Below are 60948 nucleotides of genomic sequence, written 5' to 3'. Positions count from 1 at the left end.
CTTAGATCGTGTTTCCCATTCCTGGGCTAAGCTTGTTCAGTGAGAGGAGAAAGGGAAATCTAATTCCTAAGAAACAAACACTCCAAGCCCACTTTGGTGTAAAGCAGAACTGTGGGCGGCACAAGGGGCCACCCAGCCTGTCTAGAGCTCAGTCCCACCCAGGCTCCCACCAGCCCCCACACTCTCTTGGTTTCCAGGTGTACACAATCCAGGTGCGTGTCACATCCGTGCCGCGCGTGGCCTGGTGAACGTCACCGAACACTTCTCCCGGACCCCTGCAGCAGTAATAGCAGTGCGACGGGATGGGGTGGATGTCACCACGCGGTGGTCACCGTCTCCCCCGAGAAGTGCAGGCGTTGGGACCTCGAAGGGGAAGCCCTGGGTGTTCGTGGTCCCTTACCCCGGAAACCCCCAGGGAAGGAGGGGCTGGGAGGGGTTGATCGGTTTCTCCGGAGTTGCGCAACCCGCAGCTCCCAGAGGCGGGCATTCATTCCCGCCCGCGTCCCCGGAGCAGCCCGCCGCGCTGACCCCTGCAGAGCCCGAACCAAAAGCGAAAGGAGCCGCGTCCCCGCTTACCTGGCGTCGCGTCCACGGGGTGGTCGCCGCGCTCCTCCAAGTCGGCGGGGTACCGCTTTGTGACTTCACTCATTTCGCAACAAGCCCCGGCCGCCCGGACCCCACCCACCCCGGCCCGCCGCCTTGCCTTCCAAAGCCTCCTCGGGTCCCCGCGCTTCCTCTCGCTCTGCGGCTGGGCCTGCCCCCGCCGTCGCGGAGCCTCCTGTCCCGCAGCTCGTGGCTGTCAGTGCGGGGGACGCCGCCTGGCTGGCCAGCACGTGGCGGCGCCCGCCCCCCCCAGCAGCCAGGAACAGCCCGGCGTCCCGACCCGCTGAGCGCAGCGCATTCCCGGCGGCGCGATGCTGTGCTTCCTGAAGGGAATGGCTTTCGTCCCCTTCCTCCTGGTGACCTGGTCGTCCGCCGCCTTCATCATCTCCTACGTGGTCGCCGTGCTCTCCGGGCACGTCAACCCCTTCCTCCCCTACATCAGGTGAGGGGCAGGGTGAGCGGAGGACTGGGGACCAGGCAGAGGCACCACAGGGAAGCGCTGCTGATGGGGAGGACGGGGGACCAGACCCAGCTGGGGTGTCTTGTGGAAAGACCGAGGTCTGAACACGAGGAGAGGAGAGTATGCACCCTGGCAGATGTGTAGGGACGCAGGGGGTGCTGGAGCTAAGCAGTTCTGACTTGACGCAGAACACAGTGTCATCACGAGGGGTTCGGGAGAGACAGGAGAACTTTCAGACTGGGTGCGGGACAGCATCTCTAGAAGACGCGTCTTTGGCGATATTGAAACAGGACCTGATGGATGCTGTTTATTGAGAGTGCAAGTTGCAGATCCAGGTGTGCGCTAAAACAGCTCACATGTTTCACTTCTGCTTCCCAACATCCTCTTGAAGTGGATGTCTGGCTCATTTTTCACGAAAGGAAACTAAGTTTAAGCAGATGTTGAAATACCATCAGTGTGACACTGATGTCACAGCTAGGAAATGGTGAAAGCAGAATCCACGCCCAGATCCATTTCATGCCAAAAGCTACACTGTGGTACCTCCAGGTCATTGGGGGTCAGGGTTTCGCTCTCCTGGATGGAGCTGCCCAAGATCCCTCTGGGTTCTGTGCCCCCAAAGTCAGAGCCCTCAAATTGTCAGCTTGTGACATCCCTTGTGTTGTCTCATGTGTGTTTCTCATGAGTTTTGGCCTCCACCTTTTTAGGGTGACTTCATCAGTGCCCAGGACACACGTCCTGATCCTCTCCATGTGCCTCCCAACTCGGTGCCTTGCTCATGGCAGTGTTTTTTTTAGAACAATTCATCTTTATCCAAGAGGTGTGACTCCTCTGGATCTGTATTGGCTGGTGAGGGGATAATAAAGTTGGTGACACCCAGTGTTTGTAGAGATTATAGATTGTAGGGCTTCTCCTTTCTGCAGCCATTCTGCCTTGTGCACAATATTCTGTAATATGGGTCAGGAAGGGAGTGAAGATGAAGCAAGAAGAGACTCGAGTTTAGAGATGCAAGGAAGAGCATTCTGCAGAATGGGGCAAATATACAGTATTGATGCAGAAAGAGGGGCTTCTTGCATCAAGCAGACTTTCTCACTAGGCCTTGTGCCCCTGCAGAAACCTGGGCTTAGTTTCTCATGGCTCAGCTCAGTCCCAAGTGCCACTGTGTCACTCCTCCGGATTCTGAAGCAGCATAGATCCTCTTAGACTTGTGTAAAAACTTCTCTCCCTGCCATGCTTTTTATTGAGAAAAGAGTAGCTGTATTTGTCCCAGATCTGAAGGTCAGGGACAGATAATATTTGTCTCGCATTGGCGAGGCAGTCAGAGGCAGGGTTTGAGTGTTTGTAGAGGTGTCTGATATAGTTGTGATTAATATTACCCCAAGGTGAACCTGAAATGGAAGACATTCAGAAATGGGGAAATGAGCTGACAAGACAACCACTTGTGAGATGCGCAAATCACAGACATTCCAAGGGAGAGGGTTTAAATTTAACAAGGAGAGAAAGCCTTTAGAAAAAGAATTACAGGAAGAAAAGGCATGAGATTGTTCCCTTGTTGCCAGGAGCCATCAGTCTACAAACAACAAACGTGTATTTCTTGCTCACATGTGCCTGAGGCTTTGCAGTTGTCTGCTTCCCTGTAGACAAGAGCAGCTGGCGCATTGAATTGCTCCTGCCCCTCCTAGAAAACCAAGTCACTGAGGCAAGGACAAGATGTAGGTAGATAAGAGCTAGACAACAGGACCTGGTGGAAGTAGTGCCAAATTTGTCAGTTTTGCCCAGAAGTGTTGGCCCTTATATCCTATAAGTCCTCTCTGCTCTCACTACCTCCTATTCTTCTTTACCCTCACTCCCTCCATTTCCTCCAACCACACTGGTTTCCTTTCTGTGTCTCACACATGTCAGGCACACCTCCTTCTCAGGGCCTTGGCACTGATTATTCTTCTGCCGGAGTGTCCTACCTCCAGATTTTGCCCTTACCTCCTTTGTTCAAGTATTATTTCAGTGAGGCCTGCTCTGATAGGCCTATGTAAAATTGCACCCTAGTGCGCTTGATCCCCCATACCCAGTCTTACTAGTCACCAAAGCTCTGTCACCTTCTAACAAACTATATGATTTACTTATTGTGTTGATTACTTGTCTTCCTTCTCTGGAGTGTAAGATCTAGGAAGGCTCTCAACATTATTTGTTGAATTAATATTTCTCAGGCACTCACTGTGGTTATTGTATTCTTCCCCCTCAAGCAGGCCAGTTCCCTTCAGGGAAGGCCTGAGTCAATCACTGGTGGTTGGTCAATGATTTGGATGTACAGATGCTCCTCGACTTTGGGGTTACCTCCTGATAAACGCATCTTAAGCTGAAACTATCGTAAGTTGAAAATGCGTTTAGTAATCTAACTTAACTCTTTCACTGCATTAAATGGTTTCAAGTTTTTTCTCCAAAATGTATCAAAAATCGACAAAAGTCGAACTTCGCAGCTTAAATATTTAATAATAGCTTAGCCTAGCCTACCTTAAACGTGCTCAGAACACGTATGTTAGCCTAGTGTTGAGCAAGATCATCTAACACAAAGCCTATTTTATGATAAAGTGTTGAATATCTCATGTAATGTATTGAAGACTGTACTGAAAGTGAAAACTGGTTGTGTATTTCTCACCATTAACTCACCATTAACCACTAACCATTAGCACACGGAACCTGAAGAATGCTTGAAGCATTGAACTAAAACAAAGAATGCTGGCAACACAGTATACTGTAGAGTATCAGTTTCAAAAAAGCAACTTTTTTATTAAAATATAGTTGGCATACAATATTAGTTTCAGGTGTACAACATAGTGATTGGACGTTTCTAGAGTATGAGTTGTTGACCCTCGTGATCTTGTGGCTGCCTGGGAGCTGGGGCTCACCGCTGCCCGGCATCACGAGAGGATCATACCGCATATCGCTAGCCTGGGCAAAGATCAAAATTCAAAATTTGAAGAATGGTTTCTGTTGACTGTAGGGCTTTCACACCATCATAAGGTAAAAAAAAAAACCACAAGTAGAACCATCATAAGTCAGGACATCTGTATTTAGAATGAACCTCCTTTTAGATGATAATGTTGTTAACGTTGTTCAAGCAATCTGATGTTCTGATGTTTTGTTTTGTTTTGTATTTAACAATGTTGAACACTGAATAAAAGCCATTGCATGTTCATTAAGAGCCAGAACCCTGGGAGCACCTCTCTCTAGTATGGCAATCAAACTCAGCTTCTTTACCAGGTATTTCCCTACGACACTGTTATTCTTCAGTATATTGGCTAAATGGGCAAATATTAATCGCTCTTAGATATATGGAAAGATGCTCAACCTCATGAATTGAATAAAAATTCAAATCAAAACTTATTGATGCCATTTTTCATCTACTGAATTGGCAGAAGAAACCTAAATGTTTGGCACACTATTTGTGAGACTGTGGAAACAGGCTTCCATATGTTGCTGGTGGGAATGTAAATTGATTCAATCTCTGTGGAGGAACTTGGCTTTATCTATCAAAATGACAAAAGTGTATTTCTACAAGGTTACTGCTAATAGCATTGTTTTCAATAACAAAGGTTGGAAACCATACAAATATCCATCAGGAGAATACTAGCTAAATAAATATGGCTTATTCAAAGAAGACTTCAAACAAAGCTCTCTATACATAGAATAATCTCTTTGAATTAATACATTGATGTGAAAAATTTCCAGTACATTGTTACATGGAAAAAGCAAGATGCAGAACAAAATATGTTACCAGTTTGTGGAAGAGGTAGGGGGTTGGGGGGTGGAGGGGGAAATAGTATACATTTTGTATTTGCTTGCATAAAGAAACTAATAAAAGTGATTTATCTGTATGGTCGAAGGAGTAAGTCATAGTCAGGGAGACATTAGCAGATGGGTAAAACAGCAGAAATACTTTTTCATCATACTTTTTAAAAATTAATCTTTTTACTTCTGAGATAATGTAGATTTACATGCAGTTGCAAAAAATAATGCAGAAAGATCCCATGTATCTTTAACCCAGTTTCTCTCAAAAGTAACATCTTGCAAACTTGGCATACCTTTATGTATGTATTTATTTTTCAGACAAATGAATGGGTCTTCTCTCAGAAAATTAAATTAGAAACATGGGATTCAAACAGCCATTAAATTTAACAAGTTGGAGTAGAACAGTGCAATATTTCTGTATTATGAAACCATTAATGCAAGGATGTCAAAACCAAGGAAAAATAAAAGTCAACCTGAAAGGATTAGTTACACCCATATATATTGTTGAACATCATCATGGTTAATTTATTATAGTTTTTTTTTTCAATAAACTTTATTGAGGTATAATGTCCATGCAAGAAAATGCATCTATTTTAAAAATACAGTTTTGTGAGTTTTTTAAAAAAACTTATATGCCTATATAGCCATCATGATAGTCAAGATATAGAACATTTTCATCACTGCAGAAGACTTCCTCGTACCCCTTCCTGCTCCATCCTGGCCCTACGCCACTGCTGATTTGCTTTTTTTTACTTTGCTAGCAATTCATATTTATATAATCCTACAGTACTTACTCTTTTTATTAGTTTCAGTTGTGCAAAACAATGGAATAGTTAGACATTTATCATTTATACCCCTCACAAAGTGATAATGTTATAGTTTCTTATATTTCCTCTGTGACCAAATCCTCAGGCTATCTTGGATCAACATTACTTATCAACTCCTCCAACTGGTAAGCCATTATCTTTTACATATTCTTTGGCTTGTGTTTCATGCTTCCAGAATATTTGGTAGCCTTTTACTTTAAAGTTTGCCAATTCTGCATCCTGGTTGCATCCTTTATTAGCTTAGTCTCACTTTTTTTTTTTTTTTTTTGCAAGTCTTGTTTGCTGGATGAATTGTGGTCTTTGATCACTTTCATGGCTCCTCCTCAGGACCACAAATCCTGATCAGTGATTGGTGGCAGAAAACCTCAAATTAAGCCACCTTAAAAGAGAGATCAAAATGGCATAGTAAACAAGTAAAAGAAATTAGGTTTTTAACTCCAAAAATGAATCTGAAAATTATAGAAATTATTTGGTCTTTATTTCGTTAACAATCACAAAATTTAGGTTATAATCACAATGTGCTAATTCTTATAATGAACAAAATGCATTACAATGAACGCTTCTCATAATGAACAAAACAAAATGAAAAGACAAAAGTCTTTTAAGGAACCAAAAACTTAAAATGATTTAGGTGCTCTTTTTAAGGGAAGGGTACATACTTTTCCAAAACAGTTCTATGGTTGCATGATACAAAGTCCTTGATTTCACGTTTGTCTTTTGAAGGGGAATATGAAGAGGCTCATTTTTGCAGAAATGTTTTATGACTTCAATTTTCCCAATGACCATTCTTAATCTATGTGGGAGGCCATTGATCTTGTTTATTGTCTGTGTCTCATGAGGGAGAGATTTCGAGTCTATTCACTGCTCCATCCCCAGCATTTATGACAGTGCCAGAGACATAGGAGATGCTTAGTAAATATTAGTTGAAAGCTGATTAAGATCATTTACACCAGGTGGGCCTGTTTCATTTATGCCTGTTTTATGGATCGTGTCACTTTCTCTTCAATTGTTAACTGATTCTGCCAGCATTCATTGTTCATTTACTATGATTGCGATTCCAACTCTTGTCTCCAACACCATTTCTATTGACTTCATGAAATTCTCCATGTTTATAAGATTTGCAATCTGCCTTTGTAGTCAGTTTGACTATTTACTTCTCCGCTCTCCCAGATGATAAAAGCCACTCTTTATATCTTCTTCTTTGGCTGTGTCTCATGCTTCCAGAATATTCTGTGGCCCTTTACTTTTAAGGTTTTGCCAGTTCTGCATCCTGGTTGCTTTTTATTAGCCTAGTCTCACTTTTTGTGCAAGTGCTGTTTGCTGCATAGAATGTGGTCTTTGGTCATTCCCATTATTTCTCCTCATGACCACCGCCCAATGATTGTTGGCAGAACACTGGGTCACCTAGTAAATATTCACCATGTTGAATATTTACAACATTTGATAATCATACTGAGAGGGAACATAGTAGATTGGATAAGGGAACAGCTGGGGAGCAGACGACTTTGGTGAGAGTACACCATTTGCCCCGGCTATAGGACTTTGGACAAGTGACTTGACTTGTCTCTGCTTCCCTGTGGGTTAATAGCACCTCCCTTGTGAATTAACACATGAACCCACTGAGAACTCGTTAACACCCTGATCCAAGAACACAGTAAGTTCTCTGTAAGCATTTGCTGTTTTAGTATTATCAAGGGACCGGTCCACGTTACCGGTCCACGTTAATCTGGGTAGATGCTAGTGTTAAGTAGGAAAGGACATTTGGTTGAGGGCGACTTTTATGTGATCAGTTTATTTTGTGGGGGTAGCAGAAGCTTTCCTAACTACCCTCAACTTAATGAACTTGCTTGTTTAACTGACAACCTCATTCCCTGAAAAGTATCCTGACTAAAGCCCGTGGACCCTGAAAACCTCTCCCAGCTACTCTCTGAGCTGCGTGCTTTCTCCTTTCACCTGTTTTTGTACGCTTATCAATGCCAGCTGTGTTTGTTCCCAAATGTGTTTATGCCAGTTTGTATTTTTTTTACTGTAATGGTGTGATTTAACTCAATATACATAAACTGTTGGTCTGTAAATGCAAAAAGAGAAGCATAATTTCTAAGAATACTTGGTCGAATGCTTTGCCAAGATTCAACAGAGACAAGTAAAAAAATTGCAGTCTGTTTAATAGTGTTTATGACAAGTGTAAAGATTTATGAAAAATGATAAAAAACTGGAAGGATTTTGCACTTAAATTGCTTCAAAAGTGTCGTTAAGGTTTCCCTCTAAAGAAACCAAAACTGGAAATGAGATTCAGGGTAGACGTGGTTTATCTTCCAGGAAGACATCTAGTGGACTCGCACTTGTGTAATGGCCTTGACTTACATCAATAGGTAGGCAAGCGAATATACGTTTATGTTTGCGGTGTCCATGTATCTATATAATCTTTGATGACTTCCTGCTTAAACCAATGTTTTTGATTGATTACTAACTACTACATTGAATTTCAGGCAGTGGTGACGTTTGCTTTCCTATTTAACTGTAACAATGGTGTCTGGGATAATAAATAATCAGAGACTGAGGTCTGTGTGCCTAGAGTCACACATATTCTGACATGCTGTTGATGACATGGTAGTCTTTACAATGTAGTGATGATTACCTCATAGAATCTCTAAGTCATAGTGTCAGAAGAACGAAAAGGGAGGCATGCCATGTAAAACTTTCAGCTAAGAAAAGTATCATCCTTTTAAGTGATAATTTCTCATTTGATATTTTCTTCAGAAAAGCATTACCCAAATTAGTTAATTCGAACAAAAGCATAATGAGAAAATTGAGAATCCCAAACTTGCCCAGCTTGAAATTGAATTGAGATGGTGGAGGCAGTGTTCGGCTCCTGAGCCAACTGTAAATATTTAAGTTTTCCGTTCAATTTAAATTTTCTTGTGTCACTTGATGACATTAAAAATCCTCCCCCACTAAATTAAATAAAATTGTGAACATTTTTCTTCTGTGTTTCTTACTTGTTAAAAGGCATTAGAGTATTGCTCAAAAGTCCTGACTGATGCAGGGCTGAAAACTTTTAATAAGGACTCATTTTCCATTTAAAGAGTGCTCCACTTAATACTTCTAAATACCCAACAGTAATTGCATTTCAGCCCACCAAGAACATGCATTATAGAGTTATTATATTGCATGCCAAGGACAACTTGCTAATGGCTCCAGAAGGAACAGCTGATGCCAACATGGTTGTAAATAGACAATACTGTAAATTCATATGGAAATATGTTATCATAAAATGAAATGTAATAGAGCACAGCAGAAAGGTGTTCCTAACTTGTGTCCATTGAAATTATCCAGCTCTGGATGCATGGCCTGGCTTCCCCATTTACTATCTGTGTGATCTCAAGTGCATTACTTTCCTAAGACTCAGTTTCTTCCTCTTTAAGATGGCCATAATAACTACTTTCCATATAATGTTGTGAAGACCAAATAAGATGTGCCGAGCTGAGTGTAAGTGCTGAGGAAATGTTAATTGTTTTCTTTTGTAATGTTAGCAGCTATAGTTCAAGCAGGGATGGTTTCTAGAGACTCGCCTTAAAAAACTTCCCAAATTTGACCTCTTATCACCTCTACCCGGTCCCGGTCACTGTCATCTCTTGACAAACTTCTGAAATAGCTCCCTAATGTGGTCCCCCTGGTCTGCATTTGCCCCTCTCTAGTCTTTTCACAACATCCTTTATAAAAACATCAGCTTCATATCACTTCTCTGCTCTCAGCCCTCAACAGCACTGTATCATGTTTAGAATAACATTCAGAGTCCTTACCATGACCCATCGGTTCTGCGTGACCCCGGCTTCCCCCCCCCCCCACACACACACATCCTTGCTCACTCCCCACCCCACCAGCCACACCTACTTCCTTGCAGTTTTTCTAACATATTGCCACCTTAAGGCCTTTGATTTCCCTGTTCTCTCTGCTTGTGATTTTCCTGGCCCAAATATTCCACTTTGTTCAGATCTCTACTCAAGTACCCTTCCCAGATTACTCTGTCTCAAGTATGTGGTTCACCTATGTCCCTCTTCTTATGCAGGTTTCCTTTTCTTCACAGCATTTATCACTCTGAGACTATTTTTATTACACTTCACAAGAATATAAATTTCACAAAAGAGGGGCGTTTTCTATTTACTTTACAACTACAGTCACCATGCCTACAAAATTACCTGTTACATAGAAGGCTATCAGTAACTGTATTGAATCACTGAATCCTTGCATTTTTTGTTAGATATTAAGCTTCTTGAAGGTTGTGAGTTAGTTATCTTTTCATCTTTGTATCCCCACTAACTGGCACAGTTCCCGTCACTTTGGAAGTGCTTAACAATTTTTTTTAAAATGTTATATGAGTGAACAAAGAGGAAATTCAGATTGATAGAAAGAGGGCAAATTGCAGGTGGGTAGTGTGAGGAAAGAGCAAGTTGTTTGCATTTATGAATAAGAAATTCTTTTTACATTTAAAAATAGTTGATACAGCTTTAAGATGCCTCTCCCTCTAGAATAATCGTCACCAAGTGAAGCTGCCAAAAAGTTAGCCCTAATAATTATAAGCATCCAATAAAATGTAATGGCTTGTTATTATCATACTTATTCCTTCTAAATAACATTTAAATATTGTGAAGATAAAGGAATTAATGTCTCCTTTCACTGGTGCATTAAATATTTTTAGGTTCTAAGTCCTGATTAATCTTCCAAGCAATGGACTAGAGTATTACGGCAACCCAGAAACCTCAGTCTGGGCATGCAGATAATTTTGCATTTTTTCATCTCAGTTCCCCCAGTAAATCATGACTCCAGGCTTTGGAGTAATAGAATCACATGTATTCAGTGATTTAAAGCATTTGACCAAGTTTATATTGTCATGTATGTCTTTTTTGTATTGTTTCCATTCCTTTGAGCGTTAAGTGATTATGCAGTGGCTTAATCTTATAAATGAGTTTGCAAAAGGATGTTAGACAAGTAACCTGGAAATTTCCATGATGGAATTAACTTGTAGAAATGTGAATAAAGGAAATATAGACATAAACTGACTTCCTAGGCACAACCTACCCTAGAACCTACTGCGTACACATAACAACATCAACAGTTTTGAAGCCACATGCAAATGAACAGTTCCTATCCCTGTTGCAGTTTTCAGGAAGTGCCTCCTTGACAAGGTGAGGAGGCTATAAATGGGACTGGGGCAGGGCTGGAACCATATTGCTTAAGCCACGTGGTCCAGAATCATATGGTCGGAGTTGGGCGGGGAGACTACTTCTGCTGGGTTGGGAGGCAACTGATTTTGCCTCTCCTTCTCCAGTTTCCTGAATCAGGTACCCAAGTAAAACTATGCCAACTAAAGACTACTACTACCTCTGCCTTTGTGCAGTGAGATCATTTAGTTTGACCTTAACAAAAATAATAAAACACAGAGAGGCTGCCCACAGGGCCTCTTTGTACTTCCTTAGTGTTACACTCCTCTGGATTCCAACATCAGGCAGAAGACGTGACACAATATATGATGTAACACATTAGCACATTTTCATTTGCTGCTTGGAAAGTCTTTTTGAAATATTCTTGAGCAAAATTTCAGCAAATGTTAGGTACCATTTTTGTCACTTTAATGGAAATAAATCACAAACTGACCATTCTTACCAGACAGATTGGGGTATTTGTGCCTCAGACTGTGTCTAATACCTAGTAGATGCTCCATAAATATTTTGTTGGTGAGTGGATAAATTTTATATTATAGTTATATGTGGAGCCAAATAAAAAATTTTTTAGTTAAGTGTGTTTTTCCAGGACCCATCAGCTCCAAGTCAAGCAGTTGTTTCTAGTTGTGGAGGGCGTAGCTCACAGTGGCCCAACGGAGGATCGAACCAGCGACCTTGTTGTTAAGAGCACCATGCTCTAGCCAACTGAGCTAAAAATGTTTTGGTTGCATTTAACCAAACAACTGTTTATGAATACATTAATGTTTTCCCCATTTTTTGTAGTTTAATACTGCCTGTGTTTTAGTGCCAAGTATAGGAAAATAGGCCCATTGGTACTCATCCATTGAAGGTAGGTGTTGTAGACCTATCCACCTAAATATCCTCCTCGTTCTTCCCTTTCCTTCTCTTTCTCCACGAACAAGTAAATAATTTTCCTGGCATGTGGCAGATTACTCTAGACCTATGGTAGCAAGTCATCTTCCATGGGTTACCTGGTAACTGCTTTCTTTTCCACCCCCCTTCTTCTGCCCTGCCCGCCACTCTGGTTCAAGACGTTTCTCAGTCTCGTTATGTAGGACACAGCTCCCTGGCCCACGCTGGTGTTATGAACCTTGCACTCCCCCCGGCTGAGGCAGTCGGTCGCCATTCGTAAGTCGGCCACTCACTGCAGCTGACAGTGGCTCACACCAACTGCCGGCCACTCACGTTGGTCGACGGCTGCTCATGGCAGGTAGCTGCTTTTTTATACCCTGAGGACAAGAATAGAAGGCTTGATTTCCCTGTGAGAATGAATCTTCTGGCAAAAGTGTCGCCCAAGGGTATGAACTGTCTGTACGTTTTTCTCAGTACTGGTTCCGGTTCCCTCCTGTTGCCCACTCAGCACCAGGTTGTCCTCTGAAGGGCATCCCCCACCTTAGGCAGCCTTCGCTACAACATTCCTTCAGTGAGAAAAAAATGGTAATATCAAATTCTAAATACTTCAGATTCTTATAGGTACAAGTGACGCGGAGAATGAAATAGTTGAGAATAGAAGCATTTGTTGTAAGGGGGAGTATTAACCTCTTTATATTCTTCAGATATTAAGTGTTCACAAAATTGAATGGCTCCTGCTTTCCGCAAACACAGGCTTCTTGTGGGATTCTTCAAACACTTTGAAGTAGGCCTTTTTCAACGTGATCCGTTTTTCAATACTTAAATTGCAGAGCTGTTTTAAAACATGGGAACACTCAAGATGGGTACAAGTTGTTTCATGTTGGGAGCCCTTTTGCCATCAGTTTTAAACTGTTGCTTTATGTGAGCAGCTTGAAAATGTAAACATTCAAGCCTTGGCACAGATGAATAGAAAACAGAACTTTCCAGTGCTACTTTCCAGCTCATTCAATTAGTGATAGACTACACCTGAAAAATGTTTTATAGAAATTATTTTTTGCTGAAATAATTTACCACACCCTTAATTTACCACGCTTCCATAAAGTATTGGCAGGCTTCAATAATATTGCTCAGCTTTTCATCATTATTTTCAACAGTGTAAATTTGTGCATAAGTCAAATTGTTAAAAAATTTAAATGTGTTTATGTGTATTGAGCATCCCAATAGCAGATTTTTCAAATGTGATTTTAGACCTATTTTTTTCCCCTGGAAATAGTCACACTCAAGTCTTCACCAAGAATGGACACATATCAATCAAGTTTATTGAGCTCAATCATTTTGGAAACACTACCACCATTCACTTTGAGCATTTACTAGCTTTTTATAATGAAAAAAGATGTAATCTTTCATGATAGAAAAATGAATTTTAGATTTTTCAGAGCCAAATGAGAACACTTTAAAACAAAATCAGGCCAAATCTTTGGAATTCAAAGTGACTAAACACCAAGAAGAAACGCAGTATAAAACCTGCCAATTACCTGCCTGTCCAGAGGTCTGAACTGAATTCCTTTTTCATAATTTGGATATTTCTTCTCTTTTTCAGTGATACAGGAACAACACCTCCGGAGAGTGGTATTTTTGGATTTATGATAAATTTCTCTGCATTTCTTGGTAAGTACATAATGATTATTATAAATAAATTTTAAAAATTCACAATCTCCAGTGAAGTGAAATGTGTCATTTGCAGTTTGTGTATAATTTTTAAATATATACATTTTTAAAGATTTTATTATTGGGGAAGGGGAACAGGACTTTATTGGGGAACAGTGTGTACTTCCAGGACTGTTTTTTCCAAGTAAAGTTGTTGTCATTTCAATCCCAGCTGTGGAGGGCGCCGTTTAGCTTATGTTGTTGTCCTTTCAGTCTTAGTTGCAGGGGGCGCAGCCCACTATCCCCTGCGGGAGTTAAACCAGCAACCTTGTGGTTGAGAGGACGCGCTCCAACCAACTGAGCCACCCGGGAGCTCAGCGGCAGCTCAGCTCAAGGTGCCATGTTCAATCTTAGTTGCAGGGGGCACTGCCCACCATCCCCTGCGGGACTCGAGAAATCGAACTGGCAACCTTGTAGTTGAGAGCCCACTGGCCCATGTGGGAATCGAACCGGCAGCCTTCAGAGTTAGGAGCATGGAGCTCTAACCGCCTGAGCCACCGGGCCAGCCCCTAATTAATTTTTAATAATAATTTTTAACAGACTTGATATTTTAGAGCAGTTTTAGGTTCACTGAAAAATTGAGCCCCTGGTGGAGAATTCCCAGATAGCCCATGCGCCCCCCACCACGGCATTATCGACACCCCCCACCTGAGGGACGTTAGTTAGAGGCGATGAATGCTCATTGACACATTATAATCACGCGAAGTCCATAGTTTACCTCAGGGTTCACTCTTGGTGTTTGTCATTTTTTAAAAGTACAACCTTTCAAACTAGAATTTTGCTCTACTTTGAGAAACTAAATGACCAGAAATCCAGAGTTCCTTAAACCTCATTATAGGACTATTCTTTACTTCATCTGGTAATTTGCCACAAGATTTCGCAATGGATTTTATATGTAATTTGATTTTTAAATTGTGTTTTATAGCCAATACATGTGTGTAAACCAAAGACACCTAATGTATAAACTGATGTTTCTTCTATGTGTTCTGAAGGCAACTTACATGACAATCATCTGGGGTGCTGGTTAAAAGGCCTGTTCTGGGGCCACAGTGCAGAGCTACTCCATCAGCATCTCTGAGAATGGGTCCTGAGAACATGTGATGTGAAAAGCACTGTAGGGGACTTGGATGTTCACTAAAGTTTGCTAGGCACTAACACAGGTGTTGTTTCACCTGTTAGAGGGGAAAGGTGAAGCAGGGAAGTTTGTCTCCAACTCAGGTATGACTTTTCAATTCCTCAAATACACCTGAGATGCAGTTGGAAGGGTACAAGCCTCTCGTGAGCCAATTAATGTGATGACTGAAAAGCTCAGTCTACTAAAGAGTGATCAGTTGTGTAGATGTAAGATGCGGGGTCTCTTTCTCTTTATCCTTCCATAAACCCCTACCCTATGGAACAATCAGGTGTTTGCCAGAGGCCTATCCTGTAACTAGCACTTTTGTCCCACTCTACTGGTCTAGAGTGGGAAGGGACAGAGGTGCTGGAAACCCTACTTAGTGACTTGGCACCTTTTGAATTTGTTCATCCTACTTGGTAGACAGAACGTTTCAGCCTGTCCACCATTTGTGGTCTTCCCCCAAGGTTTCAGAGGTGAGCAAGAGGAAGTAGAAATAGTCTCTCAATCTGATTGCCCTCTTACACCATCCTTACCCAGAGTCCAGATTTAGAAGACAGATTCTTTGATCATCAGCAAGTGATAAATACGGCTTTTTGCTTTTGCAGGGCAGAATCTGACACGAATAGCTTTGTTTAAAATAATCTACGATCAATGATTAGCGTTTAGCCTGCTTTTTAAAATTCAGCAAAAATATTATGGCCATCACACTATTTCAATACATAGAAATCTACTTTATCCTTTTTACACATGCATGATACCCATCTCATGGATGTATTATAATTTATTTAATCAGTCCCGTATTGTTAAACATTTAGGCTATTTCTGAGTTTGCAATTTACAATACTAAAGTGAATATACTTTTAAACATACCTTTGCATATACATGTTTTTCTATAAAGTTGCTGAGTTAAAGGAAATATGGATGTAAAATTTTTGATACCTATCCATTTATTCAACATTCATTTACTAAGTGCCTACTACCGTGTTTCCCCAAAAATAAGAGCCGGATAATCAGCTCTAACGCATCTTTTGGAGCAAAAATTAACATAAGACCTGGTCTTATGTTGTATTTCATAAGACCTGACCTTATAGTAAAATAACACCGGGTCTTATATTAATTTTTGCTCCAAAAGACGCATTAGAGCTGACTGTCCGGCTAGGTCTTATTTTTGGGGAAACACGATATATAACACTCTCTGTGCTTAGTGCACAACAGCAACAGACAAGGACCCTCCTGTCATGGAGTTACATTTTATTCTTAAATTGCTCTCCAAAACAGTAAATGGTATTTGGTTAATTGACTAGCTCTTTGGAAAAACATACCTTTAGTACGCTCCTCATACCTTTCACAAAAACCAAAGGCAACTAAAGAACTGAACAGGAAAAGCAAAACTATAAGAGGATTAAATTATAAGAAAATATTTTTTAAAACTTAAGATGGAGAACCTTATCTAAGAGTACACAAAAATCAGAAGCTAAATAGGAAAGAATTGACAGATTTGGGTAGATAGAACATTAAAACTTCTAAGTGATGAAAGATACAAGAAATAAAGACAGACAACAGAAGAGGAGAAAATTTGTAATATTTACAACAGACAATAGACTAATGCACATAATGTGTAAAAAGCAACCACAAATTAAAAATGAATAGACAAACTCGAGAAAAAAATTATAGACATGAAATTTTCAAAAGGAGAAATGCAAATGACTAGTAGATATACCAAAAGTTTCTCAGTCTCACCGATGATCAGAGAAAGGCAAATTAAACCAACAGATTGCCAGTTTTCATTCATTAGATTGGCAGTAATTAAAAAATTAAGGGCATATAGAATTACTTTCAAACTCTGTATAGTTTATAGAAGTATAAATTGCTACAGTCTTGGAATAATTTGGAGATACTTATCAGCATTTTCATTGGGCATAGTTTTTTAACCCAGTAATACTTCTTCTAGGAATTCATCTTTCACAAGCACCGAAAGTGTGCCAAAGACTTGCACATACAAGGATATTCATTGGGCATTGCTTGCAATAGGAAATACATAAAAACTATGTTGAAATCTATTATTAGGAGAGTGATGAGAGTGAAATATGGCATTTCACTATATACCATGATGAGACCCCTAAAAATGATGACATAGACCTATTTGTACTGACATGGCAAGATCTCCGTGGTACATTTTTAAGTGAAAAAAAGCAAGTCACTGAACAATACATGCGTGATAGCATCTATGTGGATAGGATATATGCGTGATAGCATCTATGTGGAAAGGGTAACAGCCAAGTGTGTGTGTGTGTGTGTGTGTGTGTGTGTGTGTGTCCATTACACTAGGGAGAGAGTAAGCTAGGGTGAGGAAGGACAGGGGTGGGTGAGTGGGGAGACTCTTGCCATCAGAAAATTGAAAATACAAACTTAAAAAAGCAATGCAAAACTTTCTGTGTTTTTCATTCTAAAAAGTCAAATAATAAAAATTCATCACAGTCCATTTCTTTTTCAGGTGCAGCCACTATGTACACAAGATATAAAATAGTGGAGAAGCAGAATCAAACCAGCTATTTCAGCACTCCTGTTTTTAACCTGGTGTCGTTAGTTCTGGGATTAGTGGGATGTATCGGAATGGGCATTGTAGCCAATTTTCAGGTATGACCAAGAGTTTTTTTCAGTTTTGGGGGGTGATGGAGTATGTGTGTCTGGAGGAAAGGAGCAAGAACACAAGAGCTATGCTTGTGCCTGTATAACTGTCAAATAGTATCCCAATTATAACAATTGGGATAGTTTGCTTTTGAGAAACAGATATCATTTGAAAGTCAGTCCTGCATGGTACTTAGGAGAGATGGGGTGCAAGTGGCATGATTATGAGAGAGCGTGCTTTGAACGATGCTATGGGTGTTGCATTGCTTTATATTCTTATTGATGTGGTTGGATGTGTTAGGAGAGCTATTTCAGTCATTGTAATGATTTCACTAAAGAGTGTGAAAATATTTGTGTGTGTGTGTGTGTGTGTGTATACTGATTCTACTGTTTGAACCTCTGGTGTTCAAGGTCTTTCACAGATGAAGATATATATAGGTATATGAAAGTGAAATCGTTTGTTCAGGATTCCTCAGCTAATTAGTTGCCACACCAAAACGTGGCCCCCCTGGCGCCAGTTGTCTTACGTGACGACTACTGTGGAGTCTGCTTGATATATTCTACTGTGTCAAGTGTTTGAAAAAACTCTACTTGTTTTATTCTAATTTGTGGGTCCCTGTTCATCCTGAGGTCTCTTACTGGAAGGCATGGGACCTATTTGTCTATGGAGAACATGTTTAATATTTTAAAAACATTTGTTGTATTTCAAATTAATACTGATTATAACAGCACTCACCTTATAGGGTTATGGCAAGGATTCGATGAAGTAATAGATAACGTGTTGTAGTAACCAGCGGTCTGCGCTTGGCAACCATCATGGTCATCACCAGGTCATCACTTTAGGCTAACACCATGGTGGTCCTGCTCTGTCCATCACTGTTGTCCCTTGGTGACAGCAGAAATCAGTTCATTCCAGGACAATTTTTTTTTCAGGGTACTCCTTTAACTTTTTTCCTGCCAGAAGTGGGTTGATCTTGTACGATGTTTATTTTCACAAAACGGTGTCAGGCTTCACTGCCAGCAGGCTGCTAAAGTACATGTCCACGCACTGAAGCAGCAGCCTAGGGCTGATGCTCCCTACCATTGATATGGGAGGATAATAAATAACCTCAGGCCTCCATCCACCCATCCATATTCTGCTCCTGCGTGAAGTCGGACCATTGTCCGAGAGTCCCCTGTCTGACCTACACCACGTGGGCCTCATGGAGTCACTCTTTCTGCACTGTCCGTGGGGGATGCCATCTGTCAATAGGGATGGGGCATTATAATAGAGTGCTCTGGGACACTCAGTGCTGGATTGTGAGGGGTGAGGGCAAAGGCACCCTTCCCTGTATTTCACAGTATCTTCAGGATAATTTACAGAGTCCTGGGATATTCTTTAAAGTCTCAGGGACAATGAGTTTTCAGTTTTGAAAGTTACAAATCTATAATTATTAGTACTTCATTGTTCACACTGGAGCTAGAAAGGTGAGAGCCAAACTTGTAGCCTCCCTGAAGCAAGTGTATAGGGCTTCATGGAGGGCATTTTGTGAACTAAATTTGCTTCTGGCTTCCTTTCACTTTGCTACCCTTCTTGCCATATATGGCAAAGTCAGACAAACAATGCTGCAATGTATGGTTACATGTGACATTTGTCACGTGGTAGAGACTCTCCGTGACATTTCTTTGTTTTATGATTGTTTGCATTTTGTTTTTCATACCCTCATTTATTGAAAATTTTCTATGTGACATATTTATAAGCACATTGAATGCTTCAACTCATATAATTCTAACAGTAACCTTAGAAAATAGGTAGTATAATTTTCCCCATTCTCAGTGGAGAAATGGAGGCCCAGAGAGGTTAACATTTACTCAAAATCATATGAGTAATAAAGGCAGAAGTGAGCCTTGCATTGAAGCCATCTGTCCAGAACCTGTGGGAAAGAGTTAACCTCAATGCCAGAATGAGGAAATCTCTGTGAGAAAAATACATGTTCATAAGTTCTAGTATCAGAAAACATAATGAAAAAAAAAAAGAAAAAGGGGAAGTGGGGAGACCTGGAATGATATAATTTGTCTAGTAGAGTATTTATATGAATTGTTCAGTGGGGGTTAGTATGCACTCTATGATATCCTATCACTTAATTTGCCAAATCAGTGAATGTCCTATGTGATACCGCTGTCAATTTCTAAACCACGAAGGGAAGACTTCAGGAAGGAAATTTAGATGGTTAGATGATTGAACTCTTAGTTCTCCTGAAGGCTTCTATGATGTGATTACATTTTTACAAAAACCGGAAATAGAATCTGTAACTTTCCTGAGAGTAAAGTGTTTGTCTTGTCATTGTTCCCGTAAATGTATCTTTACAACTTCCTTGTTGAATATCCTGTAATTCCTTTCCAGAATGCCATGAGCAAACCAACTTGAGATGTAACCTCAAGAATTAGAGACGTGAGGGGAAAAGGGAGCATTGACCCTCTGGTGGTTTTTCCTGAGTAGGAAGTAAATTGCATTTATCGAAAGTTCACAGATAGCTCCCTTCCCTGAACCAGGTGGGTGGGATGGCTACTTTTTGGGGTGTCCTCACCAATCTGTCAATGTTTTACTTTTCCTCCAGAAGTTTCCTTTTTGGAAAAGGCAAGTTTTCCAAGGTTTTTAACCCTCTCAATGTTCTAGTTTTCTCTATCTTTACTATCTTTTAAATTAACAAGAGAGTTTTGAAAAAGAGTTCCCAAAAGGGCTCCAGGTTTTCATTTTATCCTCTATCCAAAATTCATGTCTGATCTAAGACTCATTGCCCCTCTAAAAGGCATCTTTCTGAGAGAGCATGTAGTCTACCGTGGAAAAGGCGCATTGTGAGTACAGATCTCGGTCAATCATGGGCCTTTTGATCTGATAATATCAGGGGTACTGCGGGGGTGGGGGCAATTAATTTTGCAGATTAAGATCCTAACGGATATGTTGACTTGGCCAGGGGTGAGGAAGCAAATTCCTTGACAATATTGGTGGGAGGGAACTAAATATGAAATTCAGGATATTGACCTACTTAGATTCTCAAAAGAGTATTCCTGAAAACAACTTATTAGCAATAGATGCCTTGCTTTTGCCTAACATTCAGAGGTGACAACAATTCTTCTGTTATTATTTTTTTGGTTTAATATTGTTTTCCCCCCAGTTTTATTGAGATGTCATTGACATATAACATTGTATTAGTCCAAGGTGTATAACATAGTGATTTGATATATGTACATATTGCAAAATGATTACCACGATAAGTTTAGCTAACATCCGTCACCTCACAGTTACATTTTTTTCTTGTGATGAGCACTTTTAAGATGAGCACTCTCTTAGCAACTTTTGAAAATACACTATTGTTAAATGTAGTCACCATGCTGTACTATATATAACTGAAAAGTTTTTACCTTTTAACTGAAATTTTTTATCTTTTGCTCACACTCACCCATTTCTTCTACCCATCTATTCCCCACCTCTGGCAACCACCAATGTGTTTCCTGTATGTATCTATGAGTTCAGGGTTTTGTGTGTGTGTATGTGTATGTGTGTTTTAAAAAAGATTTCACATCTAAGTGAGATCATACAGTATTGTCCTCTGTCTGACTTATTTCACTTAGCATAATGCCCTCAGATCCATTCATGTTGCAAGTGGTGAGATTTTTCTTTTTTATGGCTGAATAATATTCCTCAGTGTGTGTGTGTGTGTGTGTGTGTGTGTATGTGTATACCATATTTTCTTTATCCATTCATCCATCAATGGACACTTAGGTTGTCTCCATGTCTTGGCTATTGTAAATACTGCTGCAATGAACATGGTAGTGCATATATCTTTTTGAGATAGTGATTTCATTTGCTTTGGGTTATTACTATTTTTAATTGTGGTAAAATACATATAACATAAAATTTACCATCTTAACCATTTTTACATGTACAGTTCAATGGTTATTTTCCTTAATTCTTTAAATATTTGACGGTATGCACACATTTTAAAAAGCATAGAATGTATTTTATTTTTCATATATAACTTTTTAAAATCTATACACTCATGCTTGGTATCCTAAGTATACAGAATCTACATGTAATAAATGAATAAATGAATAAATGAGATGCCACGTTGCAGAATATTAATACATTTATATTTGAATATAACAGAAATCAAATAGTGGATTTTCCCTTTACATTCCTAAGTTTGGTACTAGGAAATAAATTTCCTTAGAAAATAAATTTAAAAGTTTTTTTTGTTTTAATTTTCTTTTCCCATGTGGAGGATAAAGCCTTTCCTAAAGAGTTTTAGTGGAAATTGATTCAAATCAGGCAGTGCCAAACCGGAAGTGGTTAGGAGTTAAATCTTAATCAAGATTTAATGATTTTTTTCGTGGACAGTCTGGAATAGAACTCTGTGGTTCTGGGGAAACCTGGGTGGCCCAGGTCAAAAAAATTGTTCAGGGAATGGGTGTGAATTGGGGCCAAGAGGAGTCTGGCGCCAAAACCAGGCTGTCTTGGACAATAATTTGCTCTTTGCAAAGCTCTATTTAAGTTAAAGGGGAAACTCAGTCATTCAATCTAAATGTCATTGTTATACCAGAAAGTAGGTGCCTACTGCACATTTGAAAGGAGCCTCGAGTGCACTCCTTAATGGGTCAGTTAAGAGCACGTTTGGGGTTGACACCAGACTTTCTGCCTGGACTGGGTGTAGGGGTTGCCTTCTTGTTAAAATGGCTGGTTAGAGGATGGTGGGGGCTGGGGACTTGATTGAAATGGTCTTTGCATTGCAAGAGCAGTGTTTTTACTTAGATTTGTGTGTTCATTTGGGGTGGCTTGAGCAGGACAAATAGAGAGTTTTGGGGAGTAGGAAGCCTAAACACCTTAGCATCATGGAACAAGTTGTGTACTTGATTTATAACTTTTTATAATCATTTATAAATCATGTAATTACATGATTTATAATCATGTAATCTTCATTGCAAATCTGCAAGGCAGAAATTATTATGCCCATTTTACAGATAAAGACATTCAGGTTTTAAACTAAGAGCCCAGTCAGTGGTGGAGTTGAGAAAGTTTTATCCAGATCAGCTAGACTCCAAAGTCCACTATGCCCAACTCTGCCACCTCTAAGGTAGCTGTCATTCCGTCCTTGTCCCATGTGCCCAAGTTTGCTGTGGAAAAACATTTACTTCGTCGTGGGGGAAGGGTTTTTCCCTTGGTTATCTGCAAGCGGCTGCATTTTCCAAAGGAGGGTGGGTGCATCTGTGAGGACAGATGGCTTTGAGTAGCTGAGGGTGAGTGAATGCTCGGGTCTTGATGTGGACAGACTCATTCCGAGTAACGTACACTTGTGACTTTCTGTCTAGGAGTTAGCTGTCCCAGTGGTCCACGACGGCGGTGCCCTTTTGGCTTTTGTCTGTGGTGTCGTGTACACGCTCCTGCAATCCATCATCTCTTACAAATCGTGTCCCCAGTGGAACAGCCTCTCCACCTGCCACGTACGGATGGCCATCTCTGCCGTTTCCTGTGCAGCTGTGGTCCCCAGTATCCTTTTTACATTTGTCAGTGTCCATGCAAGCAGGACACCTTCCCCTACCCACCTTTCATCAAAAAAAAGCATGAAAGAAGCAAAGGTTAACAGCCACATTTCCACATGCTTCAGAAGAACCATTGGGGGGAAAACGTAAATCGTTAAGAAAATGTCTCAACATTGTCAGGTTAGATCAAAAGAATCTTTGAGGAAAAGAATGGTCTGAAAGGAGGATGGAAAAATGTCAGAAAACTTCAGTCTCTGTTTACTTTCATCCAACAGGGTTGGTTTCACCAGCCATGTGAAAATATTTATTTTCCTTTGTAGTGCTTGGCTAAAGACACCAAATATTGATATTGTACTTATAGTAACAGCCCTGTGAAATCCCAAGAGGCCAGACTCTCCCCTTTCCCTGCACGTAGGTCATTAGATGGTTTGATTTACTCAGATGAAGAGGTTTTTAAAAGCCTCTGTCATTAACTTCGAGGTCAATTAAAATACACTTAGCCTTTTCTTTTTTATTACTGATTTCATTTTAAAAAGTTTATTTCATTTTCTAATTCAATGTGAAAAGAAAATTGGGCTTGTATGTTCTAATTTAAAGGAAATGACAGCTCTCTCTCTCTCGCTGTCTTTCTTTCTAGAGGTATTTAACAAAGAAAATAAAAAGCCTGTGGTCTTCAAGAGGTGGGAAATTCTCCATCTTTTGAAATACCATCTGCACTCATCAGAGAAAGCTCAGAGTTATTAAAAATGGTGATTACTATTTTAAAAAATGGTGATTACTGTCACATTATGGGAAACTGGGAGCTATTTTATTACTGACAGTTTTGTTAGTCTGGGTTGGATTGGGGTATAAAGTGGGTAAGCCAGTACCATGTACTTGTAAATATTAAGTTTGGTGTTGCTCTTTTAAAATAGAAATTATACAAAATATTAAGTCTACATATGGTTTTGGGTTGGGTTTTTTTCCCCCCAGTTTAGGGAAGGACATTTTTAATTACAAAATCTGTAAGCACAGAGGAAACAAATCCTAGTATAGAGAAATTTAACAACAAACTATATATACCCCTAGTTCCTAAGATAGTTCCTTCTCAGTTTCCTTGTCCTATTTATGGATTGAAGACATTCATGCTTCTTCTTCAAATATATCCCCTTAAGACCTTTAGCTTGTGTTATCTGTAAAATTCCTAGCAGAAGTGTCTGTAGTGTTAAATGAACGTTTCTCGGTGTAGAGAACCTTTCCTTGCTTCCAGCTTTGGAGACAGATCTCTAGGTATTAAACTCAGAAAAAGTTGTAGCAGAATACGCATTTCAGGTCTCTGAGTTTCACATACTAATAGTTCCCATTTCGAGAGGGTTTTTATGAGCCATGCCAAGCGGTGGCAGCGTCACACAGAAACAGGGTATGTCCCTGTATCGAGTTAATTCAGTCATCCATAGGAAAAAGTCTTTTGCATTAAACGTTAGCTGGTATTTATATTTTCTTACAAAGATGTCAAAGCGTCTTTAAAATGCCCTTGGTTCTCCTTATTGTAGTATTTCTGCAAAACAGCCTCACTTGACTACTGAAGACACTGAGGCACGTTAGAATCAGGCCTCTCTCCCTTCCTGGTAAACTGTCTGTCTTGCACCAGCTTCTATGGCGTTCAGAAGCCCTCACAAAATCACTAACAATAGAAAGTCCAGGTTCCTTTACCTGAGACACTCGCTCTGAGATTGCCTGTTTTGACCTCATTTTTACACTTTCTCCTCCAGACTTGGCTGTTTTGTGCTTTGTGCCCCTGCCCTTCTGGTTGGAATTTCTCCCTTCACCTTGTCTTTTGACAGGGGAACTGTCAGGTCCAACGTGGTCGCCACCAGCCACATGTGGCTTCTGTGCACTTGAAACGGGGCTAGTTCCCCATGGAAATGAGCCGTTGTGCAAAACACATGCCAGATTTCAAAGACTTAATAAGAAAACAAAGAATGTAAAATATCTCATTAATAATTCTTTACATGATTCCATAATTGAAACGATAACATTTCTGATCTACTGGGGTAAAGGAGCGACATTATGAAACTTGATTTCATTTGGTTCTTTTTAGTTTTCTTGAAATGCGGCTACTATAGTAGAAAAATTTAAATGACACCTGTAGCTGGCACTGTATTTCTGTGGGACGGTGCTGCTCTAGAGAACTCTTCAAACCTCACACCTTAAAATCAGCTCCACTCAGGGAAGCCTTCCCTGACACCCAAACCCCATTCCACTCTAAATTAAAACTTTTCCCAGTGACGCAGCACTGTGCCCTGTTCTTTTCTCTCGCGTGGCTCAGTCCTGGGCTTCCTTCGACAAGGCTGGGATGTTTCTGGGAGCTGAGACTGAGTCTGTTTGGCCAGCGTTTTTCCTGCCTCTTCTCCCCCTGCAGCATGGTACCTGGTGCCCAGAACATGGAACAGAATGAACACATACATGAAACAATGAAGGGGCTTTAAAACTATGAGAAACGGAAGTATGATCATGAAAGGATCAGAGAACCTGCTATGCTTTCTACTTTTTTTGTTTTGAAAAACTGAGAAGTGTTAAGCATTGCAACATATGGGGATGGCGGGCAGGGAGCAGAGGTGCTGACTCCCTATTCAGAGGGGGCTCTAAACTTGGCATTGATGCAACACTTGGAATTTCTAACTTCATTAAAATCGTTTTTTTTTTGGGGGGGGGGGTTTTTTAAGAACGTCTTATGTCTGTCTTTCTCTTTTACCTTCTAATTTCAATCAAAGTGGTGTCACTGCCTTTGTATAGACGATATTCTCCATGGAGGGCAATAGCCCCAGTCCCTGGCATTAGCAGGCTGAGCCCAAGGTCATATGTAGGATATATCTCTTTGATTTGTAAAACCCTTTGGGCTTGGGAGAAAGGGCTCAGCTTATACCCAATTACTCAACAAAATTTGTTTTGTAAAGGTAAGAGTTTGAATTTCTCTAGCTTGTTTTTGTATATGAGCCTTGATACTTTGTAATGCTTTGGTACATTGAAATGTTAATTTTCCTAAAAATATTAATAAATGTTCATAAAGCTGTTGCCTTGAAAATAGTATTTTAGGGGGAAAGTATTTTTATTCAATATTTTTATTTAGGGAAAATGGACTCAAAAAGTACTCATCTTGGAGTGCCATGTCAGTCGTTTTGACCAAATTTAAAGAACTATTGTAACTGGCAACAGCACCAAGAAACAGGGTCGAGGGAAGTGTAGCTGCAGATTAAAATTTCGCTATACACAACTGAAAAATATTGGTAAGAAGTAACTATTTCCATGTTGTAATTTAACTGCTGCCATAATCAAATTTAAGGTTTGAGATTTTGAGAAGCTAATATAACTTGGTTGGACTGCAGAAATGTTGGTATTAAGTATTTTTTGCAGTGTTAAAATACACATAACATAAAATTTACCATCTTACCAATTTGTAAGTGTATATATTTCAGTGGTATTAAATACATGCATATTGTTGTCCAGCCATCACCACCATCTATTCCATAATTCTTTTCATCTTGTTAAACTGAAAATCTATGCATATTAAACAATAACTCCTTATTATCCCCTCGCCCTAGACACTAGCAACCACTATTCTACTATCTTTATGATTTTGACTACTCTGAGTACTTCATATAAGTGGAATCACATACTACTTGCTTGTCTTTTTGTAACTGGCTTATTTCACGTAACATGTCTTTAAGCTTCATCTATGTTGTAGCATATTGCAGAATTTCCTTCCCTTTTAAGCTTGAAAAATATTCCAGTGTGTGCTATACCACGTTTTGCTTATCCATTCATCTGTCCGTGGACACTTGGGTTGCTTCCATGATTTAGCTATTGTGAATAATGCTGCTGTGACATGGATGTTCAAATTTCTCTTTGAGGGTCTGCTTTCAGTTCTTTTGGCTATATACCCAGAAGTGGAATTGCTGGGTCATACAGTAATTCCACTTTTAATTTTTTAAGGAACCTCCATACTGTTTTCCACAGTGCCAGCACTATTTTACATTCCCACCAACAGTGCACAAGGGTTTTAAATTCTCCACATCCTCGCCAACACTTGTTTTCTTTTTTTATTTTTATAGTAGCCATCCTAATGTGTATGAAGTGAAGCATTTTAACACTGTATAATTATTATTGGAAGAATAATCTAGTCTTAACGTTAAAAGGCCTATTTTCTTCTGTACTTTCCTTAACAATTTCCTTTTTTTTAGTGATTGCCTGTGCTTCACTAATTTCTATAACCAAGCTGGAGTGGAATCCAAAAGAAAAGGTAAAATTTAAGTCATTTTCAATACAATTGTCGAACTAGGTTATGTGGACTGTGGCTGGGTAAAGCCTTCTTTGAAAGGGTCGCTGCCATTTCTCAGAACAAGTTGCAAAATATGGAGTAAATATGGCATATAATTCACTTACTGTCCAATTATGTGGTAATGTGTTGTTTTAATTAGCTCTCAGAGTAATCTCAAATGGTTCCTGGGATTAGTTTCAAAGTTTTGAATTCCTAATTCTCTCTTAAACACTTCAACCTTCCATGATTAGTAAGAGAGCTGAGACATTTGAGGATAGGGGAACAATGTGAAGGAAAGTGTATGCAGGCCAGAGGAAACATGGGCTGTTAGGCAACCAGCTCCACTGTAGTGGTTATTTCATTTCAGGATAAAGTGAGACATAAATAGGGGCAGGGATAAATTTTCAGGAAGGAGTTTGTGCAAGATTTTAAGAGGTGGGCAGAAAGGTTCCCTTAGGTGCCCAGAGTAATTGAAAGAATATTATTGGATGAATATTAGTTAGAAGCAATGCCTGGAACAGATTGACGAGGAGGGAGCCCGGAGTTAGGATGGCAGAAGGCAATTCTGTTAGTTGAGATTTCAAATCAAGATTAGCCTAGATAGCAGATAAGAAGGAAAAATATTTGACGGGCACTGGCAAGTGACTAACATGAGAATAAAAGGACATGATGAATCAAAAATGACTTCCGAGTTTTTATCTTGGGTGAACCAAAGAATTTCTTCTCATGAACAGAGAGCGAGAGATAAAGTTCCTGACAGAATACATTATTTTGTGGGGGGAGGTTGATGGGTTTGGTTTTACAATCGTTGAATCAAAGGCTGTAGTGAAACATCAAGGAGAAATGTCCAGTTAGACACGTAGGACTAGATCTCTGGTGGGATTGAGAGCCATCAAGCAGAGCATAGAGTAGAGTGACCGGTCATTTCCAGACCAAACATCAGAACATATGGAACTGAGCATTTGGAATTGAGATGGACTCATGTGATTACAGTGGTGATTCTTTTAGGTGCCATATGGAGAATGAGTGATGCCCCAGGAGAAAAGGGAGTTAGTGCAAGCATGGCAGGAGTATTTTTTCAAGGGGCAGGTGGAGTTGCTGATGTTTTTCAAAAAGCAGTTTCAGTTAGAAATGTTGGAGTTAAAAGCCAATTGCAGGGGATTAAAGAAATGATGAGAGGAACGGTTCATTCGTTCAGCTATTAATGAATGTTTGGAGGTGAGAGGAAGAGAAGTAAGATGGTGGCCAGAGAGGACAGCGTGATCAGAGGAAGGATTTTACACCACAGAGGATTCTGGCACGTGATGGAAGCCTGCAGGAGACAAGGGAGAGACTGAAGATGCTGAGGAAGAGAATGATGCAGACAAATTTTTAAAAAGTGCTTCCTGCAAGTGAGACCTCACGGCACAGCAACCTCAGCTGTACTTTACTTTTTAACCACTAGGGGGAGGCCTTCCCCCACAAATCAGCTGCTGGGAAGGGAAGTATTCATCGAATCATATCCCCAAGCAGTTAAAAATCTTTTTCCATTTCATTTTCAATCTTAAAAATGTGAAAAGTACCTGATTTTTTGGTCTCATTTGACATAGCATGTCTGAACTTCTGGTTCAGTGCACTTTCATTAATGTGCTAAAGAAATATCTGCCAAAATTTCCTAACCCACCTTCATTGTCCAGGGATGATATGCGATGGGGCGGATCCTCCCCTTAAGGGAGGCTGGTCAGGTGCTCCCCAGCGTGACCTAGATGAGAACAGTAGATGGGAACATTATGAGGAGGGCAAAGACAGGTGTCCATGAGAGTTTGATGTGCCTGGATTAAATCTTTGTGGATGAAAATTGGAGTAAAGAAAACAACTGTCACCATAGAACCGACCTGCAATTCAGCACATGTGATTATTCACACTTGTAACCTATAGCCAAACAGAAAGTGAACTGGGGGGGGGAGGGGGGCGAAGGTCATTATTTGAAATCAAACGGGTCCCCCTGATGGTCCACAGGTCTAATTTTAGAAATGGGCTAACGTCAGAATGATGACGTTATTTTTTTTACTTAAACGGTGTTTTAAAATGCCTTTTTTAAAAAATTAAAGTTTATTTGGGTTGACAATTGTTAGTAAAGTTACATAGATTTCAGGTGTACAATTCTGTAATCCATCATCTACATATATTACATTGTGTGTTCACCACCCAGAGTCAGTTCTCTTTCCATCACCATATATTTGAATCTCTTTACCCTCATCTACCACCACCCCCCCCTTTTTAAAAGTAATTTCCAGCATTTAAAAATCAGGATCTCTCTCTCTCTCTTTCTCTCTCTCTCTCTCTCTCTCTCTCTCTCTCTCTCTCTCTCTCTCTCTCTCTCGCTCACTCGCTCTGTAACACACACACATTTTTTTTTACCACCTCTTTGAAAGCAAACGTGTCCTAGTTTCTCATCTAGTGAGAATCGATGAGGCGTGGGCTCCCCACCTTCCCTGTCATTTTGCAACCATCAGTTTCATTTCTTTTTGTTAATCTCCTGGCCGCCGTAGGCAGCTGACTTCGGAACCCCCGATGAAAGCCATTCTCATTCTTGCCTCCCGTTTTCTCATTTCTGCCCCCAAGAAGATAGTCAGTGAACACGTAAATGTCTCATTGGCATTTGCTTTTTAGCTGTGGTTACCTTAAGCAGAACTGTTTTCTGAACCGACATTTTCTATGGCAATAGAGACACACAACACCCAGCGGTGACAGCCCGTTTCCTCTAGATGCATACACTCATTCCTTCAAACAATTGCACGAACATGAATGCGTTTCAATTTGGGGATTCCCAGCCTTGGGAAAGCAAGTCCCACCTTGTATGGAACGCTCTGTCTTCCATTGAGTCTGCATTGGCTTCCTAGTCTCAGCCATTTGGTGGTCCTTATTCTGCTTTTTGAAGCTATTGTAATATATATAGGCAAGTGTTAAAGCCAGAGTATGTGAGAACCAGAGAGCACTTTGGGAATGATTGCATTCCTGATCTCACGGGGCAGGGCCCTGCTGTTCACCTGCACGGCCTTATGTTACTGGGTGGCCTTACGTACTGTTTCCTCACGGGGTGACTGATGTCACTGTATAGCTTTTCCCTCTGGTCTGACCTTCTCATTGTTATTTGGTACCTCTACTAAAGTGAATCGCTTTCGGCTAAATTCTGTTTCTTTCTTGTTGCTATTAGGATTATGTATATCACGTAGTGAGTGCGATCTGTGAATGGACAGTGGCCTTTGGTTTTATTTTCTACTTCCTAACATTCATCCATGATTTCCAGGTAGGTGTTTATCAATTCAAATGTTACAAATGGCTAACACGTAGGATTGTTAAAATCCATAGAAAATTCCTTGCCTTAAAAAGAGCACTATTTTTCTCTGATTTTATCCTTACGCGTTTGAAAAAATATGTATCATACAACTTAGTGTATTCCCAAAGGCAAACAGCTTTAACCGTTCTGCCAACCAATGAAACCTGTGTATGTCCTCTGCCATTTGATGCTTATAGTCATACATCCTGGTTATTTCCTTTTTGAGGCGGTTTCCCTTAGTGGTTCCATATAATAGGAAATATGTCTTTTAAAAAAATAGGTGAGTGGTTGAAAATTGTTCCCAAGACAGAGAGAAAGTGGGAAGTTATCAGATTTGACCCCAGGTACAATCTTATATTTTGAAACAAGTGAATTCATTGTTAGTGAAAAGGATATAGAAAGCCCAGAAAATACTGTAGGACCCAACTCAAGCGCAGCACAAACCGTTAGTGAAGTCCTCTCATAAAGGCTGGTTTTGCTTACCTTCTTTTGTACCTTTTTTCTTTTCTTTCTTTTTTTTTTTTTTCAAGAGTGTCACCCTCAGGATATCCACAGAAATCAATGATGACTTTTGAAGAAAGAAGAGTTATATCTCACTCAATGAAAGTCATAGACAATTTCCAGAAGTGTTACAGGGGAAAGACAGGGTTTTCATGCTGCCCTGAGGGGCATGTGTCTGTGTCACTTCAGGACTTGAACTTCATTAAGAATTCCCACTAGTTCTATTATTTCCAAAGGTATGTTTTCCTAGAGAATGTAGAGCATTTATGACACTGTAGCAATGTTTTTATACTTTTCCAAATAGACACATTTTTTTATATTCGCAAATTCATTACAGAAAAGGTGTTACAGAAAATGGAGAGCTCTTATTTTTGTACAGGTTCTATTGTATCCGGGGGTGTGTGTGTGTATGTGTGTGTGTGATTGACTTCTGGAAATACACTAAAAGGAATTTATTTAAAAAAAAGTAAAATTGGGGGATATTCCTTTTTAAATTTCATTTTTAGACAATGAACTGTATACTTTTCTATCATGAGAACATTTGTAAAATTAATGTATGGTGATCATAAAGATTTAGTACATAAATGAACACTAAGTAAGATACCCTGATTTTTAGATGAACTAAACAAAATGCTTCCATTGAAAAGCCTTAATTCCACTATGCACATCAATTCTAAATAAACACGGAAGACCTCAGTTTTGAAATTCCGCCCCGCTCAGCCCCTCTGCTCACAAGAGCTGGAGTTATTACCTTTGCTGCTAATTGGCAGTCTGTAGTGTGCATAATTTCAGGTGGGATGGATTCAGCAAGGCTGGTTCAAAATCAAAAACCTTATAACAACTGGGTAAAATGGAGGAGAGTCCGGATTGCTGTCTTTGCTAGATGAGCAAAGAACGTTGGTGGAAGGGAGGATTATGGGAAGGAGACTTTTGCTTCATACTAAACCTCTGCAGAACCAACCTGTGAAAATCATTAAAAATACCATTTGTAAAACCCCCCTTTATTGTTACTGGCGTAAGTTGATGTACAGTCTGACTCAGAAGCTGAAACTTACATCTCTAATTCATTTTATGCCATTAAACGTGTCGAAGAGAGCACAGGCCCCAGAGAGAGGGGAAAAGAGAGGGGGTGGGGTGCAGTTTGTTCATTCCTGCTCGTAATGCTGTGGCTGGATTTTGGACACATATGAAATGTGAGTCAGGACCTCTGCGACGACAAACTGTTTCCCCCAAGTGCCCAGCAGTGGGAATCTGATAACCATTCCTTGTAACTTGTCATAATAATGTGGATCCCCATTGTCACACTGGCACTGAAAGACTGATGAAAGCCATGTCAAGCATTTGTTATTCCGAAGAGGAGGTGGAACACCACATACCTTTACCGTGGAAACTGTAGTAGAATGAATTCCTGGTTGTCCTCCCTTTGAACAGACTTTTGTTATCAGTACTTCTCATACTGAGTTTCATTCTTCATTTCCACATCTCTCTGTGACATTAGATTGGGAGCTCCTTGAGGGCAGAGTATGTGCCTTAATCTTTCTCTCTATAACTCCAGCATTGAACTGGGTACCTCCTGGTACACAGCAGGTGCTTAATAAATACTCACTGAATGCATAAATGAATGAGTGAACAAATAAGGGAATGCCTAGAGATATTTGTAGTGTTTGAAATTTACTCTGGTTGAGTAAATTTACTAATGAAATTTACTAATGAAATTTACTCTGGTTGACTACTAAGTGACAAACCAATCGTCTATATCACCCAATAATGTTGACTGTTTTGCTTTGTGTACTGTAAACATTTCAGTTGTTTGGGCCTTCACTGTGCAGTGACAACTGTTCTCAACCTGGATATTTACCACAGAAATTGTTACACGGTCTAAACAAAATGGTACAGCTGGCTTGGCAAACTGAGAAGGCCAAAATTCACTCCAGACAATCCCATTCTGCTGCATGCATGCAATCTCTAAAGCTGGTCTTATCCACAGTTTGGTATTATTTCTAATTTCCATGAACTTGCATTGCCTTGAACCTCATGACTGAAAGAGTAAAATAAAATGAAGTATTTCTTTATTTTGGTAATTTGTGTCTCTGTTACCGTAGGTAGCCTGGGTAGTACGATGAAGTGGATTCATCCAGGACACAATTCTAATTCCATTGGATTTTATAAAGGTTTTGTGTAAATCTTATGTTTTCTTAGTTCATAGAGCTTTGCATGTGGGCATGATGGTTCATCTTTGTAGAGATCCTTGAACATTAGTATCAGAAGTTTGCATCAGGCAAAATTCTCAGAGTTGAGGCACCAGAAATACAACTCAAATTTGTTCAAGGAAAAGGGGGCATCTGTCCACTCAGGAAACTGAGAGGTACAGGGCTGGAGCTGGCTCCAAGGATGGTAGATTCAAAAATGCCACCAGGACTCCATTTATTCTCTCCTCTCAGCTCTTCTTTTCTCTCTGTCAGCATCATTCTCAGGCATGCTTTCCCCCAGTGGGCGGGAGATGGTTTCTGGAAACCCTAGGCCCACAAACTATCCAGTGGAAAGAGAGGACTTCTCATTAGTTTCAACAAAAACCCGAGTTGAAACTCATCCCTGATTGGCTGGCTTGAGTCACATGCCCATCCTGTAGCCCAGGGAGGCAGGATATGCTGATTGGTCAGAACTGAGCCACATGTCCACTTCTGGAGCAGGGAGGGGTGGGCACCATCCATACTACTGAGCTGATGGTGGGTGAAAGTTGTTTCTCAGAAGAAAGGAATGGGAAATGGATCTTGGACAAACATAAAAAGCAAGATTCCACTATGGGATTAAAGTACTCCCCCACCACTGCCCTCTACACCAGAGAAGCTAACCTAACTTGTTTCAGAGGAAACCAAATTTACTTGCTGACAACCTTTTCAGGTTAAAAGAAAAGACAACACAAGCCATTTAATAAACGTGCCTTCAGTTAACTTCCATTAACTTCCAAGTGATGTTTACTCTTTTTCAAGCTTCTTGTGTTCTTATTTAACCTCTGAGGTTGAGACATATTATCATATGTTTCAGATGAGGAAACTAAGGCAAAGAGAAGTTCAATGATGTACAAGAGATTCTGTACTGCCAGATGGCAACAGATTGCAGTCTGGGACTCTTGTTTTTCCTGATTTCTAATCAAGTGGATCTTTTTTGTTGTTGTTGTTCAATGAATACTAACACAGGATTCTACAGAACTCGCATTTCATAAACCAAATTAAGTACATCAGTGTGGTGCTGTGTTTGGGATTCCTAACATCCCTTACATGTGGCAGTGTCCCATGTTCCCATTTTTTACTCAGTTGGATACATACTGGTCTGGTGTTTGGGCCTGGAATGAGGAAGGAGGAGTGGGAGGGAGATAAGTGATATCCCATTCTCTCCTACTCCCTGATTCTGGCAATCAGTAAGCCCAGCCGTCTCCCCACACACATACTCTTGGTCTGGCTCTGAGTACCCACATTCTCAAGGCCAAAAGGTCATGCATCTGCGTCCTGTCTATTGCACAAGAGAGCAACCACAGCCTCAAGCCCTGGAGGAGAAGTTTCTGACTCTCCTTGGTCACCCCCAGCAGATTCATCTTCTAAAATGAAGGGGGCAACCGGGTGTCAAACTCATGTTGGGGACAGGGTGGCAGTGTCCTCCAAAATCAAGGCTTGGGAAAAGCTGAAGGAGATACCCACAATATGCAAATACAGTCAACTCCTGTTATCTGGACTCACCACGCTGGGGTGAAAGATAATTTCTAAATAAGTGAGGATTTAACTGCTCCCATTCACAGGCCTTACTCTCTGAACCATTTGTTCTTATTTAAAAATTTTTGAATCGGTAATATCCATATGATTCAAAAATCGAAACAATATAAAAAGGGATTCTATGAACAGCCTTTGTGTTTTCCTCTACCCACATTTACTGAATTCACCCCTTTCCTTATTGAGAGCTACTTTTTAATGAAACTAAAAGCAGAAGCACATATTTTAAAATATTTCCCTTTTAAGTTCAACCCCCAGAATAGCATACTGTACAGCTCTGAGTCTTCCTCTTTTGACTAAGCAATATATCTTAGAAATGTTTCGTTGTCAATATGTAGAGAACTTCCTCAAATTTTAAGGTTGTTCTGTTTTACACCTACCTGTACAGTATTCCATTACATGGCTATGCCCATTTATTGAACAAGTCCTTTGATGAACAATCTCGTGGTTTCCAAACTTTTGCAATTACAAGTGAATGACCTTATACGTATATCATTTCACACATGTGCAAGGAAATCTGTGGGAGAAATTCCCATAAGTGGGAATGCTGGGACAAACGGGAACTACATCTGTAATTTGACCAATACTGACCATCATCTTGCCTTTAGAACATGCTACTTGAGCGGTTTTTTTTTTTTTTTTGGTTGGAAAATCTTTCCAACTATTTCACACTTTCCTTTAAACTGAGGATGCCAAGTATAAATTTACTTTTTCTTGGTGACTCATTGCATCTACAGGCACAGATGTGGATTCTGCTGTAAATGGTGTAGGACAGAGGCCAGCTGACTTTGTCACTTTTCTATAAACATTCTCCCTCTTTATGCTCCCTTTTATTTAAACACCTGGGGTGGGAGGTAGGCTGTTTGCTTCCCTCTGTTGGAACAGCACAACCCTACTCTCTTCTACCACCTTTCTCTGGCTCTTCCTTCTTTTCATGGTCAAGAGTGTCTCCAGCTCACGTTGGTTTTTTTGTGATCTCAAACTTTTGTCCTTGCCTCTTCTAGTCTTGTCCCTTTTCTACCCACTTGCCCCTTTTGGTATCTCTTTGAAGGGCTACCACATCACTTACAGCTCCTTATCTTTTGAGAACATTGTGCTTTATAGACATCAGTCATTAGACACCATGATATTCTCTTTTCCTTTTCTGGCAAACTGACCCACTGCAGAACACTTGGAGGAATCCAAAGACCATTTGGCCCTTTCTGACCTTGTAGATTGATGGTCAGTGTGGAATGACCCAATGAGTGGGGGATACCAGCAATTGCAAGAACCACAAAAAGAGAGAGGAAAATCCCAGCTTTGAAAAACTTGAACCATTTATTTAAAAAGCATAAGCTTTAATTTTGCTTAAATGTGCTTTTACGTTATTAAAGAAATTAATAAACTATGTTTTAGAGCATTTTTAGGTTTACAGCAAAACTGAGTGAAAAGTACAGAGTTCCCACACACCCTCGGCCTCCAACAGCACAGCCCTCCCAAATACTCACATCCCCCCCAGGTGTAATTTGTTACAACTGATGAACGTACATTGACACATCATCGTCACTCACAGTCCTTAGTTTACATTAGGGATCACTCTTAGTGTTGAACGTTCTCTGGGTTTGGACAAATGTATAATGACATGTATCCACCATTGTAGTATCATACAGGGTAGTTTCACTGTCCTAAAGATCACTTTGCCATTTAGAAAAGAAAATATTATTTGGAATTACCTATGGAAAGGCATCCTAATTTTTTCAGTATGAGGTATTCAGGGACTTTTGCTTAAGCACCGGGGACATTTCTCTACCTGCTTGGGTTATTGCTCTGGTTCTGTTAACACTGAGATCTACCATATTGAAGATATTATTATAGTTGGTCGCATTTTACTAAAAATTAAGGAAATTAAGGTGCAGTGAGGTTGTCACCAAGTACCAAGGGATGGGGCTAGGACTAAACGCAGGGCTGTGAGGGTTATGGTCAGCTTTTTCCAAGAGACCAATGGGATTATCGGCCATTATCCTGTCAGTATGAATGAGCTTTTCTAGGCTTATAAAATATAAGGCACTGAGGAGTGAAATCCCTAAACTGCCAAGTTTAGAAAAATGAGTAAAAAGTTTGGGTTGTTGTTTCAAAAGGGTGGGTCCTAGTTAAACAGTGCAGCTAAGACTTGGGGGCAGAGGTCTCCCGCACCCGTGTAGACCTCTGAGGAGGAAATAGTGTGGAATAGCCAAGGATTGCATAGGGCAGTGAGGCCGGGGAGGGTGGGAGTGTGGGAGGTGGGGGTTTCAGTCTGGTTTAGGCTCTGAAGGCTGTGAGGTATGGTTTCTTAGGACTCACCTCTTAGTACCTTATCATTTGTTGCTGGTTGGTGCAGTGAGATGGACTCAGGGTTGTCTTCTGTTTGGAAAGAAACATCTGGTGTCTACTCCCCAAGGGGTAAGTCATAGTGGGGTTCAGAGGAAAGACCATTTTGGCTATTAAATGAAGTGCTCAGCGTTCACACTGGTCCGACGTCTGGGTCTGGCGTCAGACCTCCAGCACGAGACGCGGAGCTCGTTATCTGAGCCTGCGTCCGGAAGCAGTGAGGGCCTCGGGATACCGGGTCTTGGGTTTCTGCTCTCCTGCTTTCTTGCTCATCAGGCTAATATTAGCACGAGTAATAGGAATGCCCGGAAGACAAATTTCACCTTCTTGAACAATCCTTTTGCTCAGGGGCAGTCCAGAGTAGCAAGTTCCGGGGACCACCCAAGCCATCTGATTTAAGGCGAAGAGTGATGTATTTAGAGTTGGCCAGCAATTTGACAGCTGCTAATGTAACCTCTAACACGTGTATTAAAATGAATACTGAGCTCAGTTCAGTCTGTCATTTCTTCTTAATACTTGAAAAGCCACAGTTTTGTTTGCAAGTTCCCTTAAAAGGCTCTAGCGGGTGAATTTATTCTTCCGCTTGACCGCACTTGGAACCCTTAAGTAAGAGCCACCTTGAAACCGAAACCTGGAAAATCCCAGATCTCTGGCCAAAAGAAGAAGCAAAGGTATGTTCTGAGGTTTATTAAATAATTACCTAGTTGTTGACATGTGGTGGGGGGTAGGAAAAAAGCCGAGGTGTTGGCAGGTCTGAAGAGAGATTAGTAAGGATTTGGGGTCATGTGGCTTATAAATGAAGCAGAACATTGTGGTGTTCCCTGACCTTTGGCTCAGGTCAAACTAGGGGATGTTCTTCAGACTCAGTTAACCCCGCCTTGGCATGATACACCACTCTTTTGACTGTAAATGACGGCGGTCATTTAACTGTGATCCAGTTAATCCTGAAGATACTCAAAAGTCGTTAGTTGTTGGGAGCAGACAGCAGGGAATTGAAGGGAAGAAAATGGGGAGTGAGAAAAAGCTGGGATTAATTGGCCATTTTGACTTCCCATCTACAGTTGGTCTGACAGCCAGAACAGGGCAGGTTTCCTAATATAACAAATTGCTCTGAGACTAACTCCATTCAGAGCTTCAGAAGAGGATGTTCTCAATTTGGTGATACTTCCATGGGTATTCCCCAAACATCAGCCATTTGTGTGTGTCTTTTGCAATTCTTGTCATGCTACATAGTGCAATTTACTTAATAGTTTTTAATGACTCACTTAACTTAAATATTTTTAAAGAGAAACTTTTTATCCCACGGCTCCTCCTCCTGGACTGCCTGGCGTGGGGAATGGTGTTCCCATCCACTGGGCCACCCAGGACAGAAACTTGAGAGTCCTATTTTAGACTCCCCATTCTGCTCTCCACCACAAGTACATGTGTTATAAAGCTTATCTTCTATGTACAGTTTATAGGGGGAACAGATAATTACCATCCAGCCCAAGACATTTGGGGGAATGAAAGGAGCACTATTAATAAATATAGCCAGAGTAAATGGGGTCTGTCTGAAGCAAATGGGGAAGTGTAGTCAGCCCATCTGTATGGTCTTGAATCCTCTTTCCTCCTCTCCATTCCCAGCACCACTACCTCAGGCCTTCATAATTACTTGCTTGGACTGGTGCAGTAGCTCACTATTGTTTTCTTGATTTCATTCCGGTCCTTTCAAATACATCTTACACATTGAATACATCACCCTATTATTTAAAATCCTTCCGTGGCTCTCATAACTTCAGGATAAAATTTAAATTCCTGGAGCTGGCTGGGTGGCTCAGGTGGTTGGAGCGCCGTGCTCCTAACGCCGAGGTTGCTGGTTTGATTCCCACATGGGCCAGTGAGCTGCACCCTCTACTGCTAAGATTGTGAACAGCAGCTCTCCGTGGAGCTGGGCTGCCGTGAGCAACTGGAGGTTGGTGTGAGCTGCCATGGGCTGCTATGTGCTGCCGTGGGCTACCGTGTGCCGCCATGAGCAGCCAGCGGCCAGTGTGAGTGGCCAGCAACCATCATGAACGGCCATGGGCTGCCGTGGGCTGCTGTGAGTGTCCACCCAATGACTGGCGACCGACTACCTTAGCCCGGGGGAGCGCAAGGCTCATAATACCAGCATGGGCCAGGGAGCTGTGTCCTACACAACTAGACTGAGAAACAATGGCTTGAACCGGAGTGGGGGCGGGGGGCAGAAAAAGTGGGGGGAAAATTTTTAATTCCTTAGTGTGGCTTATGAGAGGCTCTTCACAGATCTGGTTTCTTTTTATCTTTTCAGCTGTGAGCTCATTCATTGATTGAGTCATTCAACATTTATTGAAAGTTACTTTGGGTTGGCACAATGTTGGCCTCTGGAATATAATGATAAATAAGATGGGTATTTACAGTGGCGTGGAGAAACAGCCAAGGAAACACTGCAATAAACATGCTACGGTGAAGCACTGCACTCTTTGATCTCGCTCCTCAAAGTGTGGTCCAGGGACCAGCAGCATGAGCAGCACCTGGGAGCTTGATAGAAATGCAGATTCTCAGGGCCCCACCCCAGACTCATTAAATCTGAATCTTCCTTTTTATAAGATGTCTAGATGATTGGAGTGTGGATTAGTTTGCAAAGCTGTGACCTCTGAGACCATGCTAGTTGAAGCACTCAGTTCAGATCCTTAGGGATGGTCAAGCCTGGAGGGAGACTTGGAGCAGATGGAGTTGACTCCATGAAGGTGAGGTGGGAAAAGGCACGGATAATGAAGAGATTTTCATGTGCTGTGGCACAGACAAGAGAACATGCTGTTGGGTGGGAATGACAAGTTGTGCAGTATTTGGGGAGCGCAGGATGCAGGTGGGGGCCTCACCTAACTTAGAGATACCCTTACTCACAGAAAACATTTGGTCAATTTGAGCATCTCCATTTTCACTTTGAGCCCATCTAGAAACATAATGATTTAGAATGAATATATGAAGACAGACAGCAGAATACAGGTCCCCAGGGCTAAAGGCAGAGGAGAATAGGGAGTTACTGTTTAATGGGTACAGAGTTTCTGTTAGGAGTGACAAAAAACGTTCTGGAAATGGGTAGTGGTGATGGTCGTACAACGTTGGGAATGCACTTAATGTCACTGAATTATACACTTAAAAATGGTGAAAGTGGTTAATGTTTTTTTTTAATTTTTCAATTACTGTTGACATTCAATATTATTTTATATTAGTTTCAGGTGTATAGCATAGTGGTTAGATATTTATATAATTTACAAAATGATCCCCTCAATTAGTCTAGTACCCACCTGGCACTATACATAGTTGTTACAATATTATTGACTATATTTCCTACTGTGACTATTTTCTAACTTCCAATGTGTACTTCTTCCTTTTTTTTTACAGTTTGTTTTTTGTTGTTGTTTGTTTGTTTGTTTGTTTTATTGGGAAAGGGGAACAGGATTTTATTGGGGAACAGTGTGTACTTCCAGGAATTTTTTCCAAGTCAAGTTGTTGTCCTTTCAGTCTTAGTTGTGGAGGGTGCAGCTCAGCTCCAGGTCCAGTTGCTGTTTCTAGTTGCAGGGGGCACAGCCCACCATCCCTTGCAGGAGTCGAACCGGCAACCTTGTGGTTGAGAGGCTCCAAACAACTGAGCCATCCGGGAGCTCAGCGGCAGCTCAGCTCAAGGTGCCGTGTTCAATCTTAGTTGCAGGGGGCGGAGCCCACCATCCCTTGCGGGACTCAAGGAATTGAACTGGCAACCTTGTGGTTGAGACCCCACTGGCCCATGAGGGAATCGAACCGGCAGCCTTCGGAGTTAGGAGCACGGAGCTCCAACCACCTGAGCCACCAGGCCGGCCTCAATGTGTACTTCTTTGGGGCTAAAGATCCCTTTACATTTTCCACCCAGCACCCCAACCACCCTCCCATCTGGAAATCAGTTTGTTCTCTGTATCTATGAGTCTGTTTCTATTTGTTGTTGTTGTTCTTTATATTCCACATATAACTGAAATCATATGATATTTGTCTTTCTCATTCTGACTTATTTCACTTGACATAATACCGTCTAGGTCCATCCATGTTGTTGCAAATGGTAAGATTCCATTCTTTTTTATTGCCAAGTAATATTCCATTTTATATATGTACCACATCTTCTTTATCCAATTGTCTATTGATGGGCATTTAGGTTCCTTCTGTATCTTGGCTATTGTAAATAACACTGCAATGGTTATAGGGGTGCATATATCTTTTTGAATTAATGTTTTGGATTTCTCGGATAAATACCCAGAAGTAGAAATGCTGGATCATATGGTAATTCCATTTTTTTTTTTTGAGGAACCTCCACATTGTTTTCCATAGTGGCTATACCAATTTGCAATCCCACCAACAGCGCATTAGGGTTCCCTTTTCTCCACATCCTCTCCAACATTTGTTGTTTGTTAATTTATTGATGATAGTCATTCTGACAGGTGTGAGGTGATAGCTCATTGGGGTTAATTTGCATTTCTCAGATGATTAATGACATTGAGCATCTTTTCATTTGTCTATTGGCCATCTGTATGTCCTCTTTGGAGAAATGTCTATTCAGGTTCTCTGCCCATTTTTCTTTCTTTTTTTTTTTTTAAACTTTTATTTATTTAAGTGTGTTTTTCCAGGACCCATAAGCTCCAAGTCAAGTAGTTGTCTCAATCTAGTTGTGGAGGGCGCAGCTCACAGTGGCCCATGTGGGGATTACACCAGCAACCTTGTTAAGAGCACTGAGCTTTAACCGACTGAGCTAACCGGCCTCTCCGACTGCCCATTTTTCAATTGGATTTTTCTTCTTTTTTGGTGTTGAGTTGTATGAGCTCTTTATAAATTTTGGATATTAACTCCTTATTGGATGTGTCATTGGCAAATATCTTCTCTCATTCAGTAGATTGTCTTTTCATTTTGTTGATGGCTTCTTTTGCTGTATAAAAACTTTTTAGCTTGATGTAGTCCCATTTGTTTATTTTTTCTTTTGTTTTCCTTGCCCAAGGAGCTAGATCAGAAAAAATATTACTAAGAGCACTGTCAAAGAGTTTACTGCCTTTATTTTCTTTTAAAAGTTTTATGGTTTCAGGTCTTACATTTAAGTCTAATCCATTTTGAGTTTGTTTTTGTATATGCTGTAAGAAGGTGGTCTAGTTTCCTTTTTTTGCATGTATCTGTTCAGTTTTCCCAACACCATTTATTGAATAGACTGTCATTATCCCATTGTATATTCTTGCCTCTTTTGTCATAGATTAATTGGCCACATAGGCGAGGGTTTATTTCTGGGCTCTATATTATTTCTGGGTTCCATTGATCTGTGTGTCTGTTTTCATGCCAGTACCATGCTCTTTTGATTACTATGGCCTTGTAGTATAGTTTGATATCAGGTAGCATAATACCTCTACCTTTGTTTTTCTTTCACAAGATTGCTGAGGCTATTTGGTGTCTTTTGTGGTTCCATACAAATTTTAGGATTATTTGTTTTAGTTCCATGAAAAATACCATTGGTATTTTAATAAGAATTGCATTGAATCTATAGATGGCTTTGGGTAATATGGACATTTTAACAATGTTAATTTTTTCTATTCATTAGCATGGTATACGCTTCCATTTATTTGTGTCTTCTTCAATTTCTTTCTTCAAGGTCTTATAATTTCCCAAGTACAGGTCTTTTACCTCCTTGGTTATATTTATTCCTATGTATATTTTTATGCAACTGTAAGTGGGATTGTTTTCTTAATTTTTCTTTCTGATAGTTCATTATTGGTGCATAAAATGCAACCAATTTCTGAATATTAATTTTACATCCTGTTAATTTACTGAATTAATTTATCAGTTCTAATAGTGTTTTGGTTTTTTTTGGAGGAATCTTTAGGGTTCTTTCTATATAGTACCATGTCATCTGCAAATAGTGACAGTTTTAATTCTTCCTTTCCAATTTGGATGCTTTTTATTTCTTTTTCTTGTCTGATTGCTGTGGCTAGGACTTCCTGGAAGTGGTAATTTTGTGTGTGTGTATATTTTACCACAATAAAAAAAAAATTAATAATATAAGAATGAGTACTTTGGAGTTAAAGAAGACTTGATTTCTCAAGTTGTAGCTTTGCTACTTCCTTGCTGTGATGCCTAAGGTAAGTCAGGTAACTTCTTGGAACCTCAATGTGTTTACCTGTAAAATGGGAATAATGATAGTACTTGCCTCACAGAATCGTCATGAGGATTCACTGGAGCAACGCCCATAAAGTGCCTGGGAACTTGTTGAGATATCCTTATGCCCATTGAAGCTTGCAAAGTATGGTCTTAACATAATGCCTGGAACAGCCAGAACTCAGCATAACTATTATCACCACTTCCATCTCCTCTTTGACTGCGACAGTGGTTTTTAACTCTGGCTGCACATTAGAATCACATGGAGAACTTTGTAATACTCCACTGCCTGTAGCAATTAAAAAAATTTCAGGAAATGGGGCAGACATATCATGATTCTAGGTGACTCTAACATGCAGCCAAGGCTGAGACACTGTGATGTAGCAGTGATTCACAAACGTTAGTGTGTATCAGGATCACCTGGAGGGCTTATTCAAACAATTCCTGGGCCCCACCCTGAGTTTCAAGCTCAGTAGATACAAAACAGCACTTCACTATATTCCATTTTCTATCTGGTGACACTTTCATTTACTTTGTGGTCTGTATTGTTTTACCCACTACCTGACCTCTTCCAGACCCATTACTGTACTGCAGTTTTTCTTGAAAACATTTGCCAACAGCCTTCTTCAGGCCAATGGCCTCAATATTCTCCAACCTGTTCTGGCTTCAGACAGTTCACTATATCTCAGACTTCTTCTCCTTTGATTTCTGAGCCTCTACTCTCTAGGTTTTCCTCATTTCTCTTTCCTTCTCCCTCCTCCACTTGGAAGTACGGAGAATCTCACGTGGGACTCCCACAACCATTTTCTTGGATCCCTATATTTATCCCTTAAAAAGAACACAGTCTTAGGAGTGAGCAGACATGGGTTCATATCTTGTACTTGGGCAATTCACTCAAGCTCTGAGTCTCATTTTCCTCACTGGTGAGTCATGGGTGATGATAATTAGGCCCCTATAAATAATACATACCTGACATATAAAACTCAACTATTAGCTGTTATAGTGGCTCACCTTTAAAAACAAGGTAAAATTTAACCTTGAAGAGAACTCCAGGAGTGGTGGAATGAGGCCATGGGATGCAGAGGGCAGAGGCAGGGATATAAAAATCATAGCATGATGGAATAAAGCCAGGATTACCAAAAGACAAGGAAATGGCCACTGAGGATTTTCCACAAGGCCTGGACAGACAGGAAGGTGACAGGTGTAACCTGACAAAGGGAACTGACCAAAAGATTCCCTGTGACTACATTAAAATGTGAGGCTCTGGGCTGGTCCATGCATAAGGAGGGTGTTATTAACAGATGGGCTATGTAATGGCCCCAGAGAAAACCCACAAGGGGATTCAACCCCATCAGTGTGAAATTCAGTCCTTTGGCAAGAAACAAAGTGCTAAAGAACCTGTTACAGTTTGCACCATTTGTTATAGTCATGTGCAAAATATGACTGTGAGTGTTATCCAGAGCTCTTGTTACAAGATAAGGTCTGCATGCTGTTTCCCGTCCATGATGTTATTCAGCAGGATGGCTCACATGCTGAAATTTGAAACTCCTTGGGTGAAGAATCCCTCTGCAGGCTATACCAGATGTTGCTTGTGTAGCTCCCCGAGCCCAGAAAGATGAGTTAATCCTTGAAGGAAATTATTCTGAACTTGCATCAAACTCAGAGGCTTTGATCCAACAGGCCATGGCAATAAAAAAAACACACGGCCATCAGAAGAACTGTGGGTGGTAGTCCTGTCTCTGAGAAGGGAACAGGGCCACTGGCCAATGGCTTGCATTCCAGAAGGCCTCCAGATGCACGGAGCCTTGAGCAGAGGGCCTCACTCAGTGCGATGTTGTGAAAATCCTGCACTTTAAACACATGTAGTCATAAACAAGAACTTCCTCACCCTTTGAAGACCCTGCAGAAGTATCACCCTCTCCAAGATGTTTCCCCTGAATGCTCCAGGCCCCACCGACCCCACTTATCTTCTAACTTCAACTTTCGTCATTCATAGCACAACGCTTGCCACTTGTACCTCTGTGTTTTTGTATTTCTGAATGCTCAGCACTCTATCAGGCACCATGTGAGTCATCTTTTCATCCTTAAAATCTAGCACAGTACCTGGCAAGTAGCAAACACTCAGTAAGTAAATAGGTGTTTATATATATAAATGAACGGAACAATTGTTCGATGGCTAAAATGAGTTGGCACGTAAAAAAGAACAATGGAAAACCGTAACAGACGCCTCTTGTTTTGTTTGCTCAGCACCTCACCCTCCCTACTTCCACAAGTTTCCTCTCCCTTTGCCATACCTTTGTGGTTCCCAGATGGGCCGTCATGTTGTTTCATGACTCTGTAGAGTTTACCTGACTCAAGCTGCTTTAATGAGTCCTTTGCTGGGATTTTTTTTTTGACTTGGAACCAAAGAGAATGATAACATAGTCTCTTTCTAGTGACAAAAGTGATATAGAGATATACTGGAAATTTGGGAGCTATTGAGCCCATATTTTTCACCACATGGAGAAAACTGATTGCTAGCTAGAATGAAGACTGAAACTAATGAAGAGAGTGAAAGGAGACACAGACACAAGAAGCAAAGAGAATCCTGGATGGTCCTCAAGTTCCTGGTTTCAGTTGTTCCCGTGCACGTTCTTGTCTTTGGGTTTCACAAACATCACATTACCTCTTGTAATAACCCTCTCTTTTGCTTCAATATGTTTGGGTTAGGTCTCTGTCACTTGCCACCTCACAAGTCCTAACAAATATAGAAGTGTCTGCTTTGTGGTAGACACTCTAAAAGAGAATAGATGAATAAAATCTCATATGCCAAGTTATGAAGCTTTGCAAAGTAATTTTTCAAAACTTCCTATCCTTTCTTGTGGTTTGAATAAATACCTCTTTGATATCCCTCCCTGACCTAGCACAATACTGAATACAGAGGAGGCACAGGTACACACGGACATTTCTGGCAGGTCAAGGGTTCATTTTCAATGACTTTTTATCCATGTGTACATTTGTGGAGGACCTCAGGTCCTTGGGGCTGCAGTGCCATCTGTGCATGATGGAAACCACGTGTAAGGACTTTCTAAAGTGCTCATCTCAACAGCAACCACTGATAGAACGCCAGAGGAAGGACCATGGGAAGGACCACGAGGAAGGACCATGGGAAACAGCCTTCGAATCGCTCCAGGTAGACAAGATGGTACTAGAGACTTAGTGGTGTCCACATTTCCTGAACTTCAAATCCAGGCAAATGGCCCAGTGCATATGAGGAAATTATGGGAACAGTGGGACAGCATATTAGATGTGTGTGAGCAGCTCAGCATTGCTGTTTACCATATTTGTAGAGCTGATCTGCAGCATCCAACACTTCTCTAGACAGGCTAGCCTACTTACTGCCACCCAAATAGACCATGTGGGTTTTCTCCTTGGCACATCTGCTCACAAAATTCCTTTTGCCAGATACCTCTCCACCCCTTACCTCATCTCCTTTCTTTGATATCAAACACATCCTCCAGGTCCAGCTCTCCTACCTCCTCCAGAAATGACTGCTCTGTCTAATCTACCATGCTTGGCATTTCATTATTCGTTCTAAGAATGACAAGTACAGGCCATGTACCCTCATATCCACATTCTCCATTCCCATGAAAAATATCACTAATTCACATTGGTGCTGTTTCCCTCCAAGGTTGAACCTCAGAATTCTTCTCAACATAGCATTTGAGGCAGCCGCAAAATGCTCCCTGGAGCTGGCAAGTGACATGAAACCTTGTTGCTGTCTCTGATCCATTCCCTTCATTGTTACTTGAATTTCTGCATGTGCTTGTCTTTTTTCTCCAACTGGGCTATCAAGATAATCCTAATCCCAATCACAATAATCATGATAACAATGCCAAGAATCACAACAACAACAATAGTAGCAGCAAATATTTATTGAATTACTTACATATGATGGCTGTGCTAACCATTTTACATGTCTTTGTTTTTCTAATTTAATCAACATGATCTGTAAAGAGGGTATCAGTGTTATCTCCATTTTATAGATAGGCAGCCGGAGTCTTTTATTTATTTACTAAATTGATTCTTTTTTAAAAAGTGTTATTGGGGAATGTTGGGGAACGGTGTGTTTTTCCAGGACCCATCAGCTCCAAATCAAGTCGTTGGTTTCAATCTAGTTGTGGAGGGTGTAGCTCACGGACCCATGTGGGAATCAAACCAGCGACTTTGGTGTTATGAACACTGCGCTCTAACCACTGACCCAACCGGCTGCCCCTAAATTGATTTTTAAAAAATAAAAATTGTATATATTTAAGGTGTACAACCTGATGTTTTGATACACATATACATAGTGAAATGATTACTACATGCAAGCTATTTAACCTGTATTCTCCTCATAGTTACCGTTTTTTGTTGTTGTGATGAACGTATCTATAGTTTACTCTCTTAACAAATTTTCAGTATTCAGTACAGTATTATTAACTATAGTCATGATGCTGTACATTAGCTCTCTAGACTGATTCATCCTACATAACTGCAACTTTGTACCTTTTGTCAAACATCTCCCCATTTTCCCCACCTCCCCACCCCTGGTAACCACCATTCTGCTCTTTCCTTCTCTGTATTCAGCTTCTTAAGATTCCACATATAAGTGAGATCTTACAGTTCTGTGTCTGACTTATTTCACTTAGCATAATGTCTTCCAGGCTCATCCACGTTGTTGCAAATGGCAGGATTTCCTTTTTTAAGGCTGAACTTTATGTATATTGCAATTTGTTAATCCATTCATCTGTCAATGGACAGTTAGGTTGTTTCTGTATCTTGAGACTTAAATATGATAAATGACTTGTCCAAATATACCCAGTCAGAATGTGGCACAACCTCAAACTTGACCTCGAAACCTTTGCTCTTACCCAACGTGGTATATTATCTCGTCCTTCTGTGTATCGTCCAGCTGGCACAGAGCTATGTGCATAACAAGTATTTGTTGAATAGGGGCTTTTTATAAAGCAATGAAGTTCTTCAGAAGAGACAGAGAGAAATTGAATTGAAAATATCAGAAGCAAATTCTCCTCCCTAAAGAGTTGGAACATACTGGAAAGGGGTCCACCTTACTTTCCCAATATCCTTGGCTGACGGCAATGCCATTTCCCATTCCACAAATAAACATGCTTTATGGAGATGGCAATACTAAAGATCAGCCATAAGGGGGTGGGGCACTCTGGTGAAGAAGCAGCTCTGGGAGTATGGGCGCCACCTGATGGGTCCTCACAGTGGCTCTGCTACTATCTAGTCACTGGCATCTCCCTGGGACTGACTTTCCAAATTTTTAGAATGATTCATCTGGACTTTATCAGCACTTCCCAAGTGTGTCCCTGGACGATTGGCCCTATAAGAAGTTCTTATAGAAAGTGGTTCTGTTGTCAAAAACTACTGGGAAATTACATTTCCCCTTGGGAGATACACAATCCACATTAGAGGCTCTGAGAAGTCCAGGAAGGAAGAACCTGCTTATACATATAGTGTTTATTTAATGTTTGTTAACCCAACATTTCCTAACCCCTTTGGTTTCACATGGTAACTGCTAATATCTCTTAAAAGTAATGCCCACCCTTAGGGTAAAAAAAAATCGGCTACATATTTTCTGAAGACCCTAACAGTCTATAAGTCTGTGGAATAATAATTTAACTTGACTGTAAACTGCCCCTCAGTGAGTTAAAGGTGCCATCACAATTTCGGATTTTTGAGATTTCCTTTCAGAAGAATTTAGAGGGTGTTAAGGTGACAGGGTTTAGCAGTTTGTGCAGCCCTGGAGTTTCCTGAAATGGGCAATAGGGGGCGCCAGTGGACTGCAGTAGTGGCCATCCCTCCCCAAACGCAGCAAGAAAGGGCAAACCCAAGTTGTAGCAACCAGAGCAATTCCTTTTCCAGCTGAATGGAAAGCTACTGAGACCCAGCTCCCCTCCCTTTTGGATCTTTCTCTCCCTCTTCCTCCTTTGGAGGGGGGAAAAAAAGGGCATCAGGATAGGTAGATAACACAGTACTTCTGCCCTTTACCTTTACAGATAGAAAATCATAGAAAGCAACTCTTTTCAACTGCTTGCCATTGGTTGTGTTCAGTTTGGGGCAACTACATTCGACAGTGGAAGTTCTTACTGGACTAAACATCGAGCCTAGGAGTTGAAAAAAGAATTCTTTTTTCCTTCATCCAATCTCATTTTGAAGGAAAAAAATGTACAGGTGAAGGAAAGAACTACTTTAGGACATAAGTTCTTTTAATTTATATTTTTTCTCTATACTTTGGGTGTAAGACTTACACAATAAGACTTTTTAATGCTATGGCAGGCTGTAAGAGGCTTGGGCGCAAAAGGACTATACATAACTTTTTCTCACTGATCAGCTCCTGGTGATTTTCCTGTGAAGAAGCAGGCCAGACCTCCCTGCCCAAGTTGAACTCAAGAGATTGGAGTGACTGCTTCTAAGGTGACAGTGTCATTTTTTCCTACATCCTCTCTCATTGTTAACGTCTCCTTTTCCCCCATTCTACCCCCATACACAGAGCCTCCCACTTAGGAAAGAAATGTTTCATAGACTTTAATGTCTTTTTCTTCAAGAGAAAGTGTAAACAAGGTTCAGGAGTATAGATATCCCATAGAAACTAACAGAGGACAGAGAAATCATATTTTCCGATAGGAATTCTCTTCATTGCTGCCTCAGAGGAACTTGGTGTTTGGAGGGTCTTCAGCGTTTGCCTAATCTCATCCTTTCATTGTGTACAGGAAGGCATAGGAGTCCCCAGGCCCTGCAGGGAGTAGCAGACAGGCCCATGCCCTAGTTTCTAGCGGCCTGCCCTTCCCATCAACTGGCACTGGAGCCCAGTCCCAAACCCTACGGAGATTTCAGGTGCTCATCTCTGCAGGCAGTAAGATACACAAGCAACAGTCCCACTCGGACTCCACACGCTGTGTGGAGCGTCTAGGTTTTGACAATCCCATTTTTGTGCCAGTGAGGACAGTGGAGAAAATGGAATCTGAGAGGGGGCCACTGGGCCAGCAAGCAAAGCCCAGTTTGTCTGTCTGATTTCTGATCCACCTCTATGATTCGCCTTTCTCAGAAAGTAATGTTGGAAAGGGTTCAGAAGCTAGCAAATCAAGCAGTTTCGCCTTTGAAGAGTTTGTAGTACCTTAGAATTCCAGGAAGTGCTGAATCATAGAGGAAAAGATTCATAAGGAAAGGATAAATGAATATTTATTAAACATCTCCCATATTATTGGACATTTTTTTCACAGTCACTCAGAGGTGGACAGGCATACTGTGATCTCCTTTTTATGGGGGGCAGCGGGGAGGATGAGAGTGGTTATGGAAATGAGCCCAAATCACTGAAGCTGGGATTTGAACTCAGGTCTGTTTTCACTGCTCATAACTGTATACTACTACTTTTTGTTCTTACTTAACTGTTTTCTACTACAATGATGCTCAACTGATATCCTATATGTGTGAAAGACTTTTTCCTATACTTTCTTCAAATTTGTGCAGATAATAATATTCTACAACCACAGTGGTGTCTGCTTCCCACAATTATTAGAGTGAGCAAGTTCTTCTGAGCATCTAACTTAAATCCCCTCAGATAAAATGAGAGCCACAGACCCTGCCCTCAGGGAACATGGAAAATGACTACAACATGGCAGTTAGCAGCAGCTTCCCAGTCCTGGTTCCAAACAGCTTCTGGTAAAAGAATTGCCAATTCAAAACACATGCGCTGTCCTGAAGTCCCACCCCCACCCCAGACGTTCCACTCTGGGCCCCTTTCAGGATGAGCCTGAAATATCACTCAGAATCAGGCCTGGTTATTCAGATTTGCAATCAAGATGGGTCAAGGCTGTTCTTCCACCCTCAGTCCTGAGCCTAGCCCTGATCAGATCCCTTTTTCCATAGTATATTCTAGAGCTAACATTTTTTTGTGATCAAATACAGTGTCTATTTACATTTGAGCTGTCAGGGACCAGAAGCAAAATTTCTTACATGAAGATTTTGGGTACCCTTTTTGATTCTTTATAAATAGAAAAGTGTAGCCTGGGGATCTCTTTACAAAAATGTATGCAGGTAGGGCATGATTGAAAACTAGAACACATAGTAGTACAATGATTTGCATTTATGAGTGAGTGAAGGTTTTCAGAAAATGTAGGGAATTTGGAGCTAAAAGACCTGGGTGTGATTCCTGTTACAGCCCCTTACTAGCTATGTGATCTTTGGCACATTACTTACCCTCTTTTTCTTAAGCTTTCAGTTTCTTCTCTGTGGAATAAAAATAATAATACATAACTTACACAGTTGTTGAAATGATTTTTGCGAAGTGCTCCATAAAAAATGTAAAGCTATTACTATTAGCATTATTGCTATTGCTACAGTATTAAAATAGCCTACCTCTGAGTTGAGGGAATAACCTTCAATCTTGCTCCTTGGCACATACTTTTATTTTGGGTGTTTCCTATGTGCCAGGGTTTATCTGTTTTTAGCTTCACATGTATTAGCTTATTGCTAATCCTAGAAGGTAGATGTTATCTTTACCACCCTCATTTTTCAGCTGAGACAAAAAGCGAAGCAAACTAGCGATAACTATGAGCCAATAAGTGATTGAATCTAGGAAGTCTAATTCCAGAAACCATGCTCCTGACCACTAGGTCAATTAGGACTCATTTGGGAGGTGAGTAACAAAAATTCAAAATAACAGTGGCTTAAATTAGATAGAGGTTTATTTCTCTCTTATGTAAAAGTCCAGAAGTTGATAGCTCAATACTAGACACAGGGCTCGACTCCACACAGTGCTCAGAGCTCCAGGCTCCTTCTCTATTCCAATGCTACTAATACGTAGTCTCCTCCCCAACATTCAAAATAGACGCTAGCGCTTCAGCATTACATCTGTATTCCAAGCAGCAGGATAGAGGAAGAGAGGATAGAAAGGGGATAAAACACATGCCAGTTGTTTATTTTGGACTGCTCCTGGATGCACATGACATGTCTGCTTACATCCCATTGATCATAGTAGCAAGGGGGCTAGGAAATGAGTCATTATTCTGGATGGCTTTGTGAAAAGTTAGAAATTGGAGGATTTTATTACTGAAAAAAGGGGCGAGGTAATCAGGGTTGAAGGGGATTATGGAAGAGGAGTGGCAGATGAAGCTGGAGAGGCAGGCAGGTGCTAGATGATGAGAACTTATCAAGATCCTGCAATTCACCACTGTCATCTTTGGCTTCATCTACCATTTCAACAGGTACCAAGGGAAGGCAGAGCTGTTTCCTGAAAACCACCAGTGATGGCCATCGATTGGCCCTCTGAAGGCTTGTAATAGGTGTTCTCCCAGAATGCAACACAAGTGTCCACCTTGGTGGTGGACTTAAGGCTGGTTCCAGTCTGAGACTCATTCGCTCATGAGGTTGAAATAAGGATGGGTAGCTTCTGAGTCACGTCTCTAGAGAGTCCCGAGAGAGAAGGTGGGGAAGGAGGACATCAGGACAGGCCACAGGCTCTGAGGGGCCTTTAGCTGGCTTCTCTGACCCTCCAGAGACAGCCTGGATGCCACACTGGAAAGTAACTTCTTGGTTTCCAAAACCCTTTCCTATATGCTGCTTTGCTTGAATATACAATAAGATCGTGGCAGGGGTTGCTGGTCCCTATTTTACCAATGAGGAAAATGAAGTCAGTATCCTCCTGTGATACTCAGTAGAATGAGGTGAGGTCTTTGAAAATATCTTTTCACAAAAGAGCCAAGTGATTCTTATGTTCAGATGACTTTGAGAAGCACCATGTGCAGGATGCTGAGTGATACAGGAGGGTCCCATTTAGGATGGCAGATGAATCGCAAGATTGTAAGTGCCATGATGATTTAGAGTTATGTGTTTTATCATCACTGCTATATCGTTACCTGGCTCATTGTAGATACTCAATAAATATTCAGTGAAAGAATGAATGAAGACAAGCTTAGGTATCCAGACTTCTGGGATCCTATTTCCTCTAGTGCCATGGAATAATCTTAGATGAGCTCACATTTTTATGTGCTTAGTGCCAACAAGATAGTTGATACACACTATTAAAACCTCCATTTTAGAGATAGAAACTGAGGTTAAATGACTTGCCCTGGGTGACACTCATAGAACTAGAACCAGGATTCAAAAGTAGGCTTTTAAATATTATACTCTCTTTTTCTCTAATAGAGAGTGACTGTTCGCTACATGTCAGGAAACTTACCATAGCTCAAATCATTCCCTGTGAAGTAGTCTATTCCTAGATATATAACAGTTAACCCAATACACAGCTATGAATCCCTTCACTGGACACCAATGTTATAGCAAAGTTGCACTCTGCTTCTTAGATTATTTGCTCATGTGGAAGTGCCAAATTAGATTGGCAGAGAGGAACATATATTGACCTTGAATGTTTGCTTGTGAGCACACATCTGTTTTTGTTAATGGGGATGTGTGCAATCAGAGTGAGCTCTCAGAAGCAGACATTCTTGATATGGAATTTTCTCCCCGCCTGTGAAGTTTTATCATCCCTCAGGCTGGAGAGCAGTTTGTCAGGTTAGACAGTGGCCTGTTGGACCTAGAAGCTTCTGGACTCTTCTGTTCTTCCAAGAGAGCTATTGTTTCTTCAGTGCCATTAGCCGAAGTTGGACCTTAAGGAGATGTGAGATTGTGTGGGCAGTAACTACATCAAAAAGACCCCCAGTAGACTTGGAAGAGTAAAACAGCTCTGGGGGGAGAGTAAAACCCCTCTCTTTTCCAGCAACAAATTCAAGATACAAGAGCTGGCCCCTTTTCTGATCTGCCTTCTCAGGGGCTCCTGCTCCTCTGCCCACTTTTTCATCCACTGCCTCAACTCTGGCATTTGTGGGGAGGGGGGGGTTGTCCACATTGAGAATGGTTTCCATTCCCTTCCTTTGCTGACAGTCCTTTGTAGAAGACATAATACGCAGACGGCACAGGCAAATGTCGCCTTATAACGTGTTTGGCATTAGTAACCTTCATGTGTTTTCTCGCAAGTTCTTCATTTGTCTAGATGCAACCAAGTTGGCTGACCACTGTAACACTAGGGCAGGTAGGCCTATGGGTTGTCAGTTAACGGGGTTCATGAGGACTATGCTTTTTCACTCAGTTTCTTTACCTGAAAGAAGAGTTGAAGACAGGACTATACGAGTATGTTTCTTGGAGGCAAGCAGCTGTGACTGGATTTTGGGATCCACCCCAACTCCCCAAGTGACGAGAATAGTTCTTGATTTATTGACTGACTGAAACTACATCTCTGACATTTGGTGAAAGTGAAGCTTTTTCAAAGACAGGGTATGAAAAAAATAGGGGAGGTGAGGGTATGAACACAAAGGGACTTAGTAGTAAATCTGTCCATGAAGTGGTGCTCATAGTCTGCCTTTGTATTTCTTTTCTAACTCAATAAAAACATTGTGATTCTTCTGGTTACAGAAGAAATATGATGACTTACGGTTCAATCCTTCTGCATCTGATTTCTTAGACTTTTGACATTTATATTATGCTTCTAACAGTTACACTGCTCGTCTTCGAGATATCTGCTCATTCCATTTAGAAAAGCATTTTGCATTGTGCATAACCTCTTGTAATCCCAGCCCTATCCCTTCATAACCCCACCCCCACAGGCCACACTTAAGTGTTCCCAAATTATAACTCTGCCAAGTAAAGGAAGCAGAGGTCTGCATCTTGACTTCCTGCAGTGCTGGCAGAATGTGGTAGTAAGCAAGCAAAGTTCTTACAGATTTGAGCTGGAGGAAACCTGTGTCCTCTCCAGTGCATCTGAGGTAGATTGACCTGAATAAGGTGAGAACTGGACACTACTTTCAAGGCTGTGGGAACCCAGGTAGACTTTCCCCTTCATGAAGTCTCCCCTGCACCTAGCTTGAAGGGAGATCGGGCACCGGCACATAGCTCGCTCCCTTCACACTGCTCCTTTAGGTTTTCAGGGTCCCCACCATTTAAGATAGGGAAAGGAAACAGGGAAGGATATGTGGTATTGAGCTTCTGTCCAATTTTGTCCTGTGGGGCACTCAAGTTGGATTTAATTTAATATAGAAATATTGTCATATACATTCTGAGTGCTGTGTAAGAATTCTTAACTGTTAACAACATATTGATAGAAAGAAAATATATTGAAAGAAAAAGTTAACCTCAAATTTGCAAAGAAAGAAAATTTAAATGAGGTTTCGTCCCCCTCCATTAGATTAACAACAAAAAAACTTTTAGAAGCTCACACTCAGTGATGGTGAGTGAGGGTACAGTGGAATGGGTACGCTTACATACTTTCATTAGATATATAAATTGGTACAATCCTTTTGGCTCATAACTTGTAATTATTAAGAGGCTTAAATTCTTCTTCCATCAAACTATTATAATGAAATAATCAGAAACTTGGATAAAAATGTATCCATAAAGATGTTCATGGTAGTGTTCTTTATAGTTATAATAAATGTGATATAACTTATTAGATAACAATGTGATTCTAACAATAAGAAAATAGTTAAATAAATGATGGCATATCGCTAAGATTTAAGAGTCATTAAGACTCTACAAAAATATCATTATCATGGCTCTCTCCTGCATGAAATTTGATACAGACATGTGAATAAGTCAGCTCTTGCTGCATAACAAACCACCCCAAAATATAGTGACTTGAAACACTCAAAATCTGTGGATTGGCTGGATGGTTCTTCTGGTTTGGGCTGGCTCAGCTGGAACTGGATGGTTGAGGATGGCCTCTTGTCCATGTCTAGAACAGTTGGAACAGCTGGCACAGCTCAGATTCTCTCCATGTAATCTTTCATCCTCTCGGTCAACCTGGGCTGTTCTAAAATCATTAAGAGAGAACAGGCCCTATTGCATAAGCACATTTCAAGCTTCTGCTTCCATTACATTTGTTAATGTCTCATTAGTCAGTCAGTGAAGTCCCATGCCCAAGCCCAGAGTTGAGGGGTGGAGAAATAGATTGAACCCCTTGATTGGCAGATCTGCAAAATAGTGTGGCCATTTAAAAATATATCATACTATATGACTTACCTTGGCTAATAAAAATGTGAAAGCTTTGGGGCAGAAGCTTTAAGGCCAATGCATGCTTTCCTGTATTCTCCTTTCCCTCTTGCACAACCAGATCCATTTGAGATGGTAGCTGCTCCCTCTGCCTCCGTTCCAGAGTGATCAAGATGAGCAGAAGCTCTGCGCCAACCTGCGCTGGACAAATGGCTTGAATAAGAAATAAACCTTTGTTGTTTGAGGCCACACAACAAAGTTGAGATTTTTTTGTTATTGCTACAAAACCTAGTCTATCCAAATGAATACAAAAATTGTGTAGGCACTAAAGTGATATTTTAAAAAATTATTATTTATATGGGAAAGAATTCATTATGTAATTGAATATAAACTAGCAGACTATAAAGAAACTATACACTTGTGTAATGTTATATAATCCTAAATTTGTCAAAATTAGCAAACACACAAATTCTGGAAGGAAATATATCAGAAATTTAACAGTGGGATTATAGGTAACCTTTTTCTCCTTTCTTTTTTTTATTTTCCAGCTCTTCTATATGAGTTTGTATTGTCACGATAGATTATATTAATTTTTCAATTCTCCCTATCCCTTCTGTGTCCATTGCCACATGATTTACTGTGTCTCCCAGGGGAGGATTTTATGTCCTTCCCTCATTGGATTTGGGCTTGGCCATGTGGCATGCTTTAGCCAATGAAATGTGAATAAATATGACATTTGCCATGTTGGAGCAGAAGGTTTAAGATGCATCTTGAGTTTTGGGGCATTTCTCTAGCTCTTTCTCAGGCATGTCCCACGTGTAGGCTGCTCTTTCAGCCTGGGTCCTGAAACGACAAGACAGAGCAGAGTCAGGGTGTGAAAGAATGGAAAAAATATATATTGGCCTCTGCCTCAGTTTCTGGCACAGAGCTCCCCAAACCCTTGTAAGTCCCTAAGCAATGAGAGTATGAGGAGCATCTGTTGTTCTGCTATTTGGTCTTTGACCCCAGTTTCTGACACAGAGCTCCTTAAACCTTTGGAATTTCCTGGGTGATAGCTGTGTCTTTTGTTTTAATGAGGTGATTCTTGGTGGGTTGCTGGATGGGGGCTGGTCACCAGAAAGACCAAGCCATGATTAGAAGCTTGGAATTTTCAGCCCCACCCCTCTCCTCCACAGAGGGAAGAGGAGCCAGAAATGGAGTTAGTGAGCGATCATGCCTAAGTGGTGAAACCTCCATAACAATCCCAGGAGTAAGGGGTTCAGAGAGCTTCCCGGGTTAGTGAACACGTGGAGGTGTGGGGAGAGCGGTGCACCCAGAGAGGGCACGGAAGCTCCGCCCCTTTCTACATACCTTGCCCTTCGCATCTCTTCCATCTGGATGTTCATCTGTATCCTTTATCATATCCTTTTATGATAAAGTGGTAAACAGTAAGGAAGCTCTTCCTGAGTTCTGTGAGCTGCTCTAGCAAGTTAATTGAGCTTGAGGACGGAGTGTTGGAAACCTCTGATCTGTAGCTAATTGGTGTCACTTGTGAAGTTAGAGGCAGAAGTGGCAAGCTGGACTTGAGACTGGCCTCTAAAGGTGGTGTTGGGGCGCAGTCTTACAGGACAAAGCCCTTAACCTGTGGGATATGATGCTATCTCCAGGTCAATAGTGTCAAAATTGAATTGAATTGTAGGACATCCAGCTGGTGTCGCAGAATTGCTTGGTCTGGGACACACACTTCCACCCCCCACAATCTGGTGTTGTGAATGCGGTAGTGGCATGAAAGTAAAGGGGAGACACACAGGAGGGAAAATGAGTTTTTCTTTCTCATAGAGCCTGGTGCAAACCACAGCTCACCTCAGCCTCTCGAGAGTATGCAGGGGAAGTGAACCAGTGTTGTAAGCTTCTGAGACGGGGTGCGGCTGAAGGGGGAGGGTTGTTACCATAGCAAGCCTCACTAAGAAAATTCTTTTTTTAGTATAAAAAACATACTGAAAAATATGGCCTTTGTAGACTCGTAAGTTGCCAAATTCTAAGCCCTGCCCATAAAGGATACTGCTTTCTTCTTTATACCACACCATTGTTTCTTTCTCCCTCCCTTTCAATTATATATAAGGTGGAATACTCTGAAATCAGGTTGTCCTGATGTAAGCCAGTTCACAGATCCAAAGGCTGCCCTAGTCCTCTTACCATGGCCACATCCCCGTTTTCGGGGGGATGTATCAGGGTTGACACCTCTTTGGACCTGAGGACAGGTAAAAATGGAGCTCATCTCTTCTTCAGTAAGAGACTATTTTAACACTGTAGAGTATTTATGGCATGATTCAGAAGTCACCAACCAGCATAGAACCCTGTCATTCTGAATTCAAATAGAATTGTTCCTTCCCAAATCTGGCCAGGCATGGTCATAAACCACATATAGACGGGTTGATCATTTATACACAATATATCCATTTCTTCAAAGAAAGTGTAGCTTTCTTTCCTATTTTTTTTTTTTTATGTATGACCGAATCCTCCTTATGAGCCCCGTCTTGCTGAGTACAGACACTTCCATTTAAGTATCTCAGTATTCCCTCCCTGTCCTGCCCCCCTTAGGGCCTGTTAGCACATGGGTTTGCTTATTGTGTCACTTGTGAAGTTGGGCAAGTGGCAACTAAGGTGTGTGCTAGTCCCAGGCTGATTCTTGGATCTTTATCATCTTTGAAAAAGTGATTTCTCTGCATATCTCCCTGGTCACTCCTGGCTCCACTGGCACCTTTTGCAGACATCTGTGACTAGAATACTCCAGGTGCTCTGTTTCTCAGCTCAGTCACAACCTGGGGGCCTTATCTCCTTAACTTGCCTCGTCGCAGCTCTCTGAGGCTGTATATTTCTTTAAAGTATAAGAGATTCCCATTTGATTCCCAGCTCACGTGGTCTGCCCTGCAGCCCCCACTCTGGCGACCATCTGCTGAGCTTGCCAGCAGCACCATCGACTACCTTGTGTGTCCCTCACTGGGCCCTTGGGGGACTTGTGGACACTCTCCATGCCAGATGGGAGTCAAGGGAGGCTGGGCTTAGCCGTACCCCAAGTGGCAGCCCAGATTGGCAGAGGGGGCGCTCTGTTTTGTTCCAGTTGCTGCCTTTGTGCAGAAGAGGAAGTATCTGAGCTAGACTTCCTGCTCTTGGCGTTAGGGGAAGATCGTGGAAGGAAGTGGGCCATAGTCCAAGGTTTGGAAGTCAGGGTTCTGTGGGCTCCTCAAACTGGAACGAAAATTTCCCCGGCTTCTCCCAGAGCCATGCTTGGGCCATGTTTGGGAGCTTATTTTCCATCTGTTTTTCATTTCCCCAGCATAGAATGTGGGAGGTCAGGATCACACAACATTCCCTTCTCATTCCCAAGATGCCTCTGAACTCCCTTCCTTGAATTTTTTTGTTCCCATCTATGCTGAATTACTTGAATGGCTCCCAGCACACACCAGGCTATTTTATACTTCTGAGCCTTTGCCTAACTGTGTTTTTTTCTTTCTTTTTTTTTTTTTTTTCATGCCCAGACTGCCCTTCCAACACCCATTTCCCTTGAAAAACTTTTATTCATCTCCCAAGACACTAGCCCGGACTCTTTCTCCGGGATGCTCCCTTCCCTCGTGGTACTTTGCATGATGAACTTCATCAAAGACATTGTTTATGTCTGTCTTCATCACGAGAATATAAGGCACTGAGGAGCAGGAATCCCCTCTCAGGCATCTTTCTTTCCTGAGGCCTCGCACAGAAAAAGTGCTCAAAAAATGTTGGTTTAAAAAATTAAACCATGGGTAAAGGGTACATGGTATCTGTCTGTGTTATTTCTTACAAGAACGGTATATGAATCTATATTATCTCAAAATAAAAACACGTAATTAAAAAAACACACCCTTAATGAACAGGGCCAATTATGCTCTAAAGCTCCCCAGTTACCCCCTGGTTGAAGACCAGACTCCAAGGTAAGCCCAAGGCCTTTATGAAGTTACCATTTCCAAAAGGGGGGTGGATGCTTCAAACTATTAGTAGCAGGGTGTCCTGTACCTCACTTGCCCTCAGAACTATCCAGTCCTGAAAAGCTTTGAGGCAAGTGAAGGCACCTGCTAGCACACACAAATGATACCAATTATAAAAAGGTGCCCCTGCAGGCAGATGAATTAAGGAAGTGATCTCTTCTAGGCTTTGTGGGTGGACATTGTCTGTGTGTGGAATGCAAGTATGACATTCCTTCCTTTGGGCGCTCGTACTCACACAAACAGACTAAGAGAGGCGTGTAGGCACCATATTTCAGCACCCTCTCTCCCTCTCAGCTCTGCACTCTTATATAAGGCCTAACGTGGACACAGCTGCCCAGGCCTGAGTAATTTCCTCGGTTTGCCCTCTCCCTTCAAAGGGCCAGTGGCTGTGTTTCCATCTACTTGGGAAGTCTGATCATATTGAAACATTACTTGTGGGTGTAGCAAAAACTTAGCATTTTCTGTCAATTTCCTTAAAGAAGTCAATGGAAGCGTGGCTCATTCTCTACAAAACTTAGTTTTCCTTTAGAACTAGCCCTTCCTTTGCATGTGTTCCTTGTAGAAGTTCTTGTGAGATATAGTCATCTGTGGTGGTGGCGGAGGAGGGCTTCCTTGTTTTGTTAGAGAGTGGAAGTGAGGGTCCAGGAACAAGTTTGGACCCCCTTTATGAATGGCCCTGTGGGACTCTGCTAATCAGGCAGAAGTATCCATGCTGGCTAATCTCCTGGGATCTGATGCTGTCACACGGAGGCAGCACAGATACACACCTGACCGGCGACATGCAGCAGAAAGTGGAGT

General features: G+C 41.1%; 1 protein-coding gene across 1 annotated transcript; it reads left to right on the top strand.

The window, feature by feature from the left end:
* The first annotated feature begins 511 nt into the window (after nt 1-511).
* Nucleotides 512-31204, top strand: DRAM1 (DNA damage regulated autophagy modulator 1). The gene is made up of 7 exons (XM_033116120.1): nt 512-1045; nt 13369-13436; nt 17087-17229; nt 22567-22744; nt 26958-27016; nt 30231-30323; nt 30884-31204. The coding sequence occupies exons 1-7, from the start codon at nt 915-917 to the stop codon at nt 30926-30928; spliced, it is 717 nt and encodes a 238-aa protein (XP_032972011.1). The 5' UTR covers nt 512-914; the 3' UTR covers nt 30929-31204.
* The last annotated feature ends 29744 nt before the right edge of the window (nt 31205-60948 follow it).

The sequence above is a fragment of the Rhinolophus ferrumequinum genome, chromosome 10, assembly GCF_004115265.2.
Source record: "Rhinolophus ferrumequinum isolate MPI-CBG mRhiFer1 chromosome 10, mRhiFer1_v1.p, whole genome shotgun sequence".
NCBI lineage: Eukaryota > Metazoa > Chordata > Mammalia > Chiroptera > Rhinolophidae > Rhinolophus > Rhinolophus ferrumequinum.
The sequence above is the reverse complement of the archived record's forward strand: the minus strand, read 5'-3'. Positions and strand labels throughout refer to the sequence as shown.

Excerpts from the sequence above, each read along its gene's own strand:
- DRAM1 (XM_033116120.1), top strand. The coding sequence starts at position 915 with ATGCTGTGCTTCCTGAAGGGAATGGCTTTCGTCCCCTTCCTCCTGGTG. Across the intron at positions 1,046-13,368 it reads CCCTTCCTCCCCTACATCAG|TGATACAGGAACAACACCTC; the intron begins GTGAGGGGCAGG and ends TCTCTTTTTCAG. Across the intron at positions 17,230-22,566 it reads GCATTGTAGCCAATTTTCAG|GAGTTAGCTGTCCCAGTGGT; the intron begins GTATGACCAAGA and ends CTTTCTGTCTAG.